At 32.4% G+C, this 71,152-nt stretch overlaps 5 protein-coding genes, 1 long non-coding RNA gene and 2 pseudogenes across 18 annotated transcripts in view; 6 read left to right on the plus strand and 2 right to left on the minus strand.

The window, feature by feature from the left end:
• LOC149498865 (UPSTREAM OF FLC protein (DUF966)) overlaps positions 1-2,616 on the plus strand; it is a 4,191-nt gene extending 1,575 nt beyond the window's left edge. For 4 of the 5 annotated variants that reach the window (XM_089726237.1, XM_089726235.1, XM_089726230.1 and 1 more), the window contains 4 exons: positions 1-2; positions 112-994; positions 1,953-2,253; positions 2,369-2,616. The exon at positions 1-2 is cut by the window's left edge and continues 114 nt beyond it. In XM_089726237.1, the coding sequence (XP_089582363.1) occupies positions 1-2; positions 112-994; positions 1,953-2,253; positions 2,369-2,440 (1,258 nt within the window). In that variant the 3' untranslated portion in view covers positions 2,441-2,616. Of the gene's footprint in view, positions 3-111; positions 995-1,952; positions 2,260-2,368 lie in introns of those variants that run through there. The other variant, XM_089726242.1, reaches the window with a different exon arrangement.
• Positions 2,617-12,951: 10,335 nt separating this feature from the next.
• Positions 12,952-13,638, minus strand: LOC105628012 (TATA-box-binding protein 1 pseudogene; annotated as a pseudogene).
• A 507-nt stretch (positions 13,639-14,145) lies between these two features.
• On the plus strand, positions 14,146-20,459 carry LOC149498866 (uncharacterized). Of its 4 annotated transcripts, none has more exons than XM_089725380.1 (15): positions 14,147-14,354; positions 14,664-14,854; positions 15,029-15,119; positions 15,216-15,487; positions 15,999-16,086; positions 16,236-16,591; positions 16,893-17,293; positions 17,392-17,652; positions 17,783-17,870; positions 17,992-18,051; positions 19,382-19,414; positions 19,512-19,589; positions 19,675-19,718; positions 19,990-20,030; positions 20,139-20,459. In XM_089725380.1, the coding sequence occupies exons 1-15, from the start codon at positions 14,249-14,251 to the stop codon at positions 20,198-20,200; spliced, it is 2,172 nt and encodes a 723-aa protein (XP_089581506.1). In that variant the 5' UTR covers positions 14,147-14,248; the 3' UTR covers positions 20,201-20,459. The 4 variants fall into 4 exon arrangements, with proteins under 4 accessions (XP_089581501.1, XP_089581504.1, XP_089581506.1 ...); XM_089725384.1 differs by having other exon boundaries at positions 17,395-17,652; XM_089725375.1 differs by lacking the exon at positions 19,990-20,030 and having other exon boundaries at positions 14,146-14,354.
• A 2,167-nt stretch (positions 20,460-22,626) lies between these two features.
• On the plus strand, positions 22,627-24,136 carry LOC110008821 (uncharacterized). Its single transcript, XR_002283614.3, has 2 exons — positions 22,627-23,199; positions 23,884-24,136. It is a non-coding gene; the product is annotated as an uncharacterized LOC110008821 (long non-coding RNA).
• A 1,442-nt stretch (positions 24,137-25,578) lies between these two features.
• Positions 25,579-26,676, minus strand: LOC105628010 (TATA-box-binding protein 1 pseudogene; annotated as a pseudogene).
• A 752-nt stretch (positions 26,677-27,428) lies between these two features.
• LOC105628011 (uncharacterized) lies at positions 27,429-35,887 on the plus strand. Of its 6 annotated transcripts, none has more exons than XR_016320250.1 (18): positions 27,429-27,740; positions 28,047-28,237; positions 28,416-28,506; positions 28,603-28,874; positions 29,384-29,471; positions 29,621-30,015; positions 30,322-30,716; positions 30,817-31,074; positions 31,198-31,285; positions 31,407-31,466; positions 32,844-32,876; positions 32,974-33,051; positions 33,152-33,195; positions 33,467-33,512; positions 33,614-33,819; positions 34,042-34,298; positions 35,396-35,477; positions 35,633-35,887. XR_016320250.1 is itself a non-coding variant. In XM_089719862.1 (15 exons), the coding sequence occupies exons 1-15, from the start codon at positions 27,635-27,637 to the stop codon at positions 33,731-33,733; spliced, it is 2,265 nt and encodes a 754-aa protein (XP_089575988.1). In that variant the 5' UTR covers positions 27,429-27,634; the 3' UTR covers positions 33,734-33,919. The 6 variants fall into 6 exon arrangements, 3 of the variants coding, with proteins under 3 accessions (XP_089575988.1, XP_089575989.1, XP_089575990.1); XR_016320252.1 differs by having other exon boundaries at positions 34,042-34,291; XM_089719862.1 differs by lacking the exons at positions 34,042-34,298; positions 35,396-35,477; positions 35,633-35,887 and having other exon boundaries at positions 33,614-33,919.
• A 20,055-nt stretch (positions 35,888-55,942) lies between these two features.
• On the plus strand, positions 55,943-58,775 carry LOC105628008 (CHY-type/CTCHY-type/RING-type Zinc finger protein). The gene is made up of 12 exons (XM_089719869.1): positions 55,943-56,125; positions 56,239-56,326; positions 56,460-56,519; positions 57,175-57,207; positions 57,294-57,371; positions 57,468-57,511; positions 57,693-57,733; positions 57,830-57,912; positions 58,000-58,091; positions 58,251-58,320; positions 58,411-58,452; positions 58,551-58,775. The coding sequence occupies exons 1-12, from the start codon at positions 56,064-56,066 to the stop codon at positions 58,704-58,706; spliced, it is 849 nt and encodes a 282-aa protein (XP_089575995.1). The 5' UTR covers positions 55,943-56,063; the 3' UTR covers positions 58,707-58,775.
• Positions 58,776-63,885: 5,110 nt separating this feature from the next.
• FRU (FER-like regulator of iron uptake) lies at positions 63,886-65,984 on the plus strand. Its single transcript, XM_089725461.1, has 4 exons — positions 63,886-64,635; positions 64,782-64,982; positions 65,435-65,608; positions 65,712-65,984. Exons 1-4 carry the CDS (start codon positions 64,117-64,119, stop codon positions 65,814-65,816), a joined length of 999 nt encoding a protein of 332 aa, XP_089581587.1. The 5' UTR covers positions 63,886-64,116; the 3' UTR covers positions 65,817-65,984.
• Positions 65,985-71,152: the final 5,168 nt, after the last annotated feature.

Genomic DNA, 71,152 nt, shown 5'->3' on the forward strand with positions numbered 1-71,152 from the left:
AGGTAGATTATCTAATTTAGTTAATTTTACTACATAACTGATTGTATATTGAAGGACTGGTAAATTGTAATTAATAATAAAAAATCTGAGAGCTTCAATGTCTCTACACAGATAGGCTTGCCCCTGTTGGAACCTTGAAATTGCAAAATCTGAAACAATTGCCAGAACCGTCATCTTCTCGAAGTCAAGATGATTCGTCATCATCTTCAAGCATGAACGGGAAGGAAACAAAGCATTCTCAGGAAGATGAGCTCTCTCCTCCACTTCAACGTCCTGGCTCCTCTAGTGTTTCACCAGAGTCTAGAGATGGCAAAAACTCCGCTTGGAATGGTTCTCTGAGCTTGACAGAGTACAAGATTTACAAGAGTGATGGATTAGCAGATGCTTCAACACAGACTGAGGAAAATGTGAGTAGACCTAAATCCAAAGAAACTTGTACTAGGGGTGTTTCAACTGATGATGGCTCATTAGAACATGAAGGCAATGATAATTATGAAAACCGTGTTCCACATGTTAAGGAGAATTCTGAGATAAGTGAGAATTCAGTTTCCCCTCCCCCATCATCCTCTAGTGCATCTTCATCAGCTGGAAAGACTGAAACGTTGGAATCTCTGATCAGAGCTGATGTTAATAAAATCAACAGTTTTAGGATCCTCGAAGAGGAAGAAATTCGAATGCCAAACAACTCAAGGATTAAGGCCACTAATATGTTGATGCAGTTGATCTCCTGCGGGTCTATTTCAGTGAAAGACCACAGTTTTGGACTCATTCCAACCTACAGGCCAAGGTTTTCACATTCAAAATTTGCTTCCCCATTGTTCTCCACTTCAATAATGTTGGGGGAGCTTGATTGTCTGTCTGAGAATCCAAGATTGTTGGGTTTGAGGTTGGAAGACAAGGAATATTTCAGTGGAAGCCTAGTGGAGACAAAAATGCTCAAGGAAGAAGGAGGACCTAATACTCTGAAACGTTCTTCTTCTTACAATGCGGACAGGTTAATATGTTTTCAATTCTTATTTATGAAGAATTTATTATTTTTTTGCTACACCATTCTATAATCTTTAGGCAATAGTGTTAGCTTAGTTTTCTTTAGGCAATAATTTAAACCAATACATCTAACCCAAAGTATTAAGATGCTGAAAGCTGTTAGTTTAGTATCCTAACCATAACACTGAAGCTTCTTTTGCAAACATTATTTTCTATTAGGGTTGGCATATTGGAGGAATTCTGAATTAGGTAAATTGACTCGATTGGTTGGATTTGAGAACAAATTTATGTAAAATTTAATTAAAAATTGATCGAGGTTTAAACTTTCAAATAAAATTGGCAATATCCTTGCACCTCCTTCTTTAATGAGTTTAACCTAGAAACTTTTTCCCTTTAACTTTTCCATTAATGATGAGATCACATGGAAATATGCCCCACTGTATTAAACCCCTTCAATTGTGTTTCACTTTGTATCCAAAAGCAAAATGCTTTTTCTAGAATAGAGTTGCTATGCATAATGAAAGGATCGTACAACAAATTGAGTCATCATGCAATTGATGATCTAAAATATTGATATCGGTGTCAAATTACAATATCCTACTTACATAATTATATTGAAAAAGGACTTGTCTTGTCATTTGATTAAAATGTGATTTTTCCATCAAATTGTGCTCTTAATATGGACCTAGACATGCTATAATTCAAACTTATTCCATAACTCTGAAGGCTAGAATTCTGTATCTTTTTAATTAAAAGAATCTTGTCATTGACATTAAATGCTTACTGTGAATTAGGAGTTCTAAACTTTGATCTTTATTTTTTGTAATATGCTGCTGATTCTAAAATTAGATGTATTAGCCTCTTTTCTAGTAGATTATTATTACGATCAAAGGAGTTGATTTTGCAATTTTCCTTGCCTATTTTATTGCATTTCACACTTTTAGTGGAATTTAATTTAATTGTAGGACTTCTAAGCAACTGGATTCGGCTGAGGACAATGATGAATCAGCCTCTGGACGTTCAAAATGCATTCCACGATCAATAAAAGCCTCGATAAGCAAGCAACCAAGAAGTGAATCTATGAGATCACCTGTTTCAGATAAACCCCGAGCTTCTTCGGATGGAGCTGATGGCTCTGAAACCATACACTGCAGCTCATCTAATTGCAGCAGCAAAAGGATAACTGAGCCTGTATCGGGTAAAAAGCAATCAAAGAAACTTGATTCCTTCAGAGAAGAGAAAGACAAAGTGATCAAAATTGAAGAAAGTTAAGTGTTGACTCCTACTAAATTCCAACAATAGCTGTTCAGTTGATCGTTATCTTTCCTATTTTTTTGTTGACCATGCAAATAAATTGATATTTGTGTTACTTCTTTCTGACAGGCTTGCTTCAGGAGCTCGGGTTATAATCCAATCAAAAGCGCCTCGCGAAGCAGCAGTTTGCAGCTCGTAGAGCACATTTTGAAAGCAAAACAATGGTAACAAGTCTGTGCCATATCTTTATTATGTAAAACTACTAGTTTCAAAACTTGGATTTGAATTTCAAATGACGATGATTTCTTGGCGGGTCCCATGTGATGATTCTGTAAATTTAAAAAATTATATAAAAGAAGAAAATTACTTTTCGCAGACGGTAAGTTCAGGTCTGGTCCACTGTTGGAGGGTCAGCTTTCTTAACTTTGGCCAAATACCTTTTCATATGACTAGAGTTTAGTCTTTTTCAGTAATGCCTTTACGTTTAACCCTATAGCAGTAACTACAGTTAATGTCTGCAGCATCATGTTTTGGTTATAACTTCTCAATTTTAATTTCTACTTTCCCTCCCTCTCCTGAATTTCCTTTGTTTCTGAGCAGTGTAGGGTCAAATATAAATGAATATTGTCTACATACTATACTACACGGGGACTTATTTCTTGAATGTCGGGCAAGGAATCCTAGGCAAAATTATCATTTATTTAAAGTAGACTAAAAAACTTTATTGGTCGAATAGTCAACGCATAAAAGTAGTTGACTTGTGAGTGTTCAGAAAATCAAACCAGTTACTTGGGTCATGTTTGTTTTCGAATATATTGGATGAGGGACTTTAAACATTACATGTATGGATTTGGTTCAATTCTCTCCTTATTTTTCTTCTCATGAACTATAATATCCCATTTTGATGGATTCTGAAATCTCATATGGGAGTCGGATTTTCCATATTCCTTATTTTATTGAATGAAATTGTTAAAATTTTGTTTATTTCAAAAAAACCATTGAAATTCATTGAAAAAAATATTTATTTTGTTTCAATCCAAACACTATCTTGGCTTAATTGTTCCAAGTTCATATTTCCATTATACATATAATGGAGTAATGCAGAATTAGACAAACTGAAGTTAAGCTATGCATTGGAAAGGGCGACCAGGCATGGACTGCCCATAAAAGTTTTTGCTCACGTGAGAGATCCTTTCATGCGGTGGTAAGCCCAAAATTCAAATGGAGAAAAAGACTAATGCCTATCAGTCGGTAGGCTTTTCCTATGGAATAGTGTTTATGGTTTACTCGTGTCTTATTTTGCGTGTACGAGTGTATATGAATTCTAGGATACGTTTAAATTCAAAAAGTTCTAAATTAATAACTAACACTTTATTTGGATGGAGGAAAATATATTTTCTTTGTTTTCAAAGCAATGATTTTATAATTTTAACCTTATTTTTATATATTTTTATACTTATAATATAATTGGGAATTATTGTATTATCTATGAATAATAAGTATCGTATTTTTCCTTTTTTTTTTTTTGTCTCATTATCTCCAATTTGGAGGGACTATTAAATTTTGCACTTTTTTTACTTCAACATTTTTCTCTTTATTCCCAAACGAAGTAAAATGACCATTGCTTTCTTCCCATATATTCTTTGCATCCAAACATAGCACAAATGCTCTTTCTGTCTACAAAAGAATTCGAGTTCTTTCCTTCCATCTCTCTGTCTACAAAAGATTGGGAAAATGGGGTAGAAGGCAGTGATAAGTTGGTTTTCGGGATAAGGCATTTTCGATGTGGGCAGAGGTTGAGGGAGTTGGCCAGGTGTGGCTACTCTGGTCCAAAAAATTTTTTAAATTTTACTTTCGAAAATAATTCATTTTTATAATTTTACTTTGTAACTTTTGATTTTATTTTTTAAAAACCATTAGCTTTGAATTCTACCTCCACAACTGGACATGGAGGTGGGGTAAGTCACACCCACTACCCAGTTTATAGAAGGGTTTAACTTTGTTCAATTTGTAAGTTACATGAGAATTCTTTTTTTATTGTTATTTATATATATAAAAAAAAATGAAATAGGATTTTATGTTATAAATTATATCCATTCTCATGCCAATGGCAAATGTATTAACAAAAATGGTTTTTCAATTGATCCCTTGTTTTCGCAAATTTCCTTTCGTTGTCCCCTTTTATTTTTTGTTATTGCTAAAAAACAAAAAAAGAAAAATTAGGAGGTTTGGATAAAAAGGAAAAATGTTGACCATAGAAAAAAAAAAAAATCTAAATCCGTCACTGCCTGTATCAAATCAAACATGCTTTTTTTTTTAAATAAGGTCCTTAATTCTGAGATGTGTTAATCATAATTTGATGTTTGGTAATTTTCCTTGAAAAAATTATAATCTAATCCTTAAACTTTTAAATATTCTGTACTTTATTCCGGTCCAAACTATTTTGAATCAATGAAGTGATGATGGTGGAATGATACATTGAGGAGAAAGCAACAAAATTCTGTTTATTTGACGAAAAGATTATTTTTATCTTCATGCATTGGCCATTTCTGAACTACACTCCAACTGCGACTTCATTGATTTGTTTTCCTTGAGACATTGACTGGTACGATAAATTCTGCTGCAAAAGACAAGCCACTTTTTATTTTTAAAATTTTTGTAATCATAACAGTAAATTTCTTGTTACCACTGTACTAAAAAAATTTCACAGTGTACAAGAAATATTTTACTTTCTTCCATGCGTGCTGTGCGTGGGAACTACATCAAAGTGAAATAAGATTCTAATTTCATGCTTATAAATAAATGTTTTTCAAAATTTTAACTACAAAATGTTGATATTGATACTTCCATTTGTATAGCCGCTAACTGCAACATTAATTATCAACACAAAGCTCAAAGGTACGAGAATCAAACTCTTCAATTAAATATTATCTCAAAAAAGAAAAAGACACTTCAATTAAATAATTCTAATGTAAAATCAGTTAGTGGTCCAATATATAAATTGATCTTGAAATTTTTTATTTTGATATTATAACACCATTCGGTTTCGCCAAATCAACGAATTCAATTCAGTTAAAAAAGTTTATAATTTCAATTTTCGGTTAACAATTTAATTAATCATTAATTAAACCGAGTTAATCGAATTACCGATGTTCAAAACCACATCATTTTGGGGAAACAAGTAGTATAACTTAAAAACAAGTTAGCTCTTTCATTTCACTCCCATTTCCCTAAACCAAAATCGAACCCTAAACTCTCCCTTAATCTATCAGCCACCGCCCCTTCTCTTTGGACCAAGACTGGTAGCCCTTCCAGCCGCTCTCTATCTGCAAGAGATCTTTTCTTATTTCCCTTTTCTTTCTTGTGAGATCGTGAGTAGGATAAGCTGTGATTTTATAGCTCCATCATCGATCACCTTCGCTCATCTCCGGCGAACATAGTGCACAAACCAGCAGATAGGCTTCAAACCACTTCTTTTCCCTTCTCGATCATCTTTGCATTACCGTGATCTGATGCTGCTGCTTCAGTATTGGCGTTGCTGTGATCTGCAGGTCCGTTTCTATGAAAAAAGTAACTTTGCATTCAACAAAAACAAGCAATCTCTTAGTAATTTGGTTTGTGATCTTCTAAAAACTATTAATTTTGCTCTCAAAAAATTGAGGTTGGGTATTGCATCTTTATGTTCACAAATTTATTTAGTAAATTTCAATAAATTCATCAGGTTTAAGATTTTTGAACAAATTGAGAGTTGTGTTGGGATTAATGCTTTAATCCCTAGTAGGGCCAGTGAAGAATGTTAGAAGTAAAATAAAATTGTCCAAGATAAAAGTTAATAGCGCCGATAAAGATTTAAATTATTATTATCACATTCAACTCCAATACCGAATTCACTAAAAATAATAATCACGATAAAAATTAAATAATTATCGTAAATGTCAGATGAAATCGTAAATGCCAAATGAAAAATAAGGACACAGAGATTTACGTGGTTCACCCTTTAACTATTATGGGCTATGTTCACGAGACAAAAACTCCGAATAATTCTTCTAATAAAATCAACGGGACAAAAACTCAGACTAATTCTACTACTAAAAATAGTAGGTACAAAAGAGATTACAAAAATAGTACTATTCTAAGTGTTTCTCAAAAAATATCCCAAAAATTATAATTCTCACCATTTTCTTTCATTTCCAATTTTAGGAACCCTTTTCTAAAATTAATTGTGCATTTTTTTCTTTTGTTTTTGTCTACCGAATGGACGCGTTAATCACGCGTCCACTTTCTTTTTTTTTTTTCTTTTTTCGCGGTGTTCTTTGACTGCCAAAATAAACTTTTTTTTTTCTTTCGCAGCATTCTTTGACAAGCAAAATAAAAGTTTTTTTTTTCAAAAGTGCGTGGATCTCACATGTCAGAGGGACCCCACAACAAGTTGAAATCTTTGTTTTTCAAGATACTTATAAAAATAATCATATCTGCTTGTCCTAATCCTAAATCAGTTTCTCTGTGTCTCATATGTTTTGAACCTTTACTTACATGTAATTTTCATAACATGGTTGCTTTATTCCAATTTTACTTCTATCTATAATACATTTAGTTTTGCCGCTCCTATGCGAGTAATTACAGTTCTTTGTTGAATCCCGGTTTCTGTAATTAATAATCATGTGATTAATTGTTTAATTTATTTGAGCTGGTCACTTTTTATCTTATTTTAATTTAATTTGCTCTTTGTTGTAGCTTGAGAGGAAGAAAAAAGAAGGCGGCTTAATATGTTGAAGCTAAATTTGAGTTATTGATGTTCGAGCTAAATATGTATTCGTTTTGATAATTTTTTTTTTTTTTTAAGTTGATTAGTTCTGTTTTCACGATCTTTATGTTGCTGAAGTTAAATTTGTATCATGAAGAAGTTCGGTTAATTCAGTTAAAGTCGGTTAATAGTTAAAGTTCATTTAAAGTCGGTTGGTAGAATAATTTTTTCCTTCTAAAAATTTTGGCGTGGTCAATAACCAAAATTAATTCGGTTAAAATGAATCGGTTAAATTCGATTAAAATATTTGTTCAATTAAGAAAAAAGTTAGGTTAAAAAACTTCGGTAAAAAAGTTATTCAAATTGGCCGAATCAGTCGAACACTCACCCCTAACATCCTCAACATTTTCTTCTATCCATTGAATATTTTAAATTATAAAATCACATTTATTAGACACTTAATTTGTAAAGTTAGTTTATTCAACACTTTAATTTATAAAATTACATTAATCAAATATTTATTAAATAGTTAAAAAAATGTGAAATTATTATTGCAAAAATTATATTGAACGCACGTTAAATTAATATTTTAGTATAAAAGTTAAAAATTATAAAAATTATTAATATGAACAGACGTGCAATGTTATTAAAATTTGTAATTTTAGGAATACAGTAGATATCCTTTAAAATTAAAAAGGTATCACGTGGTTAAAGTAATGAGGTTGAGGGCTGAATTTATGTTCTTAATTGCATGTTTAGCCATATGTACATATATGTGCAATTATGCATTATGTATGGATGGCCAGATGATGAGATAAGCATATGCAAACTCTGCTTATTGTCTTCTCTTGTCATATATATTCTCAACTTCTAATGTTCTCTGCAAGCTTTGGCTAGACATGAGCTTTTTATTATATTTTGTTGTGTCGAAGGTTGTGTCTGCTGTCTTTTACATTGCTTGGATTGAATAAATGTCAGGCATTCATATCCTTAACCTATGCTAAATTGTCAGCACGGTATGGTAATGGAAATTGTTAATAGTTGAATTAAGAAAAAGGAACAAAATAACAAAGACATTATTATATAGTTGACGTTTGTTAACCATCAGCTCTGATACCATTTGTTGGGCCTCAGGTACCACTTGCCTTAGCTTGATACTTTTTGTTTGGCCCTTTCAATCAATTAAGAGAAAATTAATGCACCAAAAAAGTAAACTTGTGACACACAGAAATTTACGTGGTTCACCCTCAACTGTTTAGGGCTACGTCTACGGGACAAACTCCGAATAATTCTTCCACTATTAAAAAATAGTAGGTACACAGAGAGTAATACAAAAATAGTGGCACACAAAGTGTTTCCCAAAAAACCCTAAAATAATTTCCTCACTATTTTTCTCTCCCCTAATTTTAGGAAACCCTTCTTAAAACTAGATAACTCTCTCTCTACATTTGTTTTTCTTTTCTTTCTGCTGTGTTTTGCTTGAGGCTTCGCTACCTTTATTTATAGGAGAAGAGGATGCGTTAATTAATGCGTCCACCGACTGACGCGCAATTAACGCATCCATCTTCAATTGTTGGCGCAACCTTCTTTGAAGATTATCAAAAACGTGTTTTGCTTTTTTTTTTTTCCTTTTCAAAAGTGTGTGGGTCCCACTTGAGTGGGCACCACCACAACAAATCTCCCCCTGCACACTCAAGTGGGGACGTTAGCCATCATCATCTTGCAACTAACCGACAGTATTCGAACTTCTCCTTTTGCCTCAGTTGTTGACAGAGCAACACACTTCTGTAATCTTGACTGCCACGACAAGCTCCCCCTGCAAATATGATTGGATATCCTGAAAATCCATTTCACTGCAGTCCAATGTTCCTTTCCAGGATTTGAAAGAAACCGACTCACTACTCCAACTGAGTGAGCAATATCTGGCCGTGAACAAACCATGGCATACATTAAGCTTCCAATTGCTGAAGCATAGGGAATCTTTTCCATTTCTTCCTTCTCTCCATCCGTAGAAGGGCACTGTTTAGAACTCAATTTAAAGTGATTACTAAGAGGACAACTAATCGCTTTAGCGTTTTTCATTCTAAACCTTTGAAATAATTTCTCAATGTACTTCTCCTGTGACAACCATAATTTCTTGACTCTTCGATCCCTTGTAATCTTCATGCCAAGAATCTGCTTTGCTAGTCTCAAGTCTTTCATAGCAAAAGACTTACTTAGCTGTATCTTCAAGCTAGTAATTCTGACCAACAGTCACCATATTAACCACATAGAGCAAAAATAATATAGTCATCATCAGAGAATTTCTTGATAAAAACACAGTGATCTGAAGTAGTCTTTCTGTAGCCATGCTCCCCCATAACAGACTCAAACTTCTTGTACCACTGTCTCGGTGCCTGCTTCAAGCCATACAGGCTCTTCTTCAGTTTGCAAACACAATCCTCTTTTTCTACGAAACCCTCTGGTTGCTCCATGTATATTTTTTTCTTCCAAATCTCCATGTAGGAAGACAGTCTTTCCATCCATTTGCTCGATTTTCAGTTCAAAACTAGAGGTCATTTCAAGCACTGTTCGAATGGATGTCATTTTCACAACTGGTGAAAAGATCAAAATCAATACCCTTTCTCTGATTGAATCTTTTCACAATCAGTCTAGCTTTAAATCGTGGTTGGGAGCTGTGTTCTTCCTACTTGATCCTGAACATCCACTTGTTCTTCAAAACTTTCTTGCCTTTGGGCAACTTCACCAGCTCAAATGTTTCATCCTCATGCAAGGACTTCATTTCATCTTGCATGGCTTCAATCCAGTTCCTCTTGTGTTCATTTTCCATAGCTTCTTCAAAGTTTTCATGTTCTCCCCCGTTAGTCGTTAGTACATACTCATTGACTGGATATCTAGTAGATGGTTGTCAGACTCTACTAGATCTTCTTAATGTTTGAGAACTTTTCGGTGCTGGTGGTTGAACATGAACACCATCAAAATCATCTTCTGGTTCATTCTGATAAGGAACTTCTGGATTATCTAACTGTGGCACTTGTTCTTATGGAACATTTTCTTCATCTCCAATTTGTCTGCGTTCTATTGGAGGGACTCTCTGTATGTCTGTTGAGTCTTCATCAGATCTATTGGCACTCTGCTTCAATATCTTCAATAATCTAATCTTCAACAAATACAGCATCACGATTTCTTATAATCATCTTCTGGATTGGGTCATAAAACCTATAACCACATTGGTCTTAGCCATAGCTAATGAATACATACCGTCTAGTCTTGACATCAAGCTTAGACCGTTCATCCTTCGATATATGCACGAAGGCTTTGCAACCAAACACTCACAAACGATCATAGGAAACATCCTTTCCTAACCATACTCTCTCTGGAGTATCATACTATAGAGGGAAACATAGTGAACGGCGAACTGCTGTGAGAAACGCTTCACCCCAAATCTTTTAGACAACTTTGCATGTGAGAGTAAACATCTGACTCTCTCCATCAAAGTTTTGTTCATCCTCTCAGCCAAACTGTTCAGTTGCGGCATCTTGGGAGGTGTCGTTTGATGTTGAATGCCATGCTCTTTGCAGAAAGCATTAAATCGCCCAGTGTTTTCTCCACCATTATCTGTTCTGATACACTTCAGCTTCTTGCATGTCTGTCTCTCAACCAGGTTTAGAAGACTTCAATGTGTATACCCAGGTCTTCCTAGAATGGTCATCGATAAATATCACAAAATATCGATTTCTACCAAATGACATTGTCAATGGTCCACACAAATCTGAATGAATCAGATTTAGTACATTCTTCATTCTAGAAGGAGGGGTAATCTTGAAAGCTACTCTATTTAGCTTTCCCGCCATACAATCAGGACACTTGTCTTGGTGAACTTCATCTAATCCAGGTAGTACGTTCTTTCTTGCCAGATTTTTCTTACTCATGTGGCGTAGTCGTTTATGCCACAATTCAACTGTACTGTCATTCTCCGCTACACTTAAAGTGTCTTGGGAGAATTTCGCATGCATCACTTACAGCTTTTGGTCTTTAGCTACCACAAATGAACCTTTTGTGAGCTTCCATTGACAATTTCTGAAGGTGTTACAGAAACCTTCATCATCAAATCTGCCAACCGAGATTTGGACGTATGCTCGAAAGCCCATTCCTCATCAGCCTTGTCTTCCGGTAACACAGGCAAATGTATTTTGATTACCATAAGGAGATCGCTTATTTCTCCATATATGGTAATTTCCACCATTTAGACTGATCATTTTGCTTGTCCATTTTGACTTGCGCTGAAAATCATCACCAGCATAAACCGTATACGTGAACAGTAGTATACGTGAATAGTGACCATGAATAGTAACTGTGTGCATGAATAGTAACTGTGTGCGTGAATAGTGCTGGGCTTACGGACTCAGCATCAGTAACGCCAATAGTACTGTTCAGCATCAACGTTACTATTTTTACTATTCATCACTAAGTCGATTCTGCAACGTCTTTCCGAGCAGACAGTACCAATGGACTCATCGTAATTTTCTCTTCATCGTGGTATATTTATTTTCAAAATATATCCACGGATCTGGTACCACTATCTGACCGGATGGACCTACCGAAACCTTCGGCTCTGATACCAGTTGTTGGGCATCAGCTCTGATACCACTTGTTGGGCCTCAGGTACCACTTGCCTCAGCGCTGATACCACTTGTTTGGCCCTTTCAATCAATTAAGAGAAAATTAACGCACCGAAAAAGTAAACTTGTGACACACAGAAATTTACGTAGTTCACTCTCAACTGTTTAGGGCTATGTCCACGGGACAAACTCTGAATAATTCTTCCACTATTAAAAAATAGTAGGTACAAAGAGAGTAATACAAAAATAGTGGCACACATAGTGTTTCCCAAAAACACCCCAAAATAATTTCCTCACTATTTTTCTCTCCCCTAATTTTAGAAAACCCTTCCTAAAACCAGATATCTCTCTCTACATTTTTTTTTTCTTTTCTTTCAGCTGTGTTTTGCTTGAGGCTTCGCTACCTCTATTGATAGGAGAAGAGGATGCGTTAATTAATGTGTCCACCAACTGACGGCAATTAACGCTTCCATCTTCAATTGTTGGCACAACATTCTTTAAAGATTGATTATCAAAAACGTGTTTTCCCTTTTTTTTCTTTTTCAAAAGTGTGTGGATCCCACTTGAGTGGGCACCACCACAACAGTTTTGTCCCCAAAGCTCGTTAACATATGTTAATTCACATAATAGAAAGGAATAAAAAAAATATTTGGCATATATTTAGCGGTATAAGAAAACCTATATTTGATATATGAGACTATGGCTACAAGGAGCAACTAGCCATGCTATATATGGATTAATAAATACTACCACCTCCACTCCATAATGTTTATCACGTTTGAGAAAATAATTTGTTCTAAAATATTTGTCACATTTGTGGTTTCAATGAGTAATAAATCTCTTTTTTCATGTTTATCCTTTAATATGACCAATAATTAGTATTTCAATGTAATGATTTTTTCAAAGAATTAGTATTAAATTAAGGATAATATAATCAATTTGTTTAATAATTTATTGAAACTTAAACAAATTTAATGGTTTTCTTAAAGAATGTAAAATTACAAATGTGACAAGTATTATGGAATAGAGGAGTACGTTGAAAATTTCATGAAGAATAAATTAATACGATGAAATAACTACTATAAAATGCTTAACAATGATAATCTAATTACACCTCAATTTACAATTCAATCTATAAAAATATATATATGATCAAACAACATATTGAAATTCAAACCTAATCCATTAATTAATTTAGTAATGTAAAATACATAAAAACATCCAACAACACCAATAATCAACAACTAATAAATGTTATAGTATTGTTAAAAAAAACAAAAGACAATTACAGTATCCTTTATTTATTTTGAAAAGAAAAAAAAAAGAAAATTACTGTGATGATAATTAATTTATTACTTCTTGAAGCCTGGAAGAGGATAAATGCTTCAAGAAAATTCCTTCGAAAGCACTTAAAAAGGAAAAATCCTTCGAGTGATGATTATTACCTCTTGAAGCCTGCAAGAACAGGATAAATGCTTTCAAAGGCAGTGAAAGTATCTCGGCTTTTCTTGGCTCCAGTGATTATTGTTTTTCTAGAAACAAAAATTAGCATTAGAATCTTCGGTTTCTTCATGCGATAAACAAGACCCGGAAAGATTTCCGGTTCATACGTAGAATACCCTTCATGTGGACTGCATGCAAACCTCTCTAGTTTTATAGGAAACTTAACATCACAAGAAGCCACTATATTCTCGATCTTAAAATCCCTAAATTTGGCCGGAAACCCTAATTTTTGTATGATTCTTGCAAACTTTCTCGCAGCCATCTTCGATTCTTCTTCAGTCTTGGCACCGGTACATACCAGCTTTCCAGATGCAAAAATGAGAGAAGTGCTTTTTGGTTTTTTAATTCTCATAATAACAGCAGAGAAACGATTGAGGTTGAATTTTGCATTTCTTGCTTTGAGAATATGCGTCGAAAGTTAAGTTTGCAGTCTAGGTTTACCGTTGATACGATGTTTTCAAGACGTGGAACTATAATCGCACAACACTTCTTGGAAAGATGTTCATCTTCCTCCATCGCCATAGCCATTCTTGCCTCAAAATCAATTATTAGGGTTTTTGAGGAAAGTACGTGGTATTATCTCAACAAAGCAATTTTTCAATTTAAAAATTATAAAAATAAAGATGAATAATTAAAAAATGGCCACGTGAATCTGAGCTTATATGTTGTAGGTCTAATTAACATTTAACTAAACAACAAATTAATGAATTCTGAACAAAAAACGATAATTGATAAGAAAAAATGAATTTGAGGTAATATTTAATAAAATTAAAAATATTCGCTAAATTTACCAAAAAAAGTATTGGCTTTCGAACGCATATTGAAAGCAGCGGCGGATTTTATGAATAAAATTTTCTAGGATAAATATATAATAAACTATAATAAAGAAAGTTTATTGGGAATGTTAAGAGGATGAATTGAAAAAATACATATATATTAGAAGAAAATTAAGAAAAAGGAAGGGTCAAACGCCACTGATTGAAAGAGTACAATTATTGAAGAAAAATAATGGACTACTTTTCTTGTCTTCTCCATATTTTAGCAGAAGCAATTACTATAAACAGAGATTCACAGCTATGTATTTCTGTTCAGTTTGCTTCAAATCTTTCTCTTCTTAATTTAATTCAATTTATCAGTCATGATGGAAACCGCTATCAGTACCATCTCCGTCGTCGTTTTAGAGGTTGAGTTGCATTGTGAAGGATGCTCTTCTAATATTATCGCTCACGCTCGCACCTTCAAAGGTATTTCATTTTCATGTATATATTTCATGCCTTTTCCCTATTTTTTGAATAATTACTATTATTATTATTATTATTATTGTTATTGTTATTGCCATCTCCAATTATCCCAGCCTGCAATTTATTGATTTTGAACTATTTAAATTGAATTATTATTATTAATTTTTTTTATTTTATGAATTATGAAAAAGTCATAATGTTCTCTGTTTTTAGAATTTATTTTTTCAAATATTTCCTCATTTTCTCTATTTTTTCGTCTCAACTACTCAGATTTATTTTATTTATTATCTTGATTTTTTTCCTTTAATTCAGGTGTAGAGAATGTGACAGCAGATATAAATTCAAACAAGTTGACTGTGGAAGGTAAATTGGACTCCTTGGAGATTCAAGAATATCTCCGCCTGAAGATCAAGAAGAATGTCAGCATTGTCTCTGCTCAGCCCCGGATTTGTGACACCGCCGCTGACGGCAACAGAGATGACAGGATATCGTTTGAGAAACAGGTTCTATTTTAGCTTAAGTACAGCTTCCTTTTACTTGCATAGCCATTTATTAATCCCTAAGAAATTAATGCCCAATTTAAAGTTTTCAAGCTAATTAAGATTGTATTCGTGTTTGTTTATTATTTGTTGTTTGCGATTAATTGAGTATTAATTTCAAATTTTAATGGGGTACAGTCCTTGGAGAGAACAATTGTTGTGGTCAAGCTGGGACACAACTGCCAGGGATGCAGCCCGAAGATTAGAAAGATCGTCGAAGACACAATTGGTAATTCATGACCTTGTTAGTTGTGTCTTATTGTATCCGTTTCATCGATGGAGGGTCAGGGAACTGTAAGTCTTGACAGAATTCAATTCATTTCAGGTGTGCAAGAGATGTCAGAGGATGAACAGAAGGAAACAGTGACAATCAAAGGGACCATGGACCCAATGGTGTTAATTGAGAATCTGAAGGAGAGACTGAATATACCTATTGAGATCTTGTCAATTGAAAAAGAGAAATACAGCAATGGAAGTGTCAAAGGCAGTGGGTTCGGCAGTGATGATGGAAAGAAGAAGAAAGGTAGTGGCGGGCAAGAGAATGGGATTAATGGTATTGAGATGGAAGAAAGCATAATGAAGTTGGGACCAGAAAAGGTATTCTCATTGCAGATTTTGAACTTTTTGGAGTCAATATTATTTCTCCTTTATATTTTGCTTCTCCCTCGTATAAATGTGTATTGCCTGTTCTTTGCCTTTCTTTAGAGCTTTCAAATGAGAGTATCATCAAATTTTATGTAATGTCTCAAAAGTCTGTCTCAAATTTTACTTAGCTGAACGCAACTAGTTTGGGATTAAAGCTTAATTGTTATTGTCTCAAAAATCTTTCAAGTAGGCTAAGTAAAACATATGCATGTATGTATGAATGAGATTCAATCTTTCATAAACTAACAATAGGATTTACTCAAATTGATATGTCAGTTAAAATTCCTTTTTAATTTCAACAATTAAGAGCCAAAACTCATGCAGGGTTGAGTTTTCTGTACCTTATCTATTTCCTCTGCAATCTAGGCTGCTTCATTCATTTGAAATGTGAAAGGCATATATTCATATTGTGATTAATATTTGCATTCTTATCTTTGAATTTCAATTTTTTTTGGTGACATAGGCTTCAGCAACAGCGACATTATTCAAGGTGCCACTCCATTGTGATGGATGCATCAGGAAGATCCGTAAAATTATCCGCAGAATCAGAGGTAACATTTTAATCTTTCAACACCTTCCGACCCTTACTGTATCTCCAGTATTATTGAACTTCCAATTTTGTTTCTCCACTAATTGACCTTTTGCATTAATACAGCAATAAGCATAACACTTTAATGGGCAATTATATGTCATATTACAGGAGTACAGCAGGTAATAGTTATTAAGGGGGATGAAACTATAGCAGTCAAAGCAACCATTGATGTGAAGGTACTAACAGTGACCATGAAGAAAAGATTAAAGAAACTTGTTGAGGAGAGGAAGATAAAGATACTAAAGGAAGGAGTAATAATAGCTGAAGGCCAGTCTTTAACGATAGATCATAAACAAGAAAGCAGCACACAGGCAACTCTTCAATTATCAGAACCAGAGATTATTCAAATATTTGCTGTTCAGGATTTGAATGAAGGCTGGAGCCAGGGTCAAAGTCCTGTTACATCCAGAAATGCTTGCACTAAAATTGATCCAGAAACTGGAGAGAGTTCACCTTCAAGTGTTGTAAGACCTTAATAAATACAACTATTCCTTCTAATTTGATTATTGATGATGCCAAAGTATCATAGAGAGAGTAAAGGAGGTATAGGTCTTGGTCTGTAAGACTAACACCTTTCACCTAGAGCACTTCTTTCTCAAAGAACAAACAGCAAACAGTATGGGCATCCAATGGCCTAAAACAGACAACATGACAACCCAGGGAGAGACTTAGTGCAATATTGAACTGGGCACCGTCAATCATGAACTGCAAGTTTTTTCATCATGATTGTTTTGAAATATCTTAGTTATAATGTCTTTTCTACAGGAAACAACAGAGTGGAGTCTTTTGATTGGGAGCCTGCTTCTAGAGGGTGTCTCAGCTCTTCTCGACCAGCTTGGTTATCTGTTAGTAGGCATGGTACTGTCATTTGTGGGTTTATTTATTTCTACACTTGAGCTAGTTAATATGGCTCGTAGAGAAGGACTTATCACATTGGAAAGGGGCCGGTCAACTTGTTCTTGTTTTTGTTGTCGCTCGACTGATACTTCCCCACCTAGCGAACTTTTTGTAATTGTTCATATTTTTGGATTAGCCTGTGCTGTCTGGCAGTGCATTTACTCAATAGTGCAGTATATATATACCCTTCACAATTTAGATAACCCTATCAAAATGTCCCTTCTACCTTTCATCTTCTTCTTGTGTGTGCTTATCTCCAAAAAAATCAGGTACATTTTCATGATCTAGTTAAATGAAACAGCAATCGGTAATAGGTACTTGATGGTGATTATTATTATTCAATTTATTTTTACATGTTCTAATTAAGAAGAAAGATGGAGGAGGTCAATTGTCAGGAGAACAGAGCAAGGGCTGAAATTCAGCACCAATCTGACCTTAGTCAATTTGGAGATGCAAGTTCATCATCGATGGAGCTTGGATCTGTGGATCATAGACAAGGGTTGACTAGGAAGATAGAGCAGAATGGTCAAATGTCAAAGAGAATGGAGACTAAAATTGAGGTCCAATCAAATCCTAGTGAACCTGTTAATCATGTGTTTCCCTTAGAGTTTGGATCTGATGATTTTGGGTATGGGAGCTTTGATAATACTCAAATTCATATTTTTTATTGATATTTCCGTCTAGTTCCTTGGCTTTTGTTTCTTTGCTAATGGAAAGTTTTGTTGCTACTATCATGCATTGTTCTTTGGTGGATTTAGCTGCTCACATTATAGAAGGAGATGCAAAATTAGAGCACCTTGTTGCAATGGCATTTTTGATTGTTGGCACTGCCATGATGAAGCCAAGGTACAGCAACTGTATCCTTTCTTCTGCAACCCAACCCGTGTTTATGGATTTTATTTTGGCTAATTATTTTTATTCTTGGTTAAATATTAGTTATTTTTTAATGTTGTATTTTTATTGGCAGAATGCAATGGAAACTAATCTTTGTAATAAACACTGTATTCCAAGCCATGAAGTCATAAAGGTTTGAGTTTTTTTCAAACTTCTGCTAAATCTAATAATTTTTACCCTTTTTTTAAGTAGTAGTAGTAATAATAGTAATTTGAATGAAAGGTCTATCCAATGGAATAGTTATGATGGAACTTCAAATAGTCTGATGAGATTGTGATGAATACTTGAATAGTTTGAATTGGAAACTTTGAGAAGCAGCTAATAAGCATTGATGTCCAAAGTGGATTGTGAAAAAAAGAGGAGTTAATGTGAAGGTCAACTCAAAAGAGTGGAGGTAAACTAGGAATGTGTCCTGTCCATTTCTACTTTAGCCCATGACTATTGATAAAAGTTATTCAATAGTTGCTGAGCCAAGAATTTTGAGTAGTGGATCACAAATATTTTTTATATTATTAAATAAATATTTAGTAATATTATAATATCTTAAAATAATAAGACATTATAATATTTTATACAAGGAAATTCAATGTGTATAGTTGTTGTCAAATATACCATTTTCATGCAAAACAGAAGTTTGCTTGGAAAAGAAATTTAGTGTTGGTGTGAGTAAGATAACTCAAAATAGCATACAAGAAATTCGAGTTAATAGTTGTAATATATATATATATATATATATATATTGTTAACGTAATTTTATATTTTGACTCTGTTGCATAAATATGTCATTATCAATATTATTAACTATACGATTTTTAATGTATAAGACATCAAATATTCATTTAAAGATTAGTTTCTCATTCAATTTCTTAGTTGGTTTCACTATGTAAAAAATTTAAAATCAATTATTAGAGATATCTTAGTAATTCTAGTGGAGCACTTGAGAACTTAATGAAGGTACCACTTAAAATATATACAATACAGGGTTGTTTTTTTGAGAATTATACTAGAGTGAACACTTAAAGTCACTCTGTATTTTAAATTTTTAAGGTAAAAGATTAGTAATTAATTAAAATTTAGATGCATTTTTAACAATTTCAGTGGGATCACTATTGAAACTTTCAAATGTGGTCATGTGACTCCACTTACTTCCACATGTCTCCTCCCCTGTTAGTCAGGCAACGATAGATTATAGATTGACAAAACCTCTCATCCAAACTAGGAAATGAAAAATGTTAGATACAATTTAATTATTTGCATGGATTGCATTTTGCAATGCAGAACATTATATAATTTGGCCTTCTGCCTAAGTTTTCTGATAAAATGCAGAACTTATCTGCGCTGCTGGTACTAAAACATGGTTGTCTGTACTTCTGTTTAATGGGACAGGGATGATTTGAAGGTTATTTTGTTCCTCGAACTGTCTTGTATCGGTTTCTAATTCTTTCCTGTTTCCTGTCTTTCAGGTTATCTGCTCCCTTTGTGACACAGAACAAGATGTAAGTGTATAAAATAAGATGGTGCAAGTCAAAGATATATGAGTGATCTGTTAAAATTCTCCTGGGTTCTTAATTTTCTTATGTTGTATTCAATCAGGTTCAGCAGAATTGCATTAGTTGTGGTGTTTGTATGGGAGAGTACTTTTGTGCAAAGTGCAAATTCTTCGACAATGATGTACTTTTCTTCCTTGCTTCTCAGTGTTTATCTATCTGACTTTAGACCATTTTTACTTATTACTCTACTGGATTGCTGTTTTCAGGTTTCAAAGAATCAATACCATTGTGATGAATGTGGAATTTGCAGGTAGAATGTTCATTTTCTTTACCATTGTCTCAGTTCATTCCTAGCGTAATCATGCATCTCTACGTCCCATAATCATCATAGTGATATCCTCTGTTCTTCATGAAAGAAAATTCCTAAACTACTCCTTGTCCATACTGGTTTCGCCAAATTTGTTGCTAAGTTGTGATGTCTAAATCACTGGATTAAGTAATCTTTTCATGGCCTAGTGATTGATTCCTTGAGAAGCTATTGCCATTTGAAATACCTTAACCCATTCATTTCCTTCTTACAGAAATGGAGGGAGGGAAAATTTCTTCCATTGTAAGAAATGTGGTATGTGGAAAGATAAGTCAATTACCTGGTGTTTATAAAAGATAAGCAAGACAGTTTCCTATTTATTTTAAGAATAATATTTGAAGAATTTTGCAATATCTCCTGCAGGATCTTGCCATCCAAAGTTAAACGACGATGCACACTATTGTACGGAAAAGGCAATGCACTGAGATTGACCTTAATTTTCTCAAGGTTGCTGACAGAATATGTTGGGATAGAATATTAATTCTAGTTGGTCTGCATCACCAACGCAGTGAGATTATAAATTTTAGTATAAACTTTACCACTTCAGTATATAAATAAATGAAGCAAAAAGGAGCAGAGATGTGTGTTTTATTTATTTATTTATTTTTCCATATCAATACATTGCCAAGTTGTCTCGATGTTTTCCCTAACCTTCATAATTTCATTTGTTTATTTCATTTCAAATTATGATAGAATCTTAGGGGTTTTGTTGACTGGGTGAAGCATTAAAAATTAGATTGGTGGATTGTGGGGCAATGTTTTGCTTGTCCACCAACTGAAAATTATATTCATTATTTTTGTTCAAGGGAGAAAGCTCAAGAAAGCTATGTATGAACCTGATTATCTACACTGCAAAATAGAGATAGAGATAGGCACTTTACCTAGGATTCCATTGGCATTCAAAAAGTCTTCTCTTCGATTTTTAAGTCAATGTAATGGCCTTTGTAACTTCATCAAGCCTTCAACATCATCATGCTGACTGGAGTGAAAACCTCAATCAATAGAAGAATGATCAGAAGGACAACATAAAAACAAGAGGTTGAGCAGAAGGAGAACAAAACACAAGAAAAAGATGAAGGTATTTGGAAAACTTCAGACCATAATGATTTGGTATTCTTTATTTCTTCACTTAGTTACTTGGTCAATTGGTATTTTTAAAATCATGGTTTTAAAATAGCCGAATGCATAATTTTCTCCTCAGCTATTCTTAAATTGCCATTTGTGACTCTCAATTTGCGGGACACTTATGCCCTTTAAGTTTTTTTTTTTTTTTGCAGTTTTTGTATCCCTGAGCAAATTGAAGATTTTGCGTGAAATACAAACGTGTTATAAGCAGTTGATTTGTCATCAATTTATTTGCCACGTTGGTTTCTACATGTATAAGAAATAATAGGAAGGGAAAAAAAAAAAAGAGAAGAACGAAAAATTAAATGAAAAAAAATCTTAACTCTTTGCCATAAACCGAAATCCCAAACTGAGAGGAAAATCAAAAAGTCTCAACACCTCCATCTTGTTGAAATCCCTTTCTCTTACAAAAGATTTGAACTCCATTATTTTTTTTCTGGAATTAAAAAAAAAAACATAAAGAACATAAAAATAAAACAAACTTAGATTTAAAAACACAAAAACACAAACAAATTTAAAACTTTAAATTAAAAAGAGTTTTCTTTGATGAAATCAATGCTAAATTTGAGATAAAACATCTCCTATAATATCAATAATACAATTCAGAGACTATCAATACCCAAAATCATATCAAGAAAAAAATAAAAATTAAAAACAAATCATACAAATCTGTGCTAGTAGTTTGGATTTCATTAATCATAAAATAATTTAAAAAGGTTGGTTTGATTTTGATTATAGAGAAGAACAAGGAGAAGATACAGAGAGAAACTGAGAAAGGGGATAATAGATGAAGTTAAAATGATTTGATAATGTAAATGACATCGTTTTTACTACGGTGGAAAAAATTTAAAAGGTTCACGCTGAGTTTATACGGCTCTTTTACAGCGTGTCAAGGAGTACAAAAGCTATAAAAAAAACAACTTAATGAATACAAGCGGTTTCGCAAAGTTGACAGACACAAATGCAATTTGAGAAAAGTTCAAGGGTTATGCAATCCGCCAAATTTTTAAAATTGTAATTGAAACAGGGAATGAGGGAATGTTGGTATTGGAAACAGAGTTGCTTATAGGGATATTTGAAAAATCGAAATTGAAGAACCTGGTTTTGGGTTTGGTGGCAGACATGTTGACAATGAAGAACAACTGTGTAGATCAGGTTTTCCAAAGAGGAACGTCAGCCAAGTTCTCAGCCTACTTCATAAGGTGATTGTTGTTCCGGTTCATTTCTTCTTTAATTCAACTCTGTTATCACTTTTCCGTTGAGTTATCACTTTTTATATTTTATGTTTGTGTTGCTAATGAAAATTTCCTATGGATGTCCTGCAATGATGATGTCTGAGAAACCGCCATTATTATACTGCTGCTCAACATGTGAAAGAATTCTTCTGGAAGCTGTAGGCTGTTCTTTTTATCTAAGCGGTGGTTTCCCTGCATTTGCTCAAGGTAATATTTGCTCATTTTTGTTTCTTTCTTTTCTTTTTCACCTTTTTATTGATCAGTTTGTTTGGCTAATTACAAAATTCAATAAGGAAAATGAATTTTAGCACACTAAACTGTCAAGATTTGGTTGTCTTTCTGGTTCTGTGACCATTACCAAATTACAAGCTATTTTGAACTCTTAATTATTTGATATGCTATGGTTTTATTTGGATCAAAATAATTTAAAGAATCATTAGATAAAACTGTAATTTTCTTTTTCTTACAGTCACTCTTCAATTAAATATTATCTAAAAAAAAAAAAAAAAACCTCTTCAATTAAATAATTCTAATGTAAAATCAATTAATGGTCTTGAAATTTTTTATTTTGATCTTATAACACCCTCAAGGAATGAGCATTCGGTTCAGCCAAATCGGCGAATTCGATTGGGTTAAAAAAAATTATAATTTTGGTTTTCGATTAACAAATCAGTTAACCATTAATCAAATCGAGTTAATCGAATTAACCCATGTCCAAAACCATGTCGTTTTGCGGAAACAAATAGTAAAACTTAAACACAAGTTGCTCTTTCATTTCACTCCCATTTCCCAAAACCAAAATCGAATCCTAAACTCTCCCTTAATATTCACCTTTAATATTGAAAATATAATGTGAGTAAAGTATTCTTAATCTCTCAGCTACCGCCCCCTCTCTTTGGACCAAGGCTGCTTGCCCTTCCAGCCGCTCTCTCAATCTGCAAGAGATCTTTTCTTATTTCCATTTTCTTTCTTGTGAGATCGAGCGTAGGGTAAGCTGTGATTTTATAGCTCCATCATCGATCACCTTCGCTCATCTCCGGCGAACGTAGTGCACCAACCACCAGGTAGGCTTCAAACCACTTCTTTTCCCTTCCCGATCATCTTTCCTCAATTAATTTTCGTACATATTTTCCGATCTGCAAATGCTTTTGCTGATTGTCTTGGCATTACCGTGATCTGATGATGCTGCTTCAGTATTGACGTTGCTGTGATCTGCAGTTCCGTTTTTATGAAAATAGTAACTTTGCATTCAACAAAAACAAGCAATCTCTTAGTAATTTGGTTTGTGATCTTCTAAAAACTATTAATTTTTCTCTCAAAAATTGAGGGTTGGGTATTGCATCTTTTTGTTCATGAATTTATTTAGTAAATTCAATAAATTAAATGAATTCAATAAATTCATCAGGTTTAAGTTTTTTAAGCAAATTGAGAGTCGAAATCTTTGTTTTTCAAGATGCTTATATATAAAAAAAAAAAAAAAAAATCATATCTGCGTGTCCTAATCCTAAATCAGTTTCTCTGTGTCTCATAGGTTTTGAACCTTTACTTATACGTCATTTTCATAACATGGATGCTTTATTCCAATTTTACTTCTATCTATAATACATTTAGTTTTGCCGCTCCTATGCGAGTAATTAGAGTTCTTGGTTGAATCCCAGTTTCTGTAATTAATAATCATGTGATTAATTGTTTAATCTATTTGAGCTGGTCACTTTTTATCCTATTTTAATTTAATTTGCTCTTTGTAGGAGCTTGAGAGGAAGGAAAAAAAAAAGAAGACTTGATATGTTGAAGGTTGAAGCTAAATTTGAGTTATTGTTGTTTGAGCTAAATATGTATTTGTTATTTGAGTTATTGTTGTTTGAGCTAAATATGCATTTGTTTTGACAATTTATTTTATTTTATTTTTTTTTTAAGTTGATTAGTTCTGTTTTCACCATCTGAATGTTCCTTAAGTTAAATTTGTATAGCGAAGAAGTTGGGTTGATTCGGTTAAAGTCAGTTAATATTTATAACGTTCGGTTAAAGTTGGTCTGTTAAATAATTTTTTCTTTTTAAAAATTTCTGCACAGTTAATAATCAAAATTAATTCGATTAAAATATTTGTTCGGTCGAGTTCGGTTAAGGCAAAAAAATAGTTCATTTAAAAAACTTTGGTAAAAAAATTATTCAAATCGGCTGAATTCGCAGAATGCTCGCCCCTAACACCCTCAACATTTCTTCTATCCATTGAATATTTTAAATTATAAAATTATACTTATTAAATATTTACCTTGTAAAATTATTTTATTAAACACTTTAACTTATAAAATTAGATTTATTAAATATTTATTAAATAGTTCAAAAAATGTGAAATTATTGTTGCAAAAATTATGTCGACAGCACATTAAAACAATATTTTGGTATAAAAGTTAAAAATTATAAAAATTATGAATATAAACAACCGTGTAATGTTATTAAAATTCGTAATTTTAGAAATACAATATATCTCTTTTAAAATTGAAAGTAATTTTAAGAATACAATTTATCACCTTTAATATTGAAAATATAATGTGAGTAAAGTAATAAGGTTGAGTGCTGAATTTATATTATTAATTGCATGTTTAGCCATATGTATATATATGTGCAATTATGCATTATATATGGATGGCCAGATGGCGAGATGAGCATATGCAAACTCTGTTCATTGTCTTCTCTTGTCATATATATTCTCAACTTCTAATGTTCTCTGCAGGGTTTGGCTAGACATGAGCTTTTTATTATATTTTGTTGTGTCGAAGGTTGTGTCTGCTGTCTTTTACATGGCTTGGATTGAATAAATGTCAGGCATTCATATCTTTAACCTATGCTAAATTGTCAGCAGGGTATGGTAATGGAAATTACTAATAGTTGAATTAAGAAAAAGGAACAAAATAACAAAGACATTATTATATAGTTGACGTTTGTTAACAATGTTGTCCCCCAAAGCTCATTAACATATATTAATTCACATTATAGAAAGGAATAGAAAATACTTAGCATATTTTTAGCAGTATAAGATAACCTATATTTGATATATGAGAATATCGATACAAGGAGCAACTAGCCATACTATTTATGGACTAATAAATGTTATTACCTCCCTTCTATAATATTTGTCACATTTCAGAAAATAATTTATTTCAAAATATTTGTCATATTTGTGGTTTTAAGGAGTAATAAATCCATTTTTTTCATGTTAATCCTTTGATATAACTAATAATTATTATTTCAATTTAATGATTTTCTTAGAGAATTAGTATTAAATTAAAGGTAATTTAGTCAATTTATTTAATAATTTATTGGAATTTAAACAAATTTAATGGTTTTCTTAAAAACCGTAAAATTCCAAATGTAATAAATATTATGAAAGAGAGGTAGTACATTCGATTCATGAAGAATGAATTAACACGATTAAATAACTAATATAAAATGCTTAACAATGATAATCTAATTACACCTCAATTTACAATTCAATCTATAAAAATATATATGATCAAACAGCATATTGAAATTCAAACCTAATCCATTAATTAATATAGTAATGTAAAATACATAAAGACATCCAACAATCAACAACTAATAAGTATTATAGTATTGTTAAAAAAAAAAACAAAGACAATTACTGTGATGATAATTAATTTATTACTTCTTGAAGCCTGGAAGAGGATAAATGCTTCAAGAAAATTCCTTCGAAAGCACTTAAAAAAGAAAAATCCTTCGAGTGACGATTATTACCTCTTGAAGCCTGCAAGAACAAGATAAATACTTTCAAATGCAGTGAAAGTATATCGGCTTTTCTTGGCTCCAGTGATTATAATCTTTCCAGAAACAAAAATTAGCATTACAATCTTCGGTTTCTTCATGCGATAAACAAGACCCGGAAAGAGTTCCGGTTCATACGTAGAATACCCTTCATGTGGACTGCGTGCAAACCTCTCTAGTTTTATAGGAAACTTAACATCACAAGAAGCCACTATATTCTCGATCTTAAAATCCCTAAATTTGGCCGGAAACCCTAATTTCTGGATGATTCTTGCAAACTTTCTCGCAGCCATCTTCTATTCTTCTTCAGTCTTGGCACCGTTCCATACCAGCTTTCCAGATGCAAAAATGAGAGAAGTGCTTTCTGGTTTTTTAATTCTCATAATAACAGCAGAGAAACGATTGGGGTTGAATTCTGCATTTCTTGCTTTGAGAATAATGCGTTGAAGGCTAAGTTTGCAGTCTAGGTTTACCGTTGATACGATGTTTTCAAGACGTGGAACTATAATCCCACAACACTTCTTGGAAAGATCTTCATCTTCCTCCATCGCCATAGCCATTCTTGCCTCTAAATCAATTATTAGGGTTTTTGAGGAAAGTACGTAGTAGAATGGAAAGGTTTTAAAATGTGATTCAAAGGAATAGTGTTAGGCGGTTAGATTACTTGTTGCAGTTGTGGCCAAGCAACCTACAGTGCTTAGCAACAACTTGGTGACCAAGTTCACCATGCTATTAAATGACGTCGCTACTGAAAAAGAAAAGGTCATATTTAATAATAAACTTTGCCGACATTACTTTTTGAATTTCTTTTCAAATTTCTCAAATACTTTTAATTTTGTGAATATACTCTGTATTTTATTTTTATTGTCAATTATATCTTTTATTTAGAGTTTGACTGGATGTAGTAAAGTGATGTAATTATGGGAGCGAAAAAAATCTATTTGGCATATTTGGGGATTGTTAATGATGCGAGTTGCTCACCGATGGTCTATTAAGAGTCTGTTAATTATTTAGCCCGTTCGAATTCTTTCAAGCCTATGGTGAAATGAGAAAAATATTGTCTCAAATATTGCAATTTTTCAATTTAAAAATTATAAAAATAAAGATGAATAATTAAAAAATGGCCACGTGAATGTGAGCTTATGTGTTGTAGGTCTAATTAACATTTAAATAAGAAATAAATTAATGAATTCTGTACGAAAATCATAATTAATAAGAAAAATAAATTCGAGGTAATATTTAATAAAATTAAAAATATTCGCTAAATTTACCAAAAAAAAGTATTGGCTTTCAAACGCATATTGAAAGCAGCGGCGGATTTATGAATAAAATTTTCTAGGATCAATATATAATAAACTAAAATAAAGAAAGTTATTGGGAATGTTAAGAGGATGAATTGAAAAAATACATGTATATTAGAAGAAAATTAAGAAAAAGGAAGGGTCAAACGCCACTGATTGAAAGAGTACAATCATTGAAGATTTTGTACTGCATGCTTTAATAGAACGCAGCTGTTAGAAAAAAGAGAAGAAAGAAAAAGAGGAATTGTTTTTTTTTTGTGATTGACTTGAGTCTTGAGCAGTCAATGGACTACTGTTCTTGTCTTCTCCATATTTTAGCAGAAGCAATTACAATAAACAGAGATTCACAGCTATGTATTTCTGTTCAGTTTGCTTCAAATTTTTTCTCTTCTTAATTTAATTCAATTTATCAGTCATGATGGAAACGACTATCAGTACCATATCCGTCGTCGTTTTAGAGGTTGAGTTGAATAGTGAAAGATGCTCTTCTCAGATTATCGCTCATGCTCGCAACTTCAAAGGTATTTCATTTTCATGTATATATTTCATGCATTTTCCCTATTTTTTTGAATAATTACTATTATTATTATTATTATTATTGTTATTGCCATCTCCAATTATCCCAGCCTGCAATTTATTGATTTTGAACTATTTAAATTGAATTATTATTATTAATTTTTTTATTTTATAAATTATGAAAAATTCATAATGTTCTCTGTTTTTAGAATTTATTTTTTCAAATATTTCCTCATTTTCTCTATTTTTTTTTTGTTTCAACTACTCAGATTTATTTTATTTATTATCTTGATTTTTTTCCTTTAATTCAGGTGTAGAGAATGTGACAGCAGATGTAAATTCAAACAAGTTGACTGTGGAAGGTAAAGTGAACTCCTTGGAGATTCAAGAATATCTCCGCCTGAAGATCAAGAAGAATGTCAGCATTGTCTCTGCTCAGCCCCGGATTTGTGACACCGCCGCTGACGGCAACAGAGATGACAAGATATCGTTTGAGAAACAGGTACTATTTTTAATAGCTTAAGTACAGCTTCCTTTTACTTGCATAGCCATTTATTAATCTCTAAGAAATTAATGCCCAATTTAAAGTTTTCAAGCTAATGAAGATTGTATTCGTGTTTGTTTATTATTTGTTGTTTGCGAGTAATTGAGTATTAATTTCAAATTTTAATGGGGTACAGTCCTTGGAGAGAACAATTGTTGTGGTCAAGCTGGGACACAACTGCCAGGGATGCGGCCCGAAGATTAGAAAGATCGTCGAAGACACAATTGGTAATTCATGACCTTGTTAGTTGCGTCTTATTGTATCCGTTTCATCGATGGAGGGTCAGGGAACTGTAAGTCTTGACAGAATTCAATTCATTTCAGGTGTGCAAGAGATGTCAGAGGATGAACAGAAGGAAACAGTGACAATCAAAGGGACCATGGACCCAAAGGTGTTAAATGAGAATCTGAAGAAGAGACTGAATATACCTATTGAGATCTTGTCAATTGAAAAAGAGAAATACAGCAATGGAAGTGTCAAAGGCAGTGGGTTCGGCAGTGATGATGGAAAGAAGAAGAAAGGTAGTGGCGGTCAAGAGAATGGGATTAATGGTATTGAGATGGAAGAAAGCATAATGAAGTTGGGACCAGAAAAGGTATTCTCATTGCAGATTTTGAACTTTTTGGAGTCATTATTATGTGTCCTTTATATTTTGCTTCGCCGCGTATAAATGTCTATTATTTGTTCTTTGCCTTTCTTTAGAGCTTTCAAATGAGAGTATCATCAAATTTTATGTAATGTCTCAAAAGTCCGTCTCAAATTTTACTTAGCTGAACGCAACTAGTTTGGGATTAAAGCTTAATTGTTATTGTCTCAAAAATCTTTCAAGTAGGCTAAGTAAAACGTATGCATGTATGTATGAATGAGATTCAATCTTTCATAAACTAACAATAGGATTTACTCAAATTGTTATGTCAGTTAAAATCCTTTTTAATTTCAACAATTAAGAGCCAAAACTCATGCAGGGTTGAGTTTTCTGTACCTTATCTATTTCCTCTGTAATCTAGGCTGCTTCATTCATTTGAAATGTGAAAGGCATCTATTCATACTGTGATCAATATTTGCATTCTTATCTTTGAATTTCAATTTTTTTTGGTGACATAGGCTTCAGCAACAATGACAGTATTCAAGGTGCCACTCCATTGTGATGGATGCATCAGGAAGATCCGTAAAATTATCCGCAGAATCAGAGGTAACATTTTAATCTTTCAACACCTTCCGACCCTTTCTGTATCTCCAGTATTATTGAACTTCCAATTTTGTTTCTCCATTAATTGACCTTTTGCATTAATACAGCAATAAGCATAACACTTTAATGGGCAATTATATGTCATATTACAGGAGTAGAGGAGGTCATAGTTAATAAGGGGGAAGAAACTATAACAGTCAAAGCAACCATTGATGTGAAGGTACTAACAGAGACCATGAAGAAAAGATTAAAGAAACTTGTTGAGGAGAGGAAGATAGAGATACAGAAAGAGGAAGAAGTAGTAATAAAAGCTACATGCCAGTACTCCTCCTACAAGAAAGATCATAAACAAGAAAGCAGCACACAGCCAACTCTTCAATTATCAGAGCAGCAACAAGAGATTATTCAAATAATTCCTGTTCAGGATTTGATAATTCCTGTTCAGGATTTGAATGAAGGCTGGATCCAGGGTCAAAGTCCTGTTACACCCAGAAATGCTCGCACTAAAATTGATCCAGAAACTGGAGAGAGTTCACCTACAAGTGTTGTAAGACCTTGAATAGTAAATACAACTATTCCTTCTAATTTGATTATTGATGATGCCAAAGTATCATAGAGAGAGTAAAGGAGGTATAGGTCTTGGTCTGTAAGACTAACACCTTTCACCTAGAGCACTTCTTTCTCAAAGAACAAACAGCAAACAGTATGGGCATCCAATGGCCTAAAACAGACAACATGACAACCCAGGGAGAGACTTAGTGCAATATTGAACTGGGCACCGTCAATCGTGAACTGCAAGTTTTTTTCATCATGATTGTTTTGAAATATCTTAGTTATAATGTCTTTTCTACAGGAAACAACAGAATGGATTCTTTTGATGGGGAGCCTGCTTCTAGAGGGTGTCTCAGCTCTTCTCGACCAGCTTGGTTATCTGTTAGTGGGCATGGTACTGTCATTTGTGGCTTTATTTATTTCTACACTTGAGCTAGTTAACATGGCTCGTAGAGAAGGACTTATCACATTGGAAAGGGGCCGGTCAACTTGTTTTTATTGTCGCTTGACTGATAATTCCCCACCTAGCGAACTTTTTGTAATTGTTCATATTTTTGGATTAACCTGTGCTGTCTGGCAGTGCATTTACTCAATGGTGCAATATATATATGCCCTTCACAATTTAGATAACCCTATCAACATGTCCCTTCTACCTTTCATCTTCCTCTTGTGTGTGCTCATCTCCAAAATAATCAGGTACATTTTCATGATCTAGTTAAATGAAACAGCAATTGTAATAGGTACTGGATGTTGATTATTATTGTTCAATTTATTTTTACATGTTCTAATTGAGAAGAAAGATGGAGGAGGTCAATTGTCAAGAGACCAGAGCAAGGGCTGAAATTCAGCATCACTCTGATCTCAGTCAATTTGGAGATGCAAGTTTATCATCGATGGAGCTTGGATCTGTGGATCATAGACAAGAGTTGACTAGGAAGATAGAGCAGAATGTTCAAATGTCAAAGAGAATGGAGACTAAAATTGAGGTCCAATCAAATCCTAGCGAACCTGTTGATCATGTGTCTCCCATAGAGTTTGTATCTGATGATTTTGGGTATGGGAGCTTTGATAATACTCAAATTCATATTTTTTGTTGATATTTCCGTCTAGTTCCTTGGCTTTTTGCTAATGGAAAGTTTTGTTGCTACTATCATGCACTGTTCTCTGGTGGATTTAGATGCTCACATTATAGAAGCAGATGCAAAATTAGAGCACCTTGTTGCAATGGCACTTTTGATTGTTGGCACCGCCATGATGAAGCCAAGGTACAGCAACTGTATCCTTTCTTCTGCAACCCAACCTGTGTTTATGGATTTTATTTTGGCTAATTATTTTTATTCTTGGTTAAATATTAGTTATTTTTTATTGTTGTATTTTTATTGGCAGAATGCAATGGAAACTAATCTTTGTGATAAACACTGTATACCAAGCCATGAAGTCATAAAGGTTTGAGTTTTATTCAAACTTCTGGTAAATCTAATAATTTTTACCCTTTTTAAGTAGTAGTAGTAATAATAGTAATTTGAATGAAAGGTCTATCTAATGGAATAATTATGATGGAACTTCAAATAGTCTGATGAGATTGTGATGAATACTTGAATAGTTTGAATTTGAAACTTTGAGAAGCAGCTAATAAGCATTGATGTCCAAAGTAGATTGGGAAAAAAAGAGGACTTAATGTGAAGGTCAACTCAAAAGAGTGGAGGTAAACTAGGAATGTGTCCTGTCCATTTCTACTTTAGCCCATGACTATTGATAAAGGTTATTTGTCAATAGTGGCTAAGCCAAGAATTTTGAGTAGTGGATCACAAATATTTTTTATATTATTAAATAAATATTTAGTAATATTATAATATCTTAAAATAATAAGACATTATAATATTTTATAAAAGCAAATTCAATGTGTATAGTTGTTAAATATACCATTTTCATGTAAAACATAAGTTTGCTTGGAAAAGAAATTTAGTTTTGGTGTGAGTAAGATAGCTCGAAAATAGCATACAAGAAATTCGAGTTAATAGTTGTAATATATATATATATATATATATATATTTAACGTAATTTTATATTTTGACTCTGTTGCATAAATATGTCATTATCAATATTATTAACTATACGATTTTTGATATATAAGATATCAAATATTCATTTAAAGATTAGTTTCTCATTCAATTTCTTAGTTGGTTTTCACTATATAAAAAATTTAAAATCAATTATTAGAGATATCTTATTAATTCTAGTGGAGCACTTTAGAACTTAATGAAGGTACCACTTAAAATATACAAAATACAGGGTTTTTGAGAATTATACTAGAGTCAACACTTAAAGTCGCTCTATATTTTAAATTTTTAAGGTAAAAGATCAGTAATTAATTAAAATTTAGATGCATTTTTAACAATTTCAGTGCGATCACTTTTGAAACTTTCAATGGGGTTACACTTAAAATGCATGTAGATTAAGGAGTATTTTGAAATTTTCAAATGGGGTCATGTGACTCCACTTAGTTCCACATGTCTCCTCCCCTGTTAGTCAGGCAACGATAGATTGTAGATTGACAAAACCTCTCATCCAAACTTGGAAATGAAAAATGTTAGATACAATTTAATTATTTGCATGGATTGCATTTTGCAGTGCAGAACATTATAAAATTTGGCCTTCTGCCTAAGTTTTCTCATAAAATGCAGAACTTATCTGCGCTGCTGGTACAAAAACATGGTTGTCTGTACTTCTGTTTTATTGGACAGGGATGATTTGAAGGTTATTTTGTTCCTCGAGCTGTCTTGTATTGTTTTCTAATTCTGTCCTATTTCCTTTGTCTTTCAGGTTATCTGCTCCCTTTGTGGCACAGAACAAGATGTAAGTGTATAAAATAAGATGGTGCAAGTCAAAGATAATTTAGTGATCTGTTAAAATTCTCCTGGGTTCTTAATTTTCTTATGTTGTATTCAATCAGGTTCAGCAGAATTGCATTAGATGTGGTGTTTGTATGGGAAAGTACTTTTGTGCAAAGTGCAAATTGTTCGACAATGATGTACTTTTCTTCCTTGCTTCTCAGTGTTTATCTATCTGACTTGTATTACTGCTAATTTAGACCATGTTTACTGATTATTCTACTGGATTGCTGTTTTCAGGTTTCAAAGAATCAATACCATTGTGATGAATGTGAAATTTGCAGGTAGAATGTTCATTTTCTTTACCATTGTCTCAGTTCATTCCTAGCGTAATCATGCATCTCTACGTCCCATAATCATCATAGTGATATCCTCTGTTCTTCATGAAAGAAAATTCCTAAACTACTCCTTGTCCATACTGGTTTCGCCAAATTTGTTGCTAAGTTGTGATGTCTAAATCACTGGATTAAGTAATATTTTCATGGCCTAGTGATTGATTCCTTCAGAAGCTATTGCTATTTGAAATACCCTAACCCATTCATTTCCTTCTTACAGAAATGGAGGGAGGGAAAATTTCTTCCATTGTAACAAATGTGGTATGAGGAAAGATAAGTCAATTACCTGGTGTTTGTAAAAGAAAAGCAAGACAGTTTCCTATTTATTTTAAGAATAATATTTGAAGAATTTTGCAATGTCTCCTGCAGGATCTTGCCATCCAAAGTTAAACGACGATGCACACTATTGTATGGAAAAGGCAATGCACTGAGATTGACCTTCATTTTTTCAAGGTTGCTGACAGAATATGTTGGGATAAAATATTAATTCTAGTTGGTCTGCATCACCAACGCAGTGATATTATAAATTTTACCACTTTAGTATATAAATAAATGAAGCAAAAAGGAGCAGAGGTGTGTTTTTTTTTTTTTTTTTCCCCATATCAATACATTGCCAAGTTGTCTCGATATTTTCCCTAACCTTCGTAATTTCATTTGTTTATTTCATTTCAAATTATGATAGAATCTTAGGGGTTTTGTTGACTGGGTGAAGCATTAAAAATTCGATTGCTGGGTTGTGGGGCAATGTTTTGCTTGTCCACCAACTGAAAATTATATTCATTATTTTTGTTGAAGGGAGAAAGCTCAAGAAAGCTATGTATGAACCTGATTATCTACACTGCAAAATAGAGATAGAGATAGGCACTTTACCTAGGATTCCATTGGCAGTAACTTTATCAAGTCAATGTAATGGCCTCTGTAACTTCATCAAGCCTTCAGCATTATCATGCTGACTGGAGTGAAAACCTCAATCAATAGAAGAATGATCAGAAGGACAACATAAAACAAGAGGTTGAGCAGATGGAGAACAAAACACAAGAAAAAGGTAAAAGGTAATTGGAAAACTTCAGACCATAATGATTTGGTATTCCTTATTTCTTCATTTAGTCACTTGGTCAATTGGTATTTTTAAAATCATGGTTTTAAAATGCCCGAATGCATAATTTTCTTCCGAACTATTCTTAAATTGTCATTTGTGCCCCCCCTCAATTTTGCGGGGGACTGCTTGTGCCCTTAAGTTGCTTTTTTTGTAGTTTTTGTACCCTGAGCAAATTGAAGATTTAGTGTGAAATACACTCGCGTTAACGTGTTATAAGTAGTTGATTTGTCATCAATGTATTTGCCACGTTGGTTTACACATGTACAAGAAATGATAGGAAAGAAAAGAAAGAAAAATGAAAAATTAAATGAAAAAAAAAAAAAAACTTAACTCATTTGCCATAAACTGAAATCCCACAGAGAAAAATAAAAAATCTTCATCTTGTTGAAATCCCTTTCTCTCACAAAAAATCTGAACTCCATTATTTTTTTTTTTGGAATTTTTAGAAAAAAAAGAAACATGAGAACATAAAAAAAAAAAAAAAAAAAAAAAAAAAAATTCAAATTCAAAAACACAAACAAATTTAAAACTTCAAATCAAAAAGAGTTTTCTTTGATGAAATTAATGCTAAATCTAAGATAAAAGATCTTCTATAATACCAATAACACAATTTAGAGACTATCAATATTTAAAATCAAATCAAGAAAAAAATAAAAATTGAAAAAAAAAAAAAATACAAACCTGTATCTAGTTTTGATTTCATTAACCATAAAAAAAAAGTTGTTAAAATGATTTGATAATGTAAAACGATGTCGTTTTTGCCACGCTGGACAAAATTTGAAGAGTTCACACTTATCTGCATTTGAGTTCATGCAGCAAGCTATAAAAAAGGTAACTTAAAAAAGGTAACTTAAGGGGCACAAGCAATCTTTGCAAAGTTGAGACAAATGCAATTTGAGAAAAGTTCAAGGGAAAATTATGGATTTGGCCAAAATTTTTAAATTGTAATTGAAACAGGGAATAAGGGAATGTTGGTACTGGAAACACAGTGCTTATAGGGTATTTTGAAAAAATCGAAATTGAAGAACCTGGTTTTGGGTTTGGTGGCAGACATGTTGACAATGAAGAACAACTGTGTAGATCAGGTTTTCCAAAGAGGAAAGCCAGCCAAGTTCTCAGCCTACTTTATAAGGTGATTGGTGTTCCGGTTCATTTCTTCTTTAATTCAACTCTGTTATCACTTTTCCATTATCACTTTTCCATTATCACTTTTTATTTTTTATTTTTGTGTTTCTGATGAAAATTTTCTATGGATGTCCTGCAATGGTGATGTCTGAGAAACCGCAGTTATTATACTGCTGCTCAACATGTGAAAGAATTCTTCTGGAAGCTGCAGGCTGTTCTTTTTATCTAAAAGGTGGTTTCCCTGCATTACTCGACATAATATTTGCTCATTTTTGTTTCTTTCTTTTCTTTTTCATCTTTTTGTTGATCAGTTTGTTTGGCTAATAGCAAAATTCAATAAAGAAAATGAATTTTAGCACACTCTGTCAAGATTTGGTTGTCTTTCTGGTTCTGTGACCACTACCAAATTACAAGCTATTTGGAACTCTTAATTATTTGATATGCTATGGTTTTATTTGGATCAAAATAATTTAAAGAATCATTAGATAAAACTGTAATTTTCTTTTTCTTACAGTCACCTTCAACTAATCTATATAATATATATACAAAAGCAAAGCCAATTATAAATCTCTAAAATTACAATTTGCATTATAAGTCTCTAAAATTGCCACACGTGAGAAGGAACAATTGGGACCAACAAATTTGTTTAATTATTAAAAATTAAAAAATAAAAAAAAGAACCGTAGGGGCCAACAATTAATTATCACAAACGTTTTCTACAAAATCAATCAAACTAAATCTTTATGTTTTTTATAATAGGGACCAAAAGTAATGTATACTTTTTAATTTTTTTTTATATTTTTCACTTTTTATATTTTAACATCTCCCACTCAATTATATTTTAATATTTTCTTTCTCTCAATTAGACCAATAATAATATATACTTAATAAGTAATACATTAATATTTTAAATAAATAAAAAATTATTTATAATAAATTATAAACATAAGATTAAAAAAAAAAACTTAATTTCTTATTTCAACGACACAAAAACAAATTTTTTAAAAAAATATTTCATTTTTCATTGGTAATAAGAAAAAATCTTGATTGATTAGCTAGTGTATGGATACAATAATTTTGAAAAAGGTAGAACATCCACGTACTTAGGACACACTACACTAAATAAATAATACATTAATATTTCAAATAAATAAACAATCATTTATAATAAAACATGAATATAAAATAAAAAAATAACTTAATTTCTCATTTCAATTATACAAAAACAAATTAAAAAAAAAACCACTTCATTTTTATTGGTAATAAAAAAAACTTTAGTTGATTAGTTTGGTGTATGAAGTAGTCTTAGATACCATGAGCTAGGTTGTATGAACTAGGGATATGAGATATGAGAATGTATGGATACAATAATTGTTGAAAAGTAGGATATTCATATGCTTAGGACATAATATACTAAATAAGTAATACATTAATATTTCAAATAAATAAATAATTATTTATAAATTATAAATATAAAATTAAAAAAAAAGTTTGTTATTTCAATTACACAAAAGCAATTTTAAAAAAACAACATTTCATTTTTTATTGGTAATAAAAAAATCTCGTTTAATTAGCTTGATATATAAAGTAGTCTCATATATCAAGAACTAGGTTGTACGGATACAGAATACAAAATATGGAAACATACATGATATATATAATAATTTTTAAAACATTATGACATCTACACGTTTAGGACACACTACACCAAATAAGTAATACATTAATATTTTAAATAAATAAATAATTATTTATAATAAATCATAAAAAAAACACTAAATCTCTTATTTCAACGGCACAAAAAAATTAAAAAAAATATTTCATTTTTATTGGTAAAAAAAACCTTAATTGATTAACTTGGTGTATGCAATAGTCTCATATACTAGAAGCTAGGTTGCACGAACACAGGACATGAGACACGAGAACGTATTGATATGACAACTTTTAAAAAGTAAGATATCCACATGCTTATGATACACTACACTAAATAAGTAAACACATTAATATTTCAAATAAATGAACAATCATTTATAATAAATAATAAACATAAAATTAAAAAAAATTAATTTCTTATTCCAATGACACAAAAATAAATTTAAAAAAAAACACATTATTTTTTATTGGTGATAAAAAAAAAATTTTAATTGATTAGCTTGTGTATAAAGTAGTCTCATATACCAGGAGCTAGATTGCATGAAAACGGGATACGAGATACAAAAACGTACAAGATATAACAATTTTTAAAAAGTAGGATATCCACACGCTTGGAACATAATACATTAAATAAATAATACATTAATATTCAAATAAATAAATAATCATTTATAGTAAATCATAAACATAAAATAAAAAATACTTAATTTTTTATTTCAATGTCACAAAAACAAATTAAAAAAAAACATTTTATCTTTTATTGGTAATAAAAAAAATCTTGGTATATTAGCTTGGTGTATGAAGTAGTCTTATATACTAGGAGCTAGGTCGCATGAATATGGGATACGAGATACGGGAACGTATGCGATACGATAATTTTTAAAAAAGTAGGACATCCATACGCTTAGAACACATTACACTAAATAAGTAATAAATTAATATTTCAAATAAATAAATAATTATTTATTAATAAATCATGAAAAAAAATACTTAATTTTCTTATTTCAAAGACACAAAAATAAATAAAAACCATTTCATTTTTTATTGGTAATAAGAAAAAAATCTTGGTTGATTAACTTGGTATATTGAATAGTCTCATATACCAGGAGCTAGGTTGTACAGGCATGAGACACGAGATACAGAAACGGACGGATACAAAAATTTTAAAAAAATAGGAATCCACACGCTTAGAAAACACTGCACTAAATAAGTAATACATTAATATTTCAAATAAATAAATAATCATTTATAATAAATTATAAACATAAAAAAAACTTAATTTGTTATTTCAATGAGACAAAGATAAATTAAAAAAAAATACTTCGTCTTTTATTGGTAATAAAAAAACATTGGTTGATTAGCTTGGTGTGTGCAGTAGTCTCATATAACAGGAGTTAGGTTGCACGGAAACGGGATACGAGATACAATAATTTTAAAAAAAGTAGGACATCTACATGATTAGAACACACTACACTAAATAAGTAATACATTAATATTTCAAATAAATAAAAAATTATTTATTAATAAATCATGAACAAAAAAATACTTAATTTCTTATTTCAATGACACAAAAATAATTAAAAAAAAAAACACTTCATTTTTTATTAGTAATAAGAACAAACCTTTATCAATTGGCTTGGTGTATAGAGTAGTCTCATATACCAGGAGTTAGGTTACATGTATATGGAACACGAGATACGAGAATACACGGGATACAATAATTTTTTTAAGAAGTAGATCATACACACATTTAGGATAGACTATACTAAATAAGTAATATGTTAATATTTCAAATAAATAAACAATCATTTATAATAAATTATAAACATAAAATAAAAAAAATTGATTTCTTATTCAATGACACAAAAATAAATTAAAAAAAAACACTTCATTTGGTAAAAAAAAACACTTCATTTGGTAAAAAAAAAAAAAAAAAACATTGGTCGATTAACTTAGTGTATAAAGTTGTCTCATATACCAAGAGTTAGGTTGCACGGACATGGTACATAAGATATGAGTATGTACATAATACAATAATTTTTAAAAAGGTAAGATATCTACACATTTAGGACACACTAAACTAAATAGGTACTATATTAATATTTCAAATAAATAAGCAATCATTTATAATAAATCATAAACAAACAATAAAAAAATACTTAATTTCTTATTTTGATTTAATTAGTTAAATTCTTAAAATTATTATCATTATTAAAAATACATTAATAGTGTGTATGCATTTTTTAATATAAGTCATACTATGCAATGTTTGCTATACCTTACGAAAGACTTTTGCTATTGCATATCTTATAAAAGGCTTCGCAAGATACTTAAGAAAACATATTTTAGCATTACAATTTTTCAACATATTTCAATGAGATATAATTTATCATTTTATTATATAATTTTACTATTTTTGAATGATATTATAAAAAATTGTTTCATCTTTTGATATTGCTCTGCGCATCGCACAGATTCCAATACTAGTTATTGAAAAATCACGTGGAAGTGCATGAAAATAGTTAAATTTGCACTTTCCATAGCATCAACAAATCTAAAAGTAAAAATTGGTTTGATTCTATGCCAGAGCTAGGAAAAACTTAGCAGAAAGGTCCACTCTAACCCAGACCAACAGGTCTATCCCATACACCCGAGCCTAGAATCTTAATACTGTTGGGTCCCGGCAATAAGATTACGAGAAAAATAACACAGCGGAAAAATAAAAATATGACACAGATATTTACGTGGTTCACCCTTTAACTGTTAGGGCTACGTCCACGGGACAAAAACCGAATAATTCTTCCACTATTAAAAATAGTAGGCTTACAAAGAGAGTAATACAAAATAGTGGCACTCACACAGTGTTTCCCAAATTATCCTCACTATTCTCTCGACCCGAGTTTTAGAACCCAATTCTAAAACTCAAATTCTCTCAAAAAAAAAACTCTCTTCGCTCTTTTGGTCTGTGTGTTATGAAGCGTTGTGCCATCTCCTATTTATAGGAGGGATGGACGCGGGATTAGGAGAGGTGGACGCGTTAATTACGCGTCCACCGAAAAACGGATCACCTACCAAGAAGAAAATTCTTATTTCCTTATTTCCATTTTCAACTACGTGTGGGTCCTACCACGTTTTCTTTTTTTTTTTTTTATTTGTTTCAAATGTGGGTCCCATTGAGTGGGCACCGCACAACAAATCTCCCCCTGCACACTCAAGTGGGGACGTTAGCCATACCAGCTATCTTTCTGCAAGTGACAAGTTTCTCCGTAGATAAAGCTTTAGTCATCACATCAGCGCCATTATCATCAGTGTGAATCTTTTCAATCTGAAATAACTTCATCTCCAGCGCATCGCGTATCCAATGATACCTCACATCAATGTGCTTTGACCTTGAATGAAAGGTCGAATTCTTGCTGAGATGTATCGCGCTTTGACTATCACATAGCAGAATGTACTTCTCTTGTTCTACACCCAATTCTTGTAGGAATTTCTTCATCCATAAGAGTTCTTTGCTAGCTTCTGTAATGGCGATATATTCCGCCTCAGTGGATGAGAGTGCAACGCATTTTTGCAATTTTGATTGCCAAGAAACTGCTGCTCCTGCAAAAGTCATCAGATATCCAGAAGTTGATTTGCGCGAATCAACATCACCACCCATATCTGCATCTGTGTAACCATCTAACACAGGTCTATTATCACCAAAACATAAGCACATTTTGGAAGTGCCCTTAAGATACCTGAGAATCCACTTCACTGCATTCCAGTGTTCTTTACCTGGATTTGAAAGAAATCGGCTAACAACACCAACAGCATGAGCAATATCTGGTCTTGTGCATACCATGGCGTACATCAAGCTGCCAACGGCGGATGCATAAGGAATTTTCTTCAGTTCTTCTTTTTCTTTCTCACTTGAAGGACATTGACTAAGACTTAATTTGAAATGACCTGCAAGCGGAGTAGAAACTGGTTTTGCATTGCTCATATTGAATCTGCTGAGAACTTTCTCGATGTACTTCTCTTGAGACAGCCACAACTTTCTCTTTTTCCTGTCTCTGGAGATCTTCATTCCGAGTATCTGTTTTGCCGATCCCAAATCCTTCATGGCAAAGGATTTTCCAAGTTCCTTTTTCAAGCTCTCAATTTTCTTAGCATCTTGGCCCACAATAAGCATATCATCCACATATAACAAGAGAATAATAAAGTCGCCTTCTATGAACTTTTTCACAAATACACAGTGATCAGAAGTAGTTTTCTCATACCCGTGATTTACCATGAAAGAGTCAAACTTTTTGTACCATTGTCTTGGAGCTTGTTTGAGGCCATACAAGCTTTTCTGCAATTTACACACCAAGTGTTCTTTGCCTTTGACTCTGAACCCTTCTGGTTGCTCCATATAAATTTCCTCCTCTAAGTCACCATGGAGGAAAGCAGTCTTTACATCAAGTTGCTCGATCTCCAAATTCAGGCTAGCTGCTAAACCGAGCACAACTCTGATAGAAGACATCTTGACTACGGGTGAGAAAATTTCTTCAAAGTCAACTCCTTTCTTCTGACCGAATCCCTTCACAACCAGTCTCGCCTTGTACCTTGGCTGTGAGTTGTTCTGTTCAGTCTTCAACCTGAACACCCATTTGTTCTTCAATGCTTTCTTACCTTGAGGCAGTTTCACCAACTCATAAGTCTGGTTCTCATGTAAGGACTCCATCTCATCTTGCATGGCTTTCAGCCACTCATTCTTTTTACAATCTTCCATTGCCTCCTGGTAGTTCTCTGGTTCTCCCCCTTGAGTCAACAAGTCATATTCATTAGGAGAATATCTTTGGGAAGGTATCCTGCCTCTCGCAGATCTTCTCAATTGAGGCAGTTCTTCTATTGGAGCTGGTTCAGCATCATTCTGAACAGGTTCATCATCATCTTCTTCATCATTTTGTGGTTCTATATGAGGTTCTGCATCAAGACTAACAGGAAACTCATTGATAGACTTTGGCTTTTCATTTTTCTCAAAGTCTTCAATGGTTTGGTCTTCCAGGAATACTACATCTCTGCTTCTGATGAGCTTCTTTTCAACTGGATCCCATAATCTGTACCCAAAATCATCATTTCCATAACCCAAGAAGATACATTGTTTTGACTTTGAATCAAGCTTGGATCTTTCATCTTTTGGAACATGAGCAAAAGCCCTGCAGCCAAATATTCTAAGATGATCGTAAGAAATATTTTTCCTTGACCACACCTTTTCTGGAACATCTCCTTTGAGGGAGGTTGAAGGTGAAAGGTTGATCAAGTAAACTGCAGTATTCATTGCTTCAGCCCAAAAGGTTTTAGGAAGTTTAGCATGAGAGAGCATGCATCGAACCCTTTCAACAATGGTCCTGTTCATTCTCTCTGCAACTCCATTCTGCTGTGGAGTTTTGGGAACTGTCTTCTGAAGTCTGATGCCGTGTTCTGAGCAATACTTCTCAAATGGACCTCTGTACTCACCACCATTATCAGCTCTAACACATTTTAGCTTTCTTCCCGTTTGTCTTTCAACACTAACATGAAAGACTTTAAACATATCCAGCACCTGGTCTTTTGACTTTATTGGGAAAGCCCACACCTTTCTAGAATGGTCATCAATAAAGCTAACATAATATAAGCAGCCACTCAAAGATTTGTCACCCATTGAGCAAACATCAGTGTGTACCAATTCTAGAATACCAGGTTTTCTAGATGGAGAAGGAGATCTTTGAAAGGAAACTCTATGTTGTTTACCAGACAAACAATCAGTGCATATTTTCAGAGGCAAACCTTTCAAAGATAGCATTTTCTTCTTAGTGAGAGTCTCCATTCCTTTCTCACTCAAATGCCCAAGTCGTTTGTGCCATAACTCAGCAGATGAATCTTCAACTGCATTCACTACTCCTGTGCAAACTTTAGCCTGGGTGTAGTAGAGGGAGTTGAACTTTCTTCCTCGACCGAACACCAAGTTGCCTTTGGAAAGCTTCCACGTTCTGTTGACAAACAGATTTGTATAGCCCAATTCATCTAGACAGTGAACTGAGATCAGATTGAAGTTTGCTGTAGGAGTGTATCTCACATCTTCCAACCAGAGATCATATCCAGCATTGGTTTTGATGCATACTGTTCCAATGCCGCAATTTTCCACATATGTGCCATTCAAAGTCTTGACATGGCCGTAATCTCCGAGGGTAAGTGATGAGAAATATTCCTTATTTGAAGAAATATGATAAGAACATGCAGAGTCAATAATCCATAAAGATTGTTGACTAGTGGAACACTCACTAAGACCAGCATGAGAAATCAGCGCACTACCATCACCAAGTGCGTCAGCATCAATAGCTACTGAAGCTACCTCCGTATCGTCTTTTTCTTCATCACTTTCTTTGGCTCGTTCCTTCTTCCACTTTCTACAATGCCTTTGGATGTGACCGGGCTTGCCACAATGATAGCAAGTGACACCTTTTCTTGACTTGGATCTTCTCCGTGAATTGTCACGTTTGTCTGGATTTTGGGGGTATCTTGTTCTGCTTCTCCCCCTCCTTTCTGTAACTGTAACGAGTGCATCTGAGTTGCTACTCGTAGCATTCTCCTTACGTCTGGTTTCTTCATTCAGAATGCTTTCCTTGACTGTGGTTAAGGTCAGATTCCCCTCCGACACATTACTGAGCGTAACAGTCAGTGTCTCCCAACTGTCTGGCAAGGAACTCAATAAGAATAGTGCCTGCACCTGGTCGTCAAACACTATCTTTGACGTCGTCAGTTGGTTCACTATTTCTTGAAATTTGCCCAAGTGATCTGAAGCACTTTCGCCATCTTTGTACTTTAGATTTACAAGCTTTTTAATTAAAAAGGCTTTGTTCTGGGCATTCTTCCGCTCGTACATGTCCTCCAACTTCTTCCAAATTGAATAGGCATCTTTCTCATGAGCGATATGATTTATGACGCTCATTTCAACAGACTGCCTAATAGTTGCGACTGCTTTTCTGTTAATTGACTTCCAATCGCTTTCATTTATTGAAGCTGGCCTGACCCCCTTCAACTCAATCGTTTCAAACAGATCTTTACAGCATAGAAGATCTTCCATTAATATCTTCCATACTGCATAGTTTGATGAGTTGAGTCTAACCATTGTGCCTGTTGTTCTGTCGTCCATTTTTAACTTGTGCAGAATATTATCACCAGCAAAACCGTATACGTGAATAGTAGTATACGTGAATAGTGACCGTATAATTGAATAGTAACAGTATACGTAAACAGTACCTGTATGCGTGAATAGTAACTGTATATGTGAATAGTACTATGCGTGAATAGTGCTGGGCTTATTTGAAACGGACTCAGCAACAGTAACGCCAATAGTACTGTTCACCATCAACTTTGAGTTACTATTTTACTATTCATCACTAAGTCGATTCTGCAACGTCTTTTCGAACGGACTGCACTAATGGACTCGGCGTAATTTTCTCGTCGTCGTGGTATATTTATTTTTAAAATATATCCACGGATCTGGTAAACCTTCGGCTCTGATACCACTTGTTGGGTCCCGGCAATAAGATTACGAGAAAAATAACACAGCGGAAAAATAAAAATATGACACAGATATTTACGTGGTTCACCCTTTAACTGTTAGGGCTACGTCCACGGGACAAAAACCGAATAATTCTTCCACTATTAAAAATAGTAGGCTTACAAAGAGAGTAATACAAAATAGTGGCACTCACACAGTGTTTCCCAAATTATCCTCACTATTCTCTCGACCCGAGTTTTAGAACCCAATTCTAAAACTCAAATTCTCTCAAAAAAAAAACTCTCTTCGCTCTTTTGGTCTGTGTGTTATGAAGCGTTGTGCCATCTCCTATTTATAGGAGGGATGGACGCGGGATTAGGAGAGGTGGACGCGTTAATTACGCGTCCACCGAAAAACGGATCACCTACCCAGAAGAAAATTCTTATTTCCTTATTTCCATTTTCAACTACGTGTGGGTCCTACCACGTTTTCTTATTTGTTTCAAATGTGGGTCCCATTGAGTGGGCACCGCACAACAAATACTAAGTGAAAAACCTAGTAAAGAAACATCTGAAACTAAAATATCATAAAGAAAACGAGGGGGATCCCTCCAGATAGTTGGACAAGCAAAAGAGAAAGCATCTTGACCTAAAGAATGAGCCACCATATTAGCTTGCGGACGAATCCATTTGGCTTTGAACCCAATGCCTTCATGTAAAAGAACCTGATACTCGCGAATAATATTACCATACTCATTATTAGGAATGTTATGGGACCCTAAACTTTGCCAAACCTCCCTACAATCCATCTCCGAATCAACTTGAGATAATTGTTCCTGCTTGAGCCAGCTAAGAGCATCCCTGACAGCAATAGCCTCAACAACTTTGAGAGAGTAATATCCAAGAGTCCAAGAGGAGTAGCCACAAACAAATTAACCTGATGAATCGCGGACAATAGCTCCCGAAGCAACCTTCCCTTCCGATGCTAGAATAGCCCCATCTACAGTGTAGAATACCCTTTTGGTCCCAGGGTGGATCTAGCTATGGCCACCACCCGATCCAACTGTCCTTCCTGACCCAGTATGTCGTTGGACTAAACTCTAGCACTCACGCCAATTGGTCAGCTCCCGTAGAGCATGAGCAACCACGACAGCTAGCAGCGTTAATTTGTTATCCCTAAGTAGCTGATTTCCAAACTACCAAAGGTAATAAGCTAAGCTGCAAAATTCGGCTAAGTAATTGAATTTGGACAACGAAAGATAACATGCATTAAATCTTCATCATCCCCACCAATAAGACAAGTACAATCCAGGTCAATGCCCCTTTTTCTGAGATTCAGCTTAGTAGGAATAAAGTTGTGAATAGCTCGCCATAAAAAATTTTTAATAAAAAATTCCAATCCCCAAAAGAATTAGAAGCAATAGAACTTGGAGGATTGGAAACATGATTATTGCTTTCCAATTGACTGTTTTTGCATTAATTGCTACTTCATCTTAAAAACAGAAAGAGCAATATTTTTTTTTTTTTTGGGAAAAATTATTTATATCTTATATATGGAGAGTCCAAAATGTCAGAATTAACAATGCCTTTTAGTAACTGAGGCAAAGAAGCAAATGTAGTAAAAATACAATTAATTGAGTACAATCTGCTGAAACGAGCCAAGAAATTAGCTGTTTGATTCCCCTCACGATAGATATGGCAGAAAGAGACATTGAATCCCGAGACTAAATTCTTGATCTGTATGACAAACCGAGGCATTCCGGCTGAAGTTGAGGAAGTGATGAAGTCGATGGTAGTTTTTGAGTCACTCTCTACAATAAGGGGGAAGGTGTTTAAGCTTTGACACCAACTGAGACTGAAAAATAAGGATTTAAGTTCAGCATCTGCAGAGTCTTTGGCATGAATTGGGAAGCAGTATGCGGCAATGAGGTTACCTAAATGATCTCGAATTATGGCTCCTCCTGCGGAAGAAGAAGAAGAGTATGAAGTATCAACGTTGAGCTTGTAAAATCCAGCTTGTGGTTTGACCCAAGATACCAGCTTAATTTTCAATTTATTGCCGAAGAATTCAGGAAGGTAATCCTGAAATAAAGGAATGGACTTGGCAAATTTGGATTTAGAGTGAGCGACCCCCCATTTGTAGATCATGGTGCGAATCTGTTCCAGCAAATGGGGAATATGAAAACCATCTCCTTCGCCCCATGTGAGACAGCAGTATGCTGACCAAATTGAGTAGAGAATAATTTGGGAAATGAATCTCATTATTATGCCTGGTGATGATTTAGGAGCATAAAGAATCCACCATGAAATTAGTTCCTGTCGAAGAGAAGTTGCTGTTAATGGTTTAGTGCAGAATGAATCTCGAAAGAATTTCCAAATCAGGTGGATTGTCGAACAGCTAAAAAAAATGTGATTAAATGAACCCTCAGCTGAATAGCAAAAGGGACAATAAGAAGCAAGCTGGATTCCCATCTTTTGTAATCGAGATGGAAGAGGTACAACCCATTTCAAGACTTTCCATGTGAAGATTGAGATTTTAGCAGGAATATTTGGATCCCAGATCGAACGGTAAGAGAGAGTGGCCGATTTCTTTAGTCTCACAAAATCATATGTTAATTTTAAACTGAAGTTCTCCCTGTTGTTATCAATCCAACGAGGGCCATCTTCCTCGATAGAAATTAAGGTACTAGCTGTTGATTGAATCCGACAAATTCTTTTCCAGGTACAAGAATCAGTAATTTTAAAATTCATTTGATCTTTTCTATAATATTTCTTCCGTAGCAGCTTTGCCCATAAAGATTTTCCTTCGCAATATCTCCACCACAGTTTAATAGAATATGCTTCTTGGAGAGAGGATAGTGATAAAAGACCAAGACCGCCTTCTTCCACAGGGAAAGAAAATCTGTCATATTTCAGCTAATGATATTTGTGAGTTATAGAGTCCGAAGACCAGAAGAAATCTGCAAACTTTTTTTCAAGGATAGCAATAATACTCTTCGGTAGAGACATAGCTCCCAACGTATGTATCAGAATTGAATTCAGTACATGTTTAATAAGTAGCAGTCTGCCCCCAATGGAAAGAAATTTTTTTGTCCATCCTTGCAGTTTAGCATCAATTTTTTAAAGAAGATAAGAACAATACTGAGCTCTATTAATTCCTTTATATATGGAGCTCCCAAGTACATGAATGGGAGATCTTTACCGGTGATAGAAAGAATAGACTGAATTTAATCCTTGTAAGCCGAAGTTCTTTTCGAAGAACAGTAGGAAGAGCTTTTGTTGAGGTTAACCAATTGTCCAGAGGCTCTTTGATAAAGCTGCAGGAATTCTTTAAACTGTTTGGCACTTTTAACGTCCCCATTAATAAAGATGAGGAGATCATCTGCGAAGGCGAGATGAGTAATTATATCACTTCCTCTAGTTGTCTTGTAAGGAGCAATTTTCCCATGAGACACCAACTTCTTAAGACCCCTTGAAAAACCTTCCGAAGCCAAAATAAACAAGAGAGGAGAAAGCAGATCCCCCTGTTTAATTCCACGAGTTGGGCGAAATGAGCCATAGCTAATGCCATTGACCGAAATGGAGAAGACAGTAGCTTTAAGATGTGAAAGAATCAAGTGAACAATCTTATTAGAGAAAGAGCAATATAATAAGCTGATTTCACTATATACAAACTGGATTTGGAAAAGTGCTAAATAATAATATCTGCAGTCTCCAGTGAGCTCAAGGGAATAGATAAAATGCACTTCACCTCCTCTTAAGGGAGGAAACCTTGAAGTTTAGCAATGTCCCAACACTTGGAATCAACAATAAAATCACAAACATTCATAGTACTAGAAACACTAGTTCCCAAGCAAGCAACAAAATAATTACTGTCTCTAGGTAGCCAAGGGTCATTAAATGAATTAATAGAATACAATTACCCACCTTCCATTGAATGCCTTTTTTCAGGATATCACTTGACTGCAATAGATTCTTCTAAGTAAAACTGGAATTATTAGCTTCCACAACATAAAAAAAAAAAAACTCCCTCTAGGAAAATAGTTAGCTTTGTAAATGCGACTAAGAAGAGTACTTGGATTGAAAAAAATTCGCCAACCCTGCTTGCCATAGCCAAATTAAAGCATTGCAAATTTCTAAAACCCAAACCACCCATAGATTTACTACTACACATATTTTTCCAAGACAACCAATGAATACCCTTATTATCTCTTGACCCTGAACCCCACAAGAATGAATTCATCATACGTTCTAACTCTTGACAAAGGGTAATAGGAAGCTAAAAAACACTCATGCAGTATGTCGGGATAGCCTGAGCAGCAGACTTGAGTAGACTCTCTTTACTTACTTGAGAGAGAAACTTACTTTGCCACCCTATAAGACGCTTCCAAAGCCTTTCTTTGAGGTAAGAAAAGATTTGCTTTTTATTTCGATCGATCAACGAGGGAAGTCCCAAATACCTCCCATGATTAAGAGTGTTATGAACCTGCAAACAGTCGAAAACAACAGTCCATAAAGTATTAGCAACATTAGCACTAAAAAAAATTCCTGATTTTTGGAGATTAATGGCTTGCCCAGACGCTTGCACATAAACCTCTAAAATTCGCTTGATAGCCTGACATTCAGGAACAGTAGCCCGAAAAAAGAAGAAGTTATCATCAGCGAACAATAAATGGGAAACGGGAGGCTCTCTTCTATTAACTCGGCAACTATGAATAATCCCAAAAGCCTCAGCCTTCCTCAACAAAGAAGATAAAACCTTAGCACAAATAATAAACAAATAAGGGGACAACAGATCACCTTGTCTAAGACGCCCGAGTGGAATAATAGGCCTGACTTCCACCCCATTGAGAGCAACATGATAACGGACAGTGGTAACACACAACATAATTAACTTAACCCAAGCCTCACAAAAAAGCCCATTTTCAACATCAACAATCTCAAAAGACCACTCAACTCTATCGTAAGCCTTGCTAATATCTATTTTTAGAGCTACCTCACCCTTACAACCCTTAGTTTTCCGCTTCATATGGTGAATTACCTCAAAAGCAATTAAAATATCGTCAGTAATAAGCCTTCCCTGAACAAAGGCAGACTACAAAGCACTTATAACATCAGGCATTTCAATCTATTAGAAAGAACTTTAGAAATCAATGTATAAATCACATTTCTCAGAGAAATGGGTCTAAGATCCTTAAGACAACCAAGATTCTCAATTTTAGGAATAAGGATAATGGTAGTATAATTGAGGGAATCCGGAAAAGATCCATTATTCAACCATTGACAACACTGATGCACAATGTCGTTACCAATAAGGCACCAGAATTTTTGGAAAAAAGCCCGGTTTAAACCATCAGGGCTTGGGATTTATTAGGGTGCATTTGAAACATAGCTGTTTTAAACTCATTCGGGGAAAAAATGAGCTAACAACATATCATTATTCTCAGTAGAAATTCTAGGATCAATAGTATTCAACACATCATCATAAGTACCTGAACCTTCTGAAAAAAGCTGATAAAAATAATTACAAACAATAGAGCTCATCCCAACTTGGTCCGAAACCCAGCAGCCAGTCTCATCTTGAAGAGCAGAGATCCAGTTATTCTTCCGTCTATAGGAAGCCTGAGCATGGAAAAACCTCAAGTTTTGATCTCCATATTACAGCCAAAATGTATTAGATCTTTGTTTCCAATAGCTCTCCTCTTGAGCCAGAAGCAAATTTAACTCGGACAATAAATGTTGATCCTGCAAAACTGAATTATCAGTAACAGATGAGCATCAGAAACAAGACTCTATACCTCTTCAATACACCCAGAGAAATTAGAATTAAGGCTCTTGGGCCATTCTTGGAGAGAATGACTACAAGTCTAGTAGAGGTGCAATAAGGATAAAGAGGCCGAATTCAACTAGCTATGTTCAACAACAGACGCTAATGCATCTTGCAGTAACCAGGCATTCTCAAGTCTGAGTCTCCTCTTGAAAGCACTCCACTGACTAACTTGAACATCCAACCTGATCAAACAATGGTAAGAGACAGCAACAACCACAACCGATAACTTAGAATCCAGAAACATATCCTGCCAAGACTTCGTCACCATGCACCTGTCTAGTTTGTCCTTCATAATAATAGCCCCATCTCTGCATCTGAACTAAGTGAACGAAGCCCCAAAAAGAGGCAGATTAAATAAACCACGTTGATCAATAGTCTCCCTGAACCCGTTAATAAGATCCATGGAAGGATCAGCACCGCCCCATTTGTCTTCAACAGACAGTAAGTTATTAAAGTCCCCAATAATAGTCCATGGCAACATGTAACGTCTAGACAAAGTTGTAAGAAACTTCCAGCATGCTTTACGGCGATTGGTTTCCAGAAAGCAATAAAAACCAGTTAATCTCCATGTATTATGAAAAGAAGAAACTAGCATATCAATATGATTCTGGGAATTGCCAACAACACGAATTAAATCTTTATTATTCCAAAAAATAGCAAGTCCACCAGACCTACCCAACCTATCAACTGAAAAGCAACAATCAAAATGAAACTGAGCTCATAGCTCCTCTATTCTACTATTGTGAATTAAGGTTTCAATTAAAAATAAAACATCAGGCTTACTACTCTTAATAAGCTCCCGCAGAGCGCAAACTGCCGGAGGTTGCCCAAGCTTCGGCAGTTCCAATTGATGCAAATCATTGTGCTCGACAGGCCTGCTCAATAGGCTCCACCGTTGAACTGTTAAACACTTAAACCAAAGAAGCATCTGCAGAATCTTCAATGGGAGAGGTAGATTGAGTAGCCCGTGTCACCTTGGCCTTTTCTTAGACTCATCCAAAACCATAGCATTGTCTTCCGCAGACACAAACGCTGAACTTTGATCCTTAATCACATTCATAGAAGAACCCATAGGCTGAATTATTTCCATCTCAAAAGCACTAGTAGAGGGAACATGCTGCTAATTTATAGTCATTTCTTAGATATTAATTTATTTGATATTAATTATTTTCTCTTTTGATTTCTTAGATATTCTATGCTAGAGTTAGACGTGATCACAGTTCTAGAACCGAATTTGTTAAAATCAAAATCAAATCGTGATCAATGGTTCAAGGTTTCAAACTATAACTGAAATCGGGTATTCAAGGTTTGATTGCGGTTCTTTATAGTTAAAATTAAAATCGGTGGTTTCGGTTTGAAACCGTTAAAAAAGGAAAAAAAAAAAAAGATCACATGATTTTTTGATTGTTAAAATTAATTTTAATTTTCACCATTAAATGCAGTAATTCTACCATCATCTTAAAATTCATTGACATAAATATAACTTGTAAATAAGTGGAAAAAGAGGGAAAAATAAAAAAAAAAATAGCTCCTCATTTAAGTATTTTTAATTTAAATCTTTTACACTTTATGATGTATATTTTTTACATACAAATTATAAAATATTTATTTTTTTAAACTCTCAAATAAAGTAAATAGACATTTTTCTCCTTTTACAAAGCAATTTGAAAGTATTTTTTGGAATAAAAAAAATTATGTTGTGACTTTTTTTAACTTCTAATTCTGGTTTTAAATCAGAACTGAATTGGAACAGATGATTTTACAATCATCTTTCAATCTGTTTAAAAACGGTTCAATTCTGATTTTATATTCTTTAAAACCGAAACCGATAATTTTAAATGAAAATCGAATTCTAGAATTGTGGTCATCAATTTTTTTCAAATCGGACCGGACCGGCCAGTCGGATCGATTCAATCGCGAACTGAAAGTCGATCGGTCTGGTTTTATATATAAACCCAGCAGGTGTAAAAACTGGATAAAGTTGGTTTGAACTAATCAAACCAGGTTTTTGACTTTTTTTGCCTTTTAATTTTTTTTTTTACCCAAATTGTCTCCATCCATAATAATTACAATCACATGCATATGTATAAAGTTACCTAGCTACTTGTACAGATAATTTAAAATAGTACGTAGAGTTTCCTAGAAAAACTTAAAAATCAACAAAAAGATACATACTAATTTTTTTTGGAAAAAAGACATAATAAACTCATTTATGGCTTCAATAAATACAATAGATTTTTATAATAGTTATCTTTTTAGTTAATTAATAAATTTTTAATTTTTTTAAATATTAATAATATAACTAATATTAATTATTTTCATTTTTATGAAAAGTAAACTATTTTATTTTTAAATTTATTTTTCTATTTATTTAATAAAAAAAGTAGTAATTACTTTGAAAAATGATAATAGAAAATTTAATATTAAATTAATATATCATAATTAAGAATATTATATATATATATATATATAATAATGATTTGAAAAATAATTTTACAATTTAATTATACTATTATTATTGTTTTGTTCTAAGATTGTGCATCAATATACTTCTTAATTTTATTAATAATAATCATTAAAATAAAAATAAAAAACATATTTTTATTTTTTTAGTTTTAAAGTTTTATGAATTGTGGTATAAAATTATAAGCCAACATACTAATTTAGTATTGATAAATTTTATTTGAGTATTGCTAAATAATCATAAACTCAAAATAAAAGTCAAAATTCGATTCAACTGAGTTGACTCGAATCGACTTGATCTAACCATGACTCAATAATAACACCGGTTATGTCTCTGGTCCTGTTTTAAAAACACTGGTGGTCATGCCTACATGTGGAGTAATCGGTTTAGTGCGTCTGCAAATATCGGTAGCAATTGAAGTCTTATCCGCTTGTCCTAATCATCCACAGTAAAACCTACTAAGAGCAACTCTAGCAGGATTGTGAATTGTATGTTATCTAATTGTCAAATCAGTTAAATAATAATATTTTTTTCAATATTACTGTTTATTCAATCTGTTAAAGTGAGATGTTAAAAAAAAGTGGACACTATGAACCACATTTTTTATTTTGAAAAAGTCTGTCAGATAATGTGACTCAGCTATTTAATTTTTTTTTACTATTAATTTATTTTCTTTTTCCACTATCTTCTATCACGCTAAAATTTTTTCAATCTCAATTTATTTTCTTTTATTTTAATTAGATATAATTTTAAAAAAATAGTACACATCATCATAAAATTCAATTTTAATTAAAATTCAATTTTAATTAAAATATGTTAGAGAGCTTTTTTTTAAATTCAATATTCACAAATAGCGTGTAGCTATATCATTGATAACATCTCACGTCATATAAACCAAAAGCCATGGTCACATCGGAGATTGGGAGTTGCTATAATAAATAGATAAAGCTGACTAGGCAGGAACTCCTGCTCCACAAGTTCCCCGTTGCACTTTCGATTCTAACCTCTAAACATTTAAAAACTGCCACGTTTTATATATACAAGGCCACACACGGACAAGACAATACAATTGGTCATGCCGTCATGATAGTTGTGATGCGTCCTAGTCAGCAAGTACTCAGATTCTAATGAGTTTTTTAATGGAAAATAGATTCTAAATGAATGGCAGACCAAAGGGCGCAGCTGTTTAACGAAAATCCAATTGGCGGGATTATATTTATCTGTCACGCGTTTTCCCCGCATGTAATGCTCATTCTTGAGTCTCCCTTCCCCCCGGAAGAAAAAAAAAAAAAAAAAAAAAAAAACTCATTCTCCCCATTCTGAAGGTTCAATGAATTCCCTTTCTATTTTATTCTTTGTGCTAGTCTACTAGTATACTAGTATTAGTCTGATTCTTATACTAACATCCACAGATGCCAAAGGATAGTGTAGTGATAGGATAAGCTAAATGATGGTGCAGCGGTAGGTGGATTATGTCCCGATAATAAATTTAAATTTTCTTTTTTAATATTTAAAAAAAAATTATAGTAATAATTGACAATAAATTTATATTCAAAGCTTTTTATTAAAAAAACAAGAAATGTCATTTCCATATTAAAAAAGAAGGAAAATATGAAGAGAAAAAAGTAATATTTAATTTTTTAAAAATTTTCTCTTCAAACTATAATAATAAATTAGTGATACCCCACAAAAGGAAAATTACTTTTTTTTTAAAAAAAAAATCTTTTTTCCTTTATTTTCTAATCCTTGTCATATCTTTTGTGGAAGAATAATTTTATCCCATTTCAAAAAGGATATGCAACAACTTTTAAAATATAGAAATAGTTAGAAAAGGTCCTCTCAATTGCTTTCTTGACTTTAAAAATTACCAAAAAAAAATTGGCGCCAATGTTGATTAAAGAAAAAAGAAAGTATAAAACATTAATTTTGTTGTTTTAATTCTTTTAGTTCATGATATTTATAATTTTTTTTCATAAAGATGGTTTATATTTTCATTTTGAGCATAATTTTTTTACAGTAAAATTAAGAGGTATAATCTCTCTTTAGATAGTAGAATATGAAGTTTTTTGGTCTCTTATCAAATACATTTTCTGAATATCGAATTTATATTTCACCCTCATGAGAATTAAGACAGTTTACTATCCAATCAACTTATTATTGGTTATTTTGAACATAGTCTTAAAATTTTTGTTATTATAAAATATTATTAAGTTCGATTCAATAGAAATATAAACTGATTGAATTAAATCTGTCTAAACGAAAATTTTAGCCAAAACTCAGATGTGAAAACAAAAATTTTTCCCCATCTAGTTGACCAAGTTGTATGAATAAATTAAAAAATAATTCATTCATATTTGAATTGATTATCTATTATTATTATTATTATTATTATTATTATTATTATGATGATAACATACTAAGTACCCCAGATACCTTATATCACGTATGCCTCTAAGCTATTAGGGAAAAATAAAAGTTTCAAGAGCGTGTGATATAACCGCCCGACAAGTGCGTGACCTTTAAAATCCAATATTTTATCTCAAACCTTATCCTCCCTTCTCCAATATGCCGCTTTACAGTTAAAACGGTTACGTTAAAAAAATCTTGTCCTCCACGATTGTCATTTACAACAATCACCACCAACACCACCACCACCACTCCCCCGCACCCTTTTTCTTTTATTTTTTTGGCAGGTTGTTTCCCGCTTCAGCCCTTCATAGTAATAGTAAATAGTAATTATAGTAATACGCAAGAATTAGATTTGCCAACTCAGTCTTAGCTCGCAGCCTCTGAGAATCGAAGAATCAACATCAACAGCTCATCCAACGAAAAAGGAAAAAAAAAAAAAAAAGAAAAGAAAAAAGAAACCTTTTTAGGATTTCATGATAAAAGCTTCCTTATCCAAATCCATTAAAAGCACGTTGCCCATTAATTCTCGGGTAAGACGAAATTTTCCTCCGTGTATCTGACTCATCCCCTTTTGTTAATATCAGTAACTATACATATATAAATACTCAAAACTCTTTACCTCTTTAACTTGTCTTCTTGGTGGTGGTTTGTAATCTCTATTTGGGTTTTTGCTTCAGTTTTTTAAATCTTTATTATCTGGGTTTTGGTGAAGATTTTGGATTTTGAAGAGAATGGGGACAGAGTTTGTAGATAATAATGAATCTTTAATTGAGATTGGATCTAGGAATTATGGGTATGCCTTATATTTGCCTTCAGATTTTTTTCAATTTCGTCCATGTTTGTTGATTTTTTAAAGATAATTGAATCTGTGTCCTTTGGCTTTGTTGTTGTGGCGGGTTTTTTTAGGTGTTCTCATTACAGGAGAAGATGCAAGATTAGAGCACCTTGTTGTAATGAGATCTTTGATTGCAGGCATTGCCATAATGAAGCTAAGGTACAATAAATTATGATATTTGTCTTCTTCTACTATTTTTGGAAGGGTTTCCCAAAATAAATATTCTTCAGTTGCTTAATTGATGAATATTTTTCTGTTTTAAAAAACTGATTTTTCTTTTTGTACTTAACAGAATGCATTGGAAACTAATCCTCTTGATCGTCATGATATTCCTCGCCATGAAGTTACAAAGGTCTCTCCCTTTCTATTTCAGTTAATAAGTTCTAATATCCGTTTTTTTTTTCTCCTATTATTAATATAGAAATTGTTTGGATTTTTTAAAAATATGTATTCAAGTGAGACTGTGGTGGATAATCTTGATGATTGTGATTTGAAAGAAGATAATAAACTATAATAAACCGTTGGTACTCATTTTTTAGCCATTTGCAAAATCAAAGTATGAAAAGATCAAAAAAAAAGTATTGGTCTTGTGGTTGTGAATTGAATCTTCCACGTTTGAGGTATTTCCTATTTGCACGTGCATTTCATCTCTCAAGTTAATGTGCTTTTGTGATTGGTGGTCTCAAGAATCTTGCCTGTCTCTTTATTTAAGTACACAATTCTATAGGGAAAGTAAATTGGATAATATTTTGGAATACTGGAGACAAAACAAGCAGATGTCCTGTTAGGCCTTTTTGAGAAACATTTCACGCAAAAGTTCAACATTTTGTGATAAAAAGCATCACATTCTTTTTCAATATCTGCAAAACTCACAAGATGTTTTATTGAGTTGATGTGCATATGTTTGGGGTCAGGTCTAATTTGAAGGTCATATAGTTCTCTTTTGGTCATTTTCGGCATTCAGTATTGTTAATTGATTTACTTCTCTAATTGTATAAAATTTTCAGGTCATTTGCTCCCTCTGTGGCACAGAACAAGATGTGAGTGTCATAACATAAAAATTGTATCACGACTATTGATAATTGTATTTTGAGTTCTTTAATATTCTTGTTTTCTATTGAATCAGGTTCAACGGAATTGCGTTAACTGTGGGGTTTGCATGGGCAAATATTTCTGTGCAAAGTGCAAATTCTTTGACGATGATGTAATTTTCTTCCTTATTTCTCAATGGTTATGTTTTTGGGTTATGGCTTGCCAAGTTGGAAAGTTTTACTGATAATCAAACTGATTGGTGCTTCAGGTAGCCAAGAATCAATACCATTGTGATGAATGTGGAATTTGCAGGCAAGACTCTCAGATATATGTTTTCTGTTATGTTATCTACTTTCAGCTGTTTTTTCTTTCTTCTATACAGTTGTATGCTTACTATTCTAATCATTGAAGTAATGTCCTGTCCTTGTGAATGCAATCCCTAAACTGCTGAACCTTTGAACTTAACCATTTTCTTTGAATTGGCTTTCCACAGAACTGGTGGCAAGGACAATTTTTTCCATTGTGAAAAATGCGGTAAGTGGGATATGAGCCAACTGGTTCATTGGAATCTTATACTCTTTTTTTTTCCCCCTCTTGAATATTTGGAGTGATTTTACAATTTCTGTTCAGGATGTTGCTATTCGAAGTTAATGAAAGATGCTCACCGTTGTGTGGAAAGAGCAATGCACCACAATTGTCCTGTTTGTTTTGAGGTAAATAAAAGCATTAACAGAATACAATTTTGATTTATTGAAAAAATTAGCTGTTTGATGCTTAATGATCTCTTCTCCAATGTGCAGTTTCTGTTTGACACTATGAAAGATATTACTGTGTTACCATGTGGGCATACGATACATTTGGAATGTGTGAGAGAGATGGAGCAACATTGCCGGTAAGCGCTGTACACAAAAGAAATTTCCGGTTTATGGGATTTTAGCTTTAAGTTCCATTTTTTTATGTTGCTTTTTTTTTATTATTATTATTTTATTTTGCCTCATTTGTCAAAAGTCAGCCAATGGGATGGTTCATGAATAACTCAAAAATTTTGCAGGTACTCATGCCCAGTTTGCTCAAAATCTATATGCAACATGTCCAAATTGTGGAGAAAACTGGATCAAGAGGTAATTTATATTTTATACTGCATATTCATGTTTTTTTTTTTTTTTTTCGTGCTTGTTTCAATAACCCATTGTTCAAAACTTCAATGCCAGATCGCTGCAACTCCAATGCCTGAAATATATCGAAACAAGATGGTAAGTAACCAAGCTTAACACAAAATCCCATCGATCAATTAATAGCTGGTAGTCGTATAAATATTCACCAAAATGAGCATTGTGTTCAAATTAAACAGGTATGGATTCTGTGCAATGATTGCGGCACAAACTCTCAAGTCCAATTTCATGTTGTGGCACACAAATGCCTAAGCTGCAAGTCATACAATACGAGACAGACGCGAGGAGGCAACAATTCCTCATGCTCATCTGGGATGGCTGAGATTGTGAGATGACTAAACAGTATCAAAACAATGGCATTCAATTTATCCCATATTCAATTATCATCAGCTCTTGATTATTTATTGAATTGTCAAGATGCGTTGGATTCGCAAAGAAACCAACTTTTTGAGGAGATTGATCTGCTAATCTATCTGTGGAACAAATTTGAAGGGAAATGTCAGCCTTGTGGGAGATATATGCAGGGCTTCTCCCTTCAATTATATGTTGTATTTTTTTTTTTTTTTAAGTTTATTATTATTGCTTTGGCCTCTGTGTATAGATAAAAAAGAATAACGAAGAAAAACAAAATATTGTTCAAATGGACTAACCATCATTCTTTTGAAAGGGAAACAATTCTTGCCCTTGGAATATTTGTAATATTTGTAAATATGATTGCTACGTTAACAAACTTCTGTTTCAATAAAAATATAAAATGGATTGGATTCAGATTTTCTTTTGTAAGAAATGGTCTTGATAATTTCCTTTATGATAGTTCCTTTTTTTTTAACTTGTTATGAAAAACTTTTTTTTTTTTTTAAACAAAAAGAAAGAACAATAGAAAATAACAATCCTTTTGATAAATATCATAAATAATCTTTTTGAACAGCCACATTAATGAAACGTCTGATAAAAGTTTTCAATACACAGTTTTAACTAATGTTTTCAGACTCAGCCTTCGGACTTCGGAGAAACTTTAATTCATCTATATTTATTTTATGCGTAAATTTCATTTTAATTTAAATTTAATACATGTCACGCTTTTTAGCAGCAAATAGATTTCTGGAAGGGACCCGGCCCATTATATTGTAGTTGATTTTTTGGTCGTCTTGATAAGCGTCAGAAATTAAATTTTAAAATAAATAAAATATCAGAAAACTTTAAAAATAAAGAAAATGTCATTTTTAGTCAAAAATAAATTAATAATCCTCAAACTAAATTTAATGAATCCACTTCAGCTGGTAAACCACAACCAGAGGCAGTCAGCCAACCCAAGTGTCCTTCAACCCACCAAAACCCTTAGTCCTCCAATCACCACGATGCATAAGCCTCAGAAATCAGAAGCAAAGCGTCATTTTCAAGCGTCTATGACTGTTTTCGTTTCCATAATTGGAGAAAACACAGTTGAAAAACTAGGTTTTCTAATTCAGTCGCACAACCTCCACAACATCAGCTGGAATTAGGGATGACAATTTTAACCGATCTAAATCTATTCGATTTTAACAGGTTTGAGATGAATAAATGAGTTTGGGACAGGTTTGGATAGTATTTACTACCTATAACGGGTTTGGATTGGATTCAGACTCAATGGCTCTCGTAGCTATTAGTCGCCACCATTATTTATTTAATAAATATTCAAAAAATATTTAAAATAATTATTGTTTAAAAGAAAAATTATATATATACTCCTTTTTTTATTATAATTAAGGCTATAATTATATTTAATATTTATATTATATTTTTTATTAAGTCAAAATAATAAGTTTATAATTTTTTACTTTTTATTTTTAAAAAATAAAAAAATATATTTTTAATGCTAAACATGTATTTAAACAGGTTCTAATATTTAATCATTGTTCCAGGAACTCCTGCGCCTATTCGATTTTGGTATCCATCAAAACCAGTCATCCTAATCATTGTATCCGCTATATTGACATAGCTGTCAATGAATTTGTTTCAGTATCGAACCACGCTGACCTAAACTGGATGATCCCAGATCCCATAACATGGCCAAACCTCCATCTCTTCTAATTTTGTCTAAACAAAACCAATTGTCAATACTCATAATTCTTTTTATTATTTCCAAATGAAAGTGAGCCTTATGAGTTTCCATAAGAAAATTGATCTCAAGTATATAAATTTGGAAAGATCCTTAAGAGCATGAGCTTCTCGAAGGCTGTCTAACCTTCAACAGTTCCAGCTTAAGATTTTCGTAATGTCCGGCTGTCTAGCAAAGCAAGATCAGCCAATTGATTAAAAGAAGACGACAACCCGTTGAATCCTTAGAAATATAAACAACAATGGTAGAAGTTACAAAAGAGTTCTCATGTGCTCATTTTTTAAATTCATCTGACTTTGTGAGAGCCTCCTTTTCCTTCTGGGCCACCAAATCTGTTAAGTAAGTCCAGATCATCTGATTTCATATCCATTATAATTGTTGAGACTGCACAACTTTTAGAAATTAGAATTCCACCCACATCAATAGTATTGTTAGACACAGCAAGAATCAATTATTCCTCCATCATGAATTTATATATATAAAAAAAAAAGTAGGCAGTTTCTCAATATTCATTAAGTTAAGTTGCAAAATTGAGGTGTTAATTATTATTAATCATTTGGTATTTCATTGTTAGTTATATGTAAGAATTTTTCACTAACTGCACTTCGTGCGCCACCATTGCTATCATATTTAAGAGGGCATTCGTTAATCGACATTCATTTTATACTAAAAAAATGAACAACAATAGTTTGATTGTTTTCTAGACCAGGGTTGTAAACGAGTTGAGCCAAATACGCTTGAAATTTAGTTCTATAGAATTTAGCTCGGCTCAAAACTCGACGAGCCTGAGAATTTTAAGCTCTAGCTCAATTTAAGATACAAGTTCAACTTGAAAAATTTCAAATTTGAGGCTCAATTCTTGAAAACTTTTAAAATACATATTATATATGTTATATAAAAGCTTAATAAGGCTTAATAATATTAAATTAGTTTTCAAGCTGAATATCATTAAACTCAAATTTGAATTTCATTTGAGCCGAACATTTTCAAAATTTTCTCGAATCGAGCTTCAATAGCTTGTTAGCCAACTCGACTTATTTACACTCTTAATCTAGACTAATTCATCATGTTTTGAAGTATGGAGATTACCAAAAAAAAAAAAAAAAAAAAAAAAAAAACACAAGTTGGGATGTATGACATAATCACTGAATTTTGCCCGAAAATGGCATGTAATATCGATATATGTATATAATAGCTGGAGTCGAGTCATATTCCATGCTGCAATATTATGTATGATTTATGCATCATCCAAGCAATGATTAATAATTTGGTTTCAACATATATAATTAATTATGTGGTTTTAATTAGGATGACATTAACTAATTAAGTGGCGGTGGCAGAATGCACGTGGTGGACTCAGCGGCCATTCAATGCTTACTAAGCTCTGTTTTTTTTTTTTTTTTTTTTTTTTTTTTTTTTTTTTAAGAATAATGCTTACTCAGCTTTTGAAATTTGTTTTATTTTGTGCTTACATTTGTATATTTAGTTTGAAAGTTAGGATTTAAGGACTAGAATATATATATATATATATATATGAAGTAACTTATGTTTTAAATTATTTTAAAATTTATTATATTTAAAATTTTAAGTTTAGTATGAATTTTATTCAAATTTAAATGTATAAATATTTGATGCTTTGGACAGATTGTATTCTCCTCTCTATCATTTCAACGTGATTTGTAACTTCCATTCTCAATGTGTCTTAAAATGTATAAATATATTGGTGTCATTTCTTAATAATTTGTAATTGCGTAAATGACACAAATATAATTTGCAACTTTTGATGCTATTATTTGAAGAAAAAAATAGTAATTATGTAATTTTCCTTGAATTACTGTTTCTTAAAAAAAAAAAAAAAAAAAAAAACAAACACTATTATTAAATTTCAGCAAAGTGACGTGGAGTAGCGACACGTGCTTGGCGTCTATCAATTGACTGCCTGCCATGCTTCCTTTTGTGTCACCCACTTTCGCCTAAATCAATTAATTATATGTCAATTGTGACTTGTGATAATATATATAAAATTAGTTTATCCAAATTGTACAAGTTAGATGCCATTCATACATCAAATTTCCAAAGTATAGAGTATAACATCTCTAATAAAAAAAAATATAACATATCTAATAAAAAAAAAAAAGAAACAACCTAATTAAATATGGTGTGATTGATCTTCTCACGTCTTATAGAAAATGTTCAAGTTTGAGTAAAATAATAATAATAATAATAATAATAATAATATAGGGAAATTAATTATAGGAGATTTGCCATTAGTAAGGTTTTTTTTTTTAATTATATATAATTTGAGTTGTAATCAAATAAAATTTGAGGATAAATTCATTTTGCAATTGATTTATTCTGAAATTTTTTTTAAGAAATATAATTCATTATATTAATATTAATAATAAGCATTATAAATATTTAATTAAATAAAAAGTGGAACTTACTATTATAATGAATAGAGAGTTTGCTAATTTTTTTTACAAATTAAAAGAATTATTTATATTCTTAACATTAGATTTTTCCGCTTAAAAATAATTTTAACAAAGAAAATATCAATTTTCATAGTAGTAATTAATTTTTTAACTGATTTGAGGCAAAGTAACTTGTTTGGATTTTCTTTAATTGGATTCTGTTATTGTTTTTTTTTCCTTTCTTTTGAATTTCAATAAAGGAAAGGAGAGAAGCAGCAACTTGAGCGGGGATTGCATTTTCTTGGTCAATTAACTGGAATAGAATTTGTTTTTGAGTGTTATTTTTTGATAAGCAGCACCTATTATAATATCAGTTAGGTATTACTCCAATTGTTCTAGAACCTTACGATCAGCGTCAGGCATCCTTTGCCATCAACATCAGAACCTTGACTTTGTTAGTATTTCTTTTTTCTTTTCTTTTTTTTTTTTCGAATTTAAGAACTAAATTTGTCTAATTGATCTTGAATAATTTAATTAGCAGCTTTATATTTAAATCTATCATTTAATTAGCAAATTCCGTGATATTAACATTTAACTCTCCTTCAAAAAATCAAAATATAAATTGAAAAACTTAAACATAATATTTAAATCTATCATTTAAAAGAATTATATTTTATTTTAAAGTTGAAAAACTAAAATATAATGTGAAAACTGAAGTGTAGTGAAATCAAATAAATTTAAAATACCGCTAACCGATTGATTTTCATTTTTAATTTATGAAAATAAGAACTTTGAGGTTTAATATTACACCTACTGATTAAAAAAAAAAAATGCTCGAGTAATTTATGAAAGAAGTTTGATTATTGACGAAAGGGTATACGTCAAAGCTCTTCGATCTGATTCCTTTCACATTGCCTTTGAATATGATATTAGCTTATTTCTGCTAATAAATATTATTTAGCATCAGAAGACCCCATTTCTTTATATGACATTACAACTCATTCTCTTTATCCAAAGAATCTACGATTTCTAAGTTGTTGGAACTAAAGAACGAACCATGTTTTAAAATTCTTCTGGGTCTCTGTTTTTAGCAATTCTTACTAAAAATAAACAATAACATCCCTCCAATGTCAAGAACTTTCCATTTGATTCCCTTCACACCATAATTTATAAATCCTGTCGACACCCTTAATCATCTATCATTTTCTAATAATCATTTTCACTTGTTCAAGCAAAATGGATATGCATATGATTAATGGTGGTGCATCAAGAATTAACTCCCCTTTAGTGCAAATCAATAATGATTTTGAATTGCATGATTTCATTGATGAAGCTAACTTCGATCAATTCATCGATTTGATTCGAGGAGAGAATGAAGATCAAGTTACTGGTTTTGACTGTGATCTTATCAATGGCTTGTTGGTGGGTCATCCACTTTTAAATCCAACACAAGATGTGTTTGATATTGGTGGTGCCTGTACCAGTAGTGCAACGGCGCCTAGTCATCAAAACTATAATAGTTGTTTCCCTAGTATTACAATGCCAAACTTTGATGAGGGTGTCATGGGAGTAGCAGAAGAAGAAGAAGATAATGATGGTGAGGAAGATTCTTCAGGAACAACCACGACGACGACGACCATGAATAGGAAAACAAAAAATGATCGATCAAGAACTTTGATCTCGGAACGAAAAAGGAGGGGTAGGATGAAGGAGAAGCTGTATGCATTGCGATCCTTAGTTCCTAACATAACTAAGGTACGTAATCTGACAATCTATAGTTATTTGAAAGTTTACTGAACAAAAATGTGACAGTCTGAGAAGGGTTGATGTACGAAGCCTTCCCTTGTTTTCTATTTAAAAAATTATATATATATTGTAATGTTGTATTTGGAAATGTGTAGATGGATAAGGCCTCCATTATTGGAGATGCTGTATTATATGTGAAAGACCTGCAAATGCAGGCCAAGAAGCTAAGAACTGAGATTGCTGGTCTTGAAGCATCTTTAGTAGGAACTGAAGGATATCAAGGATCAAGCAAAAACCTGAGGAAGATTCAAATTGCCAACAACAATTGTGCAATATGCAAGAAGAGCATCATGCAGGTTCATTAATTAGACATATCTAGTGTAAAACTTTCTCATGCTTTAGTTATTAAGCTAAAATTTGAAAATTAAATTTATATATTTTGAGGTTTTCACTCAACTACTACACTATTAGCTCAATAATTATCTTAAGATTTTAATATTTTTGAATGCGTAGTCAATGATGGAGCCAGAAATTAAAATTAAGGGGCTAAAAAAAATGTCAAGAGGTAAAGAAAGCAAAATTGAAAAAATTTTACTATTTTAACAGGTAAAATAAAAGATTTTAATATTTTATAGATAAATTCTTTAAAAAAAAAAATTGTTAGGGAGTAGGGGGCCACCTCTAGACCCCTAGCTTCATCATTGCCCGTAGTATTAGTTTTCCACTCGACCATTGAACTATTAGTATAATGTTCATTGATATTAATTTATTAGTTTATTGATTAAATTTCTTCACTTGGGTTCTTTAGATTGATGTGTTTCAAGTGGAAGAAAGAGGGTTTTATGTGAGATTGGTATGTAACAAAGGAAATGGAGTTGCTGTTTCCCTCTACAGGACTCTTGAGTCCCTTACAAGCTTCAAGATTCAAAACTCAAACTTGGCCACAATTCCTGACAGACTTGTATTAACATTTACCTTAAATGTGAGATTTATTTTTTTTAATCACACCATTTTCTTTTTAATTACTTTTATTTTGTGTTTTTTGTTCTTGAATTAATTGATTAGTTATGCAATTTTTAAAACAGGTTAAAGAAAGTGACAAGGACATGAACTTGCCAAACTTGAAGCTGTGGATCACTGGGGCTCTTTTGAATCAAGGATTTGAAATTTTGACATCTGTATCTGTTTAGCTCATTATGTGTCTCTAAAGAATGAGAAGAATTTGATTAATTAGGAGCTCATTATCAAACTTACCTTAATAATTAATCAATTAAGGTGACGTATTCTTAAAACCTGTATGCAAGTCTTTTGCTATGGATGACTAATTACTTGATTACTCAAATCTATGAAGATGACAATTCAATTTTAATTTTAATCTAAAATTATTTCATAGTCGCAATATAAAATATTTTATCCAGCTGAATTTTATCATTCCGTCACAGTCTAGTAATTTTTATAATTAATGACATCTGAAGTTTGAGAATTAAAATTTTTACTTATTTATTTATTTACTAGTCTTTTTATGACTTGTGTTGTACTCGTTATTCTTATTCGTTTAATTTTTTTTATTTATATAATATTAAAGTATAATCTTACTTAGATTAAAATATATTCAGCGGTTAATTTATGTTACACTTTGTCCTAAAAGCTGCTAGTAATACTACTTTTATATACTTAATTCTATTTTGATACAGTAAAATGATTTCAAAATAAAGTTCAACTCTATCTGTATACCTAATCCTTCAGCCCCTAATTTATAAATGCAAATTCTTGAAACCTAATAGATGCTCCAATCCCTTACCTCCCAACCTCAAATCAATATCGATATACAATTGTACTAAAAAAAATAAAAAAAAATATTTTTTAGTGCTAGGTAAAAGAAAAAAAAATGAAAAGGTGAGCTGAATTGTTTAAAATAATATGAGTTAGAATGATAGTGATAATCATTTTGGTTATAGAGGCGGTATTACTTAGCTAGTACATTAGAAAAATGAATATATGCACATATATACAGATCGTTGAAACCCCCAAAAGTGATCCAAAACAGAAACATATAATTATAGTTTTTTCCCATTTTCCCAAATAATATTCTCCTTCAAGTCAAATAGATTTAGTATGTAAAAGAAAAAATATCAAGAAATTAAAAATGTTTAATCATCAAAAGGTCATTGCAAGGGAGATACAAACCTCTTCCTAAATCAAAGTGATAATAGTTACAAATTGATTCAATAACCAAAAAGAAAATAAAAAAATAAAAAATTATTATTAAGAAAAAAACTCTTTAGAACTTACACATAACAACAAACAAATTACATTTAAAAAAATTACCAAATTTGAATCTCAAAAATCATTCCATTCTTCGACCGGAAAGGCTATGATTTAACAGAATTTAATGTTGATAGACAAAAAAAAATGACCAAAGCCAAGTCAATAAATTGAAATTACAAAGCAAATCATACTAGAATCCAATATTGGTCACTTAATGAATTTATCCTAGTCTTCTGTTTCTCTACTCTTCTTGGTTGCAAATTTAAACAAATAAATAAGTTACTTAATTAATAAAATTAATTATTTATATTTTTATAATGTTAAAAGAAAATTTTATATGAGATTAATGTGAATATAACGATTTAATTTTTTTTATGTCATTGCTCATTTTATACTTGTTATTCTATTTAAAATTTTATTTTTAAAAATATATATCCAATCAAATTATACAAATGTAAAAAATAAATTTAAAAAAAGATAAAACTTAAAATTTCAAAATGCTTAATTATCTATATGTATTTATTTAAAAAAATAATTTTAATAAATTATATCTAATCAACTAATAATATATAATTGATTGATCTTCTTACCTCTCGTAGAAGATGTAAGAAGTGAGAGGTCTCGAGTTTAAGTCCTCTCCACCACAAAGGTTATCGCCAATTCGGTGAATGTTATTTAAAAGGGAGGGTTGTCCCCTGCTGTGTAGCCCACTATATTGTTTCGGCCCATTGAGTTTCCCATGTATAAAAAAAAAAACTAATAATATATAATTTTCTAATTAGTAATTACTAAAATCGTTTTAAGATATTTAAATTTCGTTAAAGGTGCTATCGGAAATCACATTATCTCTGTCCTATTCCCACATAATACACTATTAATTCAAACGGAATAGCTCAATTATAAAGATTACTTGCGGGATTGATTACTATGGCTTATGTCATAGGTTTAATACTCCGCAATGCAAATTTCCTCGAGCCAACTCCTTTGCCTCTAAGGGTGAACCGGGATTAGTTAGGTTTATCATGTACCGTTAAAACGGACACACTGGTCAAGACACCTCGTGGAAATATCCAAAAATGGCTAATGCATTTTATACACTATTTTTTATAGTGTTCGGTAATATTACATTTGAATTAACTTTGAGAGATTAAGGCAATATTTTATAAAAACTTAACACATATAATGTTCAACTTTTAGCGTTTTATGAAAATTTACTCAAACAGGTTAACAAAAACAGTTAATCTCACCGAACAGACCCATTATAACAGTATACAAGGGACTTGGGCATATGCAATCTCCTCGTACACTCTCATATATTGATTTGGTAAATCTGAAAATATTATTAATATCTCTTAACGTTTACTAGCAAAATGCCGAAATTGAATCCTGATTAATAAGAAAAGAGAGTTGACATTATTACCGAAGTGGAGTAATTTTAGTGAAAGTGAGGATCAACAAACTTATGCCTGGATTTACATTAAAACTAACACTTAACCGAAAATAATTAAATTGCTAAATTTTGAAGTAAATCTTAATTTATGATCTGGGAAGCATGCGGACAAGACATTTGACAATATTATCCATAGATTAACGTACCATATGTCGACAGGAGTTGACATGGTATACCATTGGCATTCACAAGCAAGTTGCTATTAAAGAAAAATTATATTATAAGTAAAATAAGAATTGAAATGAGGAGATTAGGTAGCATTAGTGACATATAGCTTTCACTGTCATTTTATATTGTATGAAAAATGAAGTAATTAAACACAAGGAAGCTAAAAAAGTAATATTAAGCATTGAAATTAAATGATAATCAGTTATCATGTGGATAAGTGAGCCAGGACATTACTCCTTCCGTTGCACTTTAATAGCAACATTTGGTCTTTTCACAATGATTAAGAAAATGATTGAAATTCATTTATTTTCTAAAAAAAACATGTTACAATGTGTCTAAATTGTCATTTTTCAATGTAAATATAAAAATAAATTACACCTAATAAATATGGGTAAAGTTGAAAAAAAATAATTAATATAGTTTCAAATTCCTAAATGAGTGCTTAAAGTGAAACAAAGTAAAATGTCTATTTGTTGCTATTAAATTAGAATGGAGGGTGTACTGAATTGTGTTGTGAACTAATTTGATTTTAGAAGATAAAACTTTTACCTTATCAACTATAATTTTTAACTTATAAAATTATATTTATTGAATATTTCAACTAATAAAATTATAATTATTTAACACTTATTAGATAATTAAATAATATGAAAATCATTATTTAGTAGTTTGCACTAATTGTAGAGACTATATGCATTATAGTTTGTTTTGTGCTAGATGCAAAAACTCTTACACATGTTGAACATAGATCCAATCATTAAAAATTATGTCAAATTATATTTAATAAGTGTGATTTTACAAATTTAAGTATTCAATAGATATAATTTCACTACTCTTTCAAAAAATATATATATAATTTTATTAGTTAAAGGTTTAATGAGCCAATTTAAAAGTTAACGATTCATTCAGTGGTGGGGCGTGCAAGCTGTTTTGCCGTTTACCTATATTCAACTTAGATGGCGGGACGAATTTGCTCGGTCTTCTATTTTTTTTATAGCCTCCTGGTCATTATGGATCAAAAGAAATAAAAATATTTTTCAATGCAGAAGTGATTAATTCTGTTGAGTTATTTGAAACAATCAAGATGCGTAGCTTTAAAATGTTGAAAGCTAAGCTTCCTTCTATCCCTTATGATTATAATGATTGGCTTATGGATCCTTTTCTAGTTTCATCATACTCTGGTCATGGTCTTTGGTAATCCTTGTAACAAATCTTGTTTGCTAATGGATTGATACGCCTATACCTTTTGTTACGTGAATTTAACTCAAGAAGAGTTGGCTAGGTACTCTTTCTTCTGATTGTATGGAAGTATCTGTAAGTATTTTCGTTTAGATTTTTTTTACTTAACAATGCCAAGATTAGGATATAGTGTATTAGGGAGATCTGATGGCTTTTGTGTAGCTCTTGGTATTGTTAAGTTTTTCTTGAACAATAATATTAATAAAAAATAATTGAACTTGCTAATAAAAAAAAAAGTTAATGATTTATGAAGTTTTTCTTATAAATTTTATATTTATATTTTTGTTTAATCGAGTTCGGAATGAAATTCGGAACTTCAATTTAGCTATTTTGTGTGTTAGGGAGTTTAACTTTCCATACTGATGTTTTTTTTTTTTTTTTTGGTTACAAAAGGTGGAGGAACACCTAGGCATGGCCATATTACGGTTCCGGGAACCGGAACTGTCGGTTCGAACCGGCCCGGAACCGTAACTGGAACCGGTGAGAACCGAAACCGGAAAATTCCGGTTCTAGAAAATTAGGAACCAGAACCGGCGGTTCCAGAGAACCGGTCGGAACCGGACTGGAACCGCCGGTTCTCCGGCCGGTTAGAACTGCCGGTTGGAACCGGGGGTTTTAGCCGTTGTAAACTGTCAGACCTGGTTTTTTTTTTTTTTTTAATTTTATTGTGAAATCTCTTAATTACCCCTCCCAACAGTCATAAACGGCTACATAACGGCTAGTTTCAAGGGTATTTTTGGAAAAATGAATTTTTGGATTTATTATAAATACCTCATTTTATTTACAAATTCATTACAAAAAAATCTCAACTCTCTCTATTTACTCTCTCTACAATATACTACACTCTCTACTTACTCTCTCTACAATATACTACACTCTACTCTATATTATTCATTTATTCTTCTCTACTCTACAATCTCTCTTATTAAGTAATTATTCTCTCTAATTTTTTTTATTCAATTTTCCAAATTATATTTTATTATCATATAATGGCAAGTGGAGGAAACTTAAATTCGGGTAAGGGCAAGGGAAAGATTGGAGAATCATCTATCCCTACAAACAACATCTATGATATGATTCCCGACCAATTTAATTTTGAGGATTATCCAAATGAAAATTTGCAAATTCCAACTCAAGAATCCGAATTTAATGAGCAATTACAAGAAGATGAAGAGCAAGAGCAAGAGCAACGAGCGCAAATTGTTGCAAGAGCAAGACAAAGTTCCGACATATTCGCCATTTATTTCACAAAAAAATTCAAAGGTGAGAAAATGTACGATGTAATTTGCAATTATTGTGGAAAATCTTATAAATTTAAACAAGCGGGCGGCTATGGATCATTTTGGAAGCATTTGGAGACAAAACATCCAACAAAAATAGGAGTTGATCGGTCTCAAACAC

This window comes from Jatropha curcas, chromosome 1 (assembly GCF_041381405.1).
Source record: "Jatropha curcas cultivar XTBG-Jc1 chromosome 1, XTBG_Jcur_1.0, whole genome shotgun sequence".
Classification (NCBI taxonomy): domain Eukaryota; kingdom Viridiplantae; phylum Streptophyta; class Magnoliopsida; order Malpighiales; family Euphorbiaceae; genus Jatropha; species Jatropha curcas.

What these genes read in the sequence shown, in the direction of transcription:
- LOC105628011 (XM_089719862.1), top strand. Translation starts at nt 27,635, where the DNA reads ATGATGGAAACGACTATCAGTACCATATCCGTCGTCGTTTTAGAGGTT. An exon ending in GATCGTCGAAGACACAATTG is followed by an intron (nt 28,507 to 28,602) that starts GTAATTCATGAC and finishes AATTCATTTCAG; the next exon opens with GTGTGCAAGAGATGTCAGAG. An exon ending in AGAGTTCACCTACAAGTGTT is followed by an intron (nt 30,016 to 30,321) that starts GTAAGACCTTGA and finishes TCTTTTCTACAG; the next exon opens with GAAACAACAGAATGGATTCT.
- LOC149498866 (XM_089725375.1), top strand. Translation starts at nt 14,249, where the DNA reads ATGATGGAAACCGCTATCAGTACCATCTCCGTCGTCGTTTTAGAGGTT. An exon ending in TCACGCTCGCACCTTCAAAG is followed by an intron (nt 14,355 to 14,663) that starts GTATTTCATTTT and finishes CCTTTAATTCAG; the next exon opens with GTGTAGAGAATGTGACAGCA. An exon ending in AATTATCCGCAGAATCAGAG is followed by an intron (nt 16,087 to 16,235) that starts GTAACATTTTAA and finishes GTCATATTACAG; the next exon opens with GAGTACAGCAGGTAATAGTT.
- FRU (XM_089725461.1), top strand. Translation starts at nt 64,117, where the DNA reads ATGGATATGCATATGATTAATGGTGGTGCATCAAGAATTAACTCCCCT. An exon ending in TAGTTCCTAACATAACTAAG is followed by an intron (nt 64,636 to 64,781) that starts GTACGTAATCTG and finishes GGAAATGTGTAG; the next exon opens with ATGGATAAGGCCTCCATTAT. An exon ending in TATTAACATTTACCTTAAAT is followed by an intron (nt 65,609 to 65,711) that starts GTGAGATTTATT and finishes TTTTTAAAACAG; the next exon opens with GTTAAAGAAAGTGACAAGGA.
- LOC105628008 (XM_089719869.1), top strand. Translation starts at nt 56,064, where the DNA reads ATGGGGACAGAGTTTGTAGATAATAATGAATCTTTAATTGAGATTGGA. An exon ending in GATGAATGTGGAATTTGCAG is followed by an intron (nt 57,512 to 57,692) that starts GCAAGACTCTCA and finishes GGCTTTCCACAG; the next exon opens with AACTGGTGGCAAGGACAATT. An exon ending in ATTGTCCTGTTTGTTTTGAG is followed by an intron (nt 57,913 to 57,999) that starts GTAAATAAAAGC and finishes TCCAATGTGCAG; the next exon opens with TTTCTGTTTGACACTATGAA.